Source organism: Leuciscus leuciscus, assembly GCF_965113295.1.
Source record: "Leuciscus leuciscus genome assembly, chromosome: 24".
Classification (NCBI taxonomy): Eukaryota; Metazoa; Chordata; class Actinopteri; order Cypriniformes; family Leuciscidae; genus Leuciscus; species Leuciscus leuciscus.
The window spans coordinates 22,581,596-22,646,136 of NC_138723.1; the positions used below are offsets into that span (position 1 = coordinate 22,581,596).

The 64,541-nt window shown below is 42.1% G+C and overlaps 5 protein-coding genes and 1 long non-coding RNA gene across 7 annotated transcripts; 2 read left to right on the forward strand and 4 right to left on the reverse strand.

The window, feature by feature from the left end:
* Positions 1–6,104: 6,104 nt before the first annotated feature.
* LOC309489614 (olfactory receptor 51E2-like) lies at positions 6,105–7,091 on the reverse strand (the record flags this gene model as incomplete). The annotated part of the gene is made up of 1 exon (XM_082158472.1): positions 6,105–7,091. One exon carries the CDS (start codon positions 7,089–7,091, stop codon positions 6,105–6,107), a length of 987 nt encoding a protein of 328 aa, XP_082014598.1.
* A 4,172-nt stretch (positions 7,092–11,263) lies between these two features.
* Positions 11,264–18,346, reverse strand: LOC309488853 (olfactory receptor 51E2-like; the record flags this gene model as incomplete). The annotated part of the gene is made up of 2 exons (XM_082157269.1): positions 11,264–11,463; positions 17,371–18,346. The coding sequence occupies 2 exons, from the start codon at positions 18,344–18,346 to the stop codon at positions 11,264–11,266; spliced, it is 1,176 nt and encodes a 391-aa protein (XP_082013395.1).
* A 5,275-nt stretch (positions 18,347–23,621) lies between these two features.
* On the reverse strand, positions 23,622–25,444 carry LOC309489631. 2 transcript variants are annotated; one of them, XR_014202460.1, is made up of 4 exons: positions 24,806–25,444; positions 24,547–24,574; positions 24,307–24,393; positions 23,622–24,209 (listed from the first exon to the last, which is right to left on the reverse strand). It is a non-coding gene; the product is annotated as an uncharacterized lncRNA (long non-coding RNA). The 2 variants fall into 2 exon arrangements; XR_014202461.1 differs by having other exon boundaries at positions 23,622–24,393.
* Positions 25,445–27,722: 2,278 nt separating this feature from the next.
* LOC309489617 (olfactory receptor 51E2-like) lies at positions 27,723–30,499 on the forward strand (the record flags this gene model as incomplete). The annotated part of the gene is made up of 2 exons (XM_082158478.1): positions 27,723–28,030; positions 29,806–30,499. 2 exons carry the CDS (start codon positions 27,723–27,725, stop codon positions 30,497–30,499), a joined length of 1,002 nt encoding a protein of 333 aa, XP_082014604.1.
* An 8,321-nt stretch (positions 30,500–38,820) lies between these two features.
* On the reverse strand, positions 38,821–39,780 carry LOC309489619 (olfactory receptor 7A40-like; the record flags this gene model as incomplete). The annotated part of the gene is made up of 1 exon (XM_082158480.1): positions 38,821–39,780. The coding sequence occupies one exon, from the start codon at positions 39,778–39,780 to the stop codon at positions 38,821–38,823; it is 960 nt and encodes a 319-aa protein (XP_082014606.1).
* Positions 39,781–51,826: 12,046 nt separating this feature from the next.
* Positions 51,827–52,780, forward strand: LOC309488854 (olfactory receptor 10G4-like; the record flags this gene model as incomplete). Its single annotated transcript, XM_082157270.1, has 1 exon — positions 51,827–52,780. The coding sequence occupies one exon, from the start codon at positions 51,827–51,829 to the stop codon at positions 52,778–52,780; it is 954 nt and encodes a 317-aa protein (XP_082013396.1).
* Positions 52,781–64,541: the final 11,761 nt, after the last annotated feature.

The window sequence follows — 64,541 nt, forward strand, 5'->3', positions numbered from 1 at the left end:
AGACATTTTTGACCGTTGCCCTCACGTCTCGCGCACTTTTCTGTTCTGTGTGAAAGGTGCACTGAAAGAACTGCCCATAAGGTGCACTGAAAGAAAAAAAACTGATGTCACAGTTATCAGTATCAGCTTACAGTTGTGTACAGCTGGAAATCACATCTTGAAACTCAGAACAACAATACCATTGTGAGTATGATAATGCTTGAAAAGTCAATAAAAAAGTTAAGTTCTAGAGTGTGAGAGCACACAGTGGGCTGCACTATTCCTGCTGCTGTGCCGTGGCCATTCCCCCTGTGCGATTCAGCACCAGTGGGAGAGTGAATTCCCTAAAAGAGCATTACACGTGTTTTTCTGGGTGTGGTCGTTACCTGGCTCCGGCTGAGAGTCACGATCATTGCCTCACGTGTCTGTGTCTGTGTCTGTGTCTTAAGCACGCTGAGGTGGCTTTCGTGGATGAGTCATGTACCCATTGCGGGAAGATGACCATCACAGTGTTGCGGTTCGAGACTCCAATACCTCAAGCGAGGTGGAGTCCCTTCGCCTATCCCCCGATCTAGTTCCTCTTCTGGTCGCCATTCCTACACTTTGCGTTCGAAGGGCGGACATATCAGTACAAAGTCCTACCCTTCAGGTTGCCCCTGTCGCCTTGTGTCTTCATGAAGGTCGCGGAGGCAGCCATTGTTCCCCTGAGAGAACGCCGCATTCTGACTCATGCTGGCTCAGTCGCGAGAGCAGTTGTGCGAACACAGGGACATGGTGCTCAGTCACCTCAGCCAGTTGGGACTTCGGGTCAATGGAAAAAAAGCAAACTCTCTCCTGTACAGAGAATGTCTTTTCTCGGTATGGAGCTGGACTCTGTCAACCAGACAGAGCCCCTCACAGAGGAACGTGAGGGGTCAGTATTCAACTGCTTGAATTTGTTCAAGGGCAGGACAGTGGCCCCACTGAAATTATTTCAGAGGCTCCAGGGGCATATGGCATCCACAGCCGCAGTAACTCTGGTCTACGTATGTCTACGCTCCCGCCGAATGTGGCAACTCGCCCCCCAATTACTCCTTTGGAGTCAAAAGCATCTGAGGTCACTTCGGGCCCTTACACTTCCCAGGCGTGGTCAATCGTGCAGCCGACGAGCTCTCACGACAGCATGCGCTTCGGGGAGAGTGGCGACTCCATCCCTGGTCGGTCCAGCTGATTTGGATACGCTTTGGAGCCACACAGGTAGACCTGTTTTCCTCTCCGGACATGACGCATTGCCATTTTTTTTTTACTCCCTGACCGAGGGTACCCTAAGCACAAATGCACTGGCACACAGCTGGGCCTGGGGCCTATGCAAGTATGCATTTCCCCCTGTGAGCCATGTAAAGTCAGGGAGGATGAGTAGCAGGTCTTACTACTGGTTCCCAGAACTCATGTTCCTCACGACAGCCCTCCCTGGCGCATTCTTCTGAGGAAGGATCTGCTATCTTAAGAGATGGGGCACCCTATGGCACCCGCGTCTAGACCTTTGGAATCTCCATGTCTGGTCCCTGGACGGGACGCAGAGGTTCTAGGTGGACTACCACAAGCAGGGGTAGACACCATCACTTCCGCTAGAGCCCCCTCTACAAGGAGCCTCTATGCGTTGAAGTGGAACCTATTAATTCAGTGGTGTTCTTCCCATGGGGAAGACCCCCGGAAATGCCCAATCAGTGTCATGTACTTTCCTTCCTGCAAGATGGGTTGGAGCGAAGGCTGTCTCCCTCCACCCTCAAAGTCGATATTGACACACATCATGATGCAGTTGATGGTAAGTCCTTAGGAAAGCACAACCTGGTCATCAGGTTCCTAAGGGGTGTGAGGAGGCTAAATCTGCCTTGCCCTCACTCTTGGGACTTGTCTCTGGTGATTATGGAATTACAGAGTTCCCCCATTGAACATCTGCAGTCAGTGGAGTTGTCGCTTCTATCAAGAAGGTAGGGGACGAAGCGGGCCTGGAATTCGGGCCGGCCAACTCTCATGTAGTCCTGAGACCCCAGCCCGGATATGTGCCCAAGGTTTCTACCTCTCCCTTCAGGTACTAGGAGGTGGACCTGCAAGTGCTGCCTTTGGAGGAGGCAGACCCAGCCCTAGCTTTGCTCTGTCGAGTCCATGCTTTGCGCCTGTACGTGGAGCAAACGGAGAGCTTCAGGATGTCAGACCAGCTCTTTGTCTGTTACATAGGCCAGCAGAAGGGAAAGGCTGTCTCCAAGCAGAGGTTAGCCCACTGGATAGTGGATGCTATTGTCTTGGCGTATCAATCCCATGGCATGTCTTGCCCGCTTGAGTTGAGGGCACACTCAACAAGAAGTGTTGCTTCCTCCTGGGTGTTGGCACAAGGTGCTTCACTGGAAGATATATGTAGAGCTGCGAGCTGGGCGACACCCAACACATTGGCTAGACTTTATAGCTTTCGTGTAGAGCTGGTATCCTCCTGTATAATCGTCCCAAGTGGCCAGTAATGCTAGGTACCCGTTCTGTGTCAGCTTGCTATGCCATTCCCCTCCTATGGACCGGATACGTGCGCTTTTTTGCTCCGGTGAGTACCCCAGCTTGGCAAACCCTGTTGAGTTCCTCCACCACCCTCAGCAGTCAGACGTGGCGGAGCGACTGATGCCAGGCCTAACACTTGTATGCATTGGTGGAACCTGTGCTAGGCTGGGTGTCCATATGTAGCGATCCCTGCGGCGATCCCATATGTGTCTTCTTCCACAGTTCGTCTCCCCTTCTGTGAGCCTGTGTCTTTACCAGAGCCCGCTCTGTCGTCTCTGCCAGTGTGTCTCCCCCCTAACTAGGCTGGAGTCACCCCAGAGACATTCCATATGTTGTACTGCCCTACTTGGCCAGTCCATATGTGCAACTTCCACATGGTACCTCCCTGCGGGCAGAATGTGGCTTCCGCAGCGTTCCCTTTCCATTAGAAGGGGCACACTTTCCCAGTGTTATGCAATAGTCTCACTGAGTGGGTCATGCAGAACAGCAGTGATCGACCGCTCTGCATAGAGCCCTGGCTTTCACCCAAACAGTTGGGGGCAGATTGGGAGGCTTATGCAGGGTGCTGGAAGGGCCAGCAACAGTGGTAGATATCCACAATTCATCAGTTCAGTTCTGACGTAATGTCGAATGCAACCAACTGAAAGGGAACGTCTCGGTTACGTATGTTATCCTCGTTCCCTGAAGGAGGGGACGGAGATGTTACGTCCCGTCGCTACGGTTGCTGTACCCCCACCCGCTCGGCTCCTCAGCGGAAACCAAACGTGCAATGCATCTACTTCTGTATTTATACTCGCGCTGCGGGGCGGGGCATCAGATGCAAAGCTTGCATGCCGATGTCACACTCAAAGTGGATTGGTCTCTCGAAGTGATCCCCAATTCGTAGGTTCAGTTCTGACGTAACGTCTCCGTTCCCTCCTTCAGGAAACAAGGGTTACATACGTAACCGAGACGTTTTACTCCGTCAACAAAAATATCTCCAAATGAAGCCAAAGCAGGGTATATAATTGTTTATGAGCACTACATGTTAGTGTTTTTGATGCTCAATGAATCAGTGTTATAGAACTAATCTTTTGAGTAATGATTAAAAAATTACTAATTTTTTAAAGACAGTCTAGCTCCATCTACTGGCGTAGCTATGTAACCTACAGAAAGTGTCACTGAAAAAAAAAACCGACTGACAGATGGACATCACTGAATTCTGAAATAATACACTGTATGAGGTAGGTAGAAAAAGTATAAGAAGCTATAATAAATGTATTATATTTTTAATAACTGTGTTAGTAGCCTATAGCAGATAAAATAAACTTTAAGTATTTTAATTTTAAAAACCTTCTTAAGATACGTCATCACAAAAGTGTTGTCACACATAGTAGACAGGCCTGTGTGTATCATGCTTCTTCTTTTGTACATATCGTTTCATTTAGTCTGGTATTATTTATAAAGTGGATTTATAGATGTAAGAACTGATTTTCCGGCTAAAACAAAAGCTGAGATAAAACTCACCCTGCAATAAAGCAATAAAACACACCCTGGACAGAAGATCTCAAAGAAAGAACACAGGAGATTGTCTTGTCCAAACTTTTCTCCTTCCTTATCTCTGCTTCCCCCTCTCCCTCCTCCATTCCTTTCTCCCTGATTCAAGTCAATAAAAGTTCACTAAGAATGTCTATATATCACATAAGATGTATCTTGTGAATCTATTGTTTTTCCTTTTCATGTTTGGTATCATTTTAAGTGTCTCAGTGTGTTTAGTAAATTGGTCTTTCATTGCTGTCATTGGTAGGTATTATGAGAAAGATTGAAAACTTAGGATTTTCTCCTCTTTGGGGGATGTCTCTTCAAGATATCTCCCCTCTTCCCCAAAACCAGGTGTTACCTCTTGAGGTACATGAATTGACCCAAAACACACTCACACAACACTGCGTGTCTCTGTCAGGAATGCATTGCTTACTCTTAGAGTCATCTTTTAGTAATTGATGTCATGTATTGATTATTTCTGAATTGGCTTTTAATCATTTACTTGTGTAATTGGCATGACACATTTTTACCTGACAAAATTTTTTTTTTTTTTTGATTTAGTCTGGACTCTCCTGAAATCATTATGACCAGTAGATTATGAGGCAGGTGCTACAGCAGATCTGTGTCCAGGATAATTCAAACTAAAGGCGCATATATAAATGGAGCAGTAGGCACATAATTTGAAGACCTTTTGATTTCTGTCTATCACTGACTTGGCAAGTTTTACGGAACTGGCTAAATAAACTACACTTTTTTGTATGAGTGAGCTGTAGGCAACCAACTAAAGAGGTATTAGCAAACCCTGCACCCTCTGACCAAGATCAGACTGGCAAGACTGTGTCCGTGAGATCCATGTAAACCCGAGGCGTGTCACTCTGTGCGGCATCAGGTCCTTTAATGAATAAATAATTGAAAGTATTAGATACTACTAATAATAAAACATCTCAATTAAGTCAATCAATATTTATGATTATTTTCTAATAAGAAACACGATCTAAATTTGATTATCATTTGAAATTGGAGTCAGATTAAGCTTAGAGCTAAAGTAATATTGAAACTAAATTCTAATAAAGTAAACTTCACTGGAGCGCTGAAAAGACATACACACATTATACCTTCGCCCAGACTGTGTATGATTATCAATCAGTGTATGATTATGATTGAGGTAGCATTACAGGTCAGAAGTCAAACTGGATCAGAAAATTTTTTAATATTTATGCGGTTCCATCTGGTTGAAGGTCGGAGTCATCACGCCGGTATGGTGGCTGGTTTGTTGAGGATCAGTAGTGATGGCTGTCGTGTCGATGAGACCTTCACAGGGGAGAGTCTAGTTGCCACAATCTAAGCAGAGAACAAGCAACGTGAAAAAGTGAGTGACTGAGTGAAAGGATAAGTTGCCTGATGACAGCGGTGAATGACAGTTCTTATCGGTTTCAGACGGGGATAACAGAAGACTGAAGATTAGCTGAGTGGATCACAGCGCTAGGTAATTCATGTTAGGAACAACAAGACCAGACAAGGCTTTTGTGTGTGGTGCTAGCTTTATAGAGAGGTGCTGATGAGGGTAAATCGCAGACAGGTGTGGTGATTGTGTAGTGTCAGCAGGTGTGAGCCAGGAGGGATTCTGGGAAACATAGTGTGCTGAGGTGGCTGGGCAGGTGAATGGAGATCATGACAATAGGCCTCCTGTCGTGTTGATTGGATAGGCAATTTGAATGTGTTCCTCCCAAAAGTTGTTAATAAAACATCATTAAATGTAATGGAAATGTTTCTTTTAACTTACTGCTAACATAAAATTCATTACATTCTAGAGAGAATAGTGCTCTAACATTTCTTTTTAGAATCTTGACTGAAATTATTTCTATATTGTTTTGAAAAAAGAAAGGAATCACAAAGCAGCTTTATAGGTTTTAGCCCAGAGGTTTTAAACATGCTGAATTTGGCCTGTTTGCAATACAAAATCTGTTAGAACATCATATATGAAAAATCATTGAATTTTGTTATATTAAATATTTGTTTAATGATCACAGCTGATGAAGTGAGAGTAAATCTGCTATTATTGCTTTTTATTTCTCCTATTACATTTCATGTTTTTTTCTAGTCACTGTATTCACTGTGCTTCGTTTGTACAGTTCTTTTATGGATTGCATGACCTCTTCTGTCTTTAGAGTGTATATGATGGGATTCAGCATAGATGGTATCATCTGTCTCAAGGAATTGTTAATTATCCGGGTGTTTGGATCGATAGGTGTTGTTAAGGCTGCAATATTATTGCTTATAAGTGGGATATAACCGATTGCCACCAACATGAGATGTGAGGTGCAGGTTTTCATGGCTTTGATCCGTTCAGCACCATGAGCAATCTTAAGCAAAGCCAGAGAAATGCAGAAATATGAAATAATTATAAGTATCAGTGGTGTGCACATTAGGAGACCAAAGCTAATTTTTCCCATCATTAAATTTATAGAATTATCATTACAAGCTAATTTATAGATAAGGCCTTGATCACAAAAATGACTATCGATCACATTAGATCCACAAAAAGAGAGTCTATTCACCAAACCTACAAGTACAGAAAAATATGTCACAGAAAAAATCCAAATAACACCTATGATCAGAAACATGGCTGTTTTGGTAACAATAGCATGATACCGTAGAGGAAAACAAATAGCAACCAGTCTGTCATAAGCCAAGACAAGTAGAGTCAAAGACTGCAGATTCATGAAATGATACACAAAAAACATATTTGCCAAACACGCTTCATATGAAATCTCCTGGTGCTCGAATAAAAATGTGTCAATAACTTTTGGAATCAAAGCCGAGCTTCCACACAGATCAGAAAGGGCCAGATGGAAAACACTAATGTATTTGGCTGTGTGAAGTCTGCGGGCCAAATAAATCATCCACATGATAAATGAATTCCCTAAAACAGTCACAACATACACCAAAGACAAGAACACATAGTAGTATTTCACATGTGGAACATTAGAAAAGCCTTTGATGAAAAATGTTGCAGGACGAACAAAGGTCTCATTTGCAGAGAAGTTTGACTGAACGGAGCTCATGACAGCTGTTGTCTGGCTTTTTGTGTCACCTGTGATGAAGAACTGTGATAAAAATGCACACAATAAAAGAGAATATTCAAATAATGATTTCATTTCCAGTCACAGTGCATTAATTAACAAAAATATTTGGATGTTCTTTGATTCATATTTAACTAATAATAAAACAGTTGTAGTAAATGCTTTAGAGAAAAAAGAGAAGAAACATTTCATAATCTACCTTCTATTAAGCTGCCAGAATGTTATTATTCTACCAGTAATCAGACATATTTATAATAGATCATTGTCTTGATCTTGGGAGTTGGGACTTTAGTTAATGAAGCAACGCTTCTCCCTGTAGACTTGAGCAAGAAGGGGTAGGAGTAAATCAGTGCAAGCATGTGAACTTTGTCACAGTCTAGAAAATACTGTTATTTTCAAGTGTCAATGTATTTGTGTGTGCAAGAAATATTTAATCAAAATAACTTTTAAGTTAACATTATTTCGCTACTTTCCTTGTCGCTTAGTTTGATGCTCGCTCAGTCAGCGAAGTTGCCTCTAATATGAGCACCTCTCAAGCTAATTAAACTGCAGTATATCTCAGGAAACATTTTGGTAATGGGCATCTTTGAAACGCTTAATAAACTTCTCCTGTTGTTGACCACTTAGGGTTGTGTACTTTTTTTTGGATTATTTTCAAAAACATATTTTATTGTTTTTATCGATTAGTAGTTGCAGCGCTAAAATACTGTTATGTTGCCTGGTATTTCATTGTGTTGTTTACTGTGTGGGTTTATAGATGCAGAATGCTGTTATATGGCCAGAGGTGGGTAGAGTATCCAAAAACTGTACTCAAGTAAAAGTACAAGTACTTATAGAAATATTTACTCAAAGCAAAAGTAAAAGTAATAATCTTAATAGTTACTTGAGTAAGAGTAAAAAAGTATCCAATGAAAAAACTACTCAAGTAGCGAGTAACTTACTTCGGATCACATAGGCCTATATACTGTATATATATATATATATATATATATATGAAGACTTCATGATGCAAAAGCCTCTGAGTGCCATCTTAAATTTTCTTCTAAACCCAGCGGGCACCTTGACGTCAATTTAACATCAATATGACATCAACATTGATGTCAAAATGACGTCACGAAATAGGTCAAAAATGAAAGTCATATTGACGTCAAAGTGTCAATGTCAATTTGATGTCAAGATTTTGACCTCTGCTGATGGCATTTTGCCAAACAAAAAGGTGAAATGCATGGCCGTACACTTATTACCAGCTTCACCTAAAACTAACCAGATTTACTTTATTTAATTTCCGGTTTAAAGAAATCATATTTTGTATTTTAAAGACACAATTGTTGTAGCAAAAAAAGCCATGAGATCAGGTGATGTTGGCTGTTTATTGATGATGACGACAACAATATCATCATGTAATTGCCTGAATCCCTGATCTTGTTCAGTGTCTATGCTTTCATTATATAGGACTTTTGGTTTAAAACTGTTTTATTCATTAATGAACATTCATTAATTAATCATTAATGGTAAAATAAGTTATTTGATTCTACAGCAGCTACTATTTAGTGCACAAAAGCCTTTCAGCTATGGCATTACTTAGACGCACACAGACATCAAGAAACAGCATATGAATCTCAACAATGGTGACAATCAAACAAAATATCCAGATAATCAGATCAACTCCAGCTGCATAATTTATTAAGCCGCAATACATGCTGGGAGATATGGGTGAGTTTTGATTGGTGGTACCCAGCATGCACTGCAGCATGAAGCATTTCATTGATTGTCACCATTGTTGAGTGTCATACACTGATGGCTAAGTAATAATGTAGAGGAAAAAGTTTAATGCTTGAAATGCTTTTAAAATCCTTTACATTATTTGATAAACAACATTGCTTACATGCAGTAAAATTAAATGGCTTCTATTATTAAACAATATTATAACCACAAGTCCAATATGATCAAAACATTAGACCCAGAATAAGATCAGGGATTCAGGCAATTACATGATGATGATTTCATCATCAATAAACAGCCAACATCACCTGATCTCATTTTCTCATGGCTTTTTTAGCTACAACAATTGTGCTTTATAAACACTCAATTATAGCAGCCAGAGAAAATGTTATATTAAAAAGTCAAGGGTCAAGAGCACAACTAAAGCAAACGCTAACCACCATCATGGTGTCTTTAAAATACAAAATATGATTTCTTTAAACCGGAAATTAAATAAAGTAAATCTGGTTAGTTTTAGGTGAAGCTGGTAATAAGTGTACGGCCATGCATTTCACCTTTTTGTTTGGCAAAATGCCATCAGCAGAGGTCAAAATCTTGACATCAAATTGACATCGACACTTTGACGTCAATATGACTTTCATTTTTGACCTATTTCGTGACGTCATTTTGACATCAATGTGCCCGCTGGGTGGTGGACAAGCATATGTTGTCTTTTGGGTGCTGGTATGATCCCAGCAAGACCACAACAAAACTTGTGTATGTGTTACATATCACGTTTCTTAGTGTGTGTTCGTAGTTAAAGACCAAGACAATTTTCTAAATGTATTTTAAAAAAATATTTAATAAATAAAAATGCATGTTGTTGGTTACATGTTTACACAGTAAAACAAACATATATTTTTAGTAAAAGTAACACCAAAGCAATGTTGCAGTTAGTGAAATAAAGTAGATTCACTCTACAAGTGATGATTAAGCATTAGACACCTGAGGTTAACAAGCAGAATCACTGAAGATGAGAGGAAAGAACAGAAGAGATGAGCAGAAACTTTTTACCAATAACATTGATTGATAATGTAATCAACTAAAACAATAAAAAATTTCAGTTCTACTTTCAGCAGAGCGTTTACAAAGTTATAATAATATAATTCAATAAATCATATATTTGAACCTTATGTTGTTTTTTTACATTGTTCTTTACATCATTAATGTGTTAAATATAGAAATATGCAAGCAAAAACAATGATTTCCCCCAAAACACTGATTGCATACACTCACACTGACTCAACCCTGCAATACCATGCTGGTGAACCAGCTTCACCAGCTCTGTTTTGCCTGAAAACAGCATGAATATGCTGGTCCACCAGCTAGACCAGCACTATACCAGCATAAACCAGCCTGGACTAGCACTATACCAGCACTAACCAGCATAAATCAGTCTGGACCAACATGGAATCCATGTTGATTAATGTTGGATTTTTCAGAAGAGTAGTGTGAAGTAAATATGGATAAATGGAAATACAACTTGTTGGTCGCACTTGGTTACCTCTGCGATTTTCCTATTGTGTTATACCATAAAAACTAGTTTATCACTGCTGTAAATTGACGTAACTAATGGACTTTCTTTCTGCATAGCGCACACATGCGAGTGGTATGCCATTGTGTGTCCTTGGTTTATAGCAAGTGTGCTGCACTCTTCCTAAAAAATGAAGCCAAAGCATTTTGATTGTCCCCTGGTGGCTGGCTGCAGTATAGTTCATAAATCCCTAGCTGCCCTCTCAACGTAATTGAAAGGGATGCAAGCCAAACAATTACACTTTAAACTAAATTTTCCGAAGATGGTTTCTGTCATTTTAGGTAGTTCTTATAATGCTGACGTATGTTCAAGTGTTTGATTTTCCAATACATTTGTTTCTATTATGTTATTTGATTATTTGATGCTTTAAAAATGGAGTATAAACTCATGATTATTTGATTATATGATGCTTTAAAAATGGAGTGTAAGCTCATGATTATTTGATGAACGAGACATTGCGTAGCAACGCTGCGGGGAACTCCTCCCTCCTCCACTTCTGTTGAAATCTTATGGGCTAATGCCAGCTTGGAACAGCTGGCCAATTGTCACAAAGTATGCAAATACTGACAGGCTCGCGGGCAGTATAAAAAGTATAAAAACTCGACAGTTGTGTCAGAATCACGACTGAACTCTTGCACAGCTGATCAAACAGCGAACACAGTGGCTAACGCAATGTCTCGTTCCCGCCTCTCAGGGAACCGAGGATAAGATAGTAGCCGGAGACGTTCCCTTTTGAGAGCGGTAACTCTACATTGAGTAGCAACGCTGCGGGAACTGTATTAAATCCGGCCGTGAGAGTAGTGAAGATAAGCCCTGAGAAACAGGGTCAAGCTACTCTAACCACGGAAGAGACAGACAGTCAGCCAATAGCCGCACCGCTAGGAGTGGTGGCTCCAGGCCCCGTCGTCATCTTCGCCTCCAGACGGGGAGGGCCGTGGGCAGTGGGTCTCTTCCCCATTATAGTGCGGACCATTTCCCTCCTGGTTCTTAGAGGAGGGGCGAGGCCCAGGCCCAGGCAGGCGACGCAGTACTCATGTTCGTCGGGCAGGTCGATGGGGCCTGCACAAATTTGCCAAGTTGACGCCATCAGATGCGTAGAGAAAAAGATTCCTGGTGCAGCTTCCATGATGACAGCGTGAAGAAAGAGATTCTGATGCAATTGTCGCGTCCGTGCATTTTATACTGCCCGCGAGCCTTTCAGTATTTGCATACTTATAAAAAATATTATATAATAATTGTTAACTGAAATGCTCGCATTACAACGTCTGGGATCACTCTCAACAAAAAAAGTTGTTCCCTTGGATATTTAATTCAGGAACTGTCTGTGAAGTTGATTGTGACCCGCAAAACAAATGCAAGCTAATTCATTCAAGACATCAATATATTCCTGAATGTGAACATGTATGTTCAGAAGGATAATAAACATGATGCAGAAGCATTTCTAAAATATTTGTAACATTTAAAGCAAATGCAATGAAAAAAAAAAAAGTTATTTTGACTTATTGTTAAGCTTAAATCACTGTGTGAAAATGTGAATAATATTTTCAAGGCTTTATTATTAGAATCTTTACTGAAATTATTTGTATATTGTTTTGTTCAAAGAAAGCAATCAAAAATCAGCTTTACCATGTTTCAGCCAAGAGGTATTAAACATATTTATAACAGATCATTGTCTTGAGCTTGGGACTTTAGTTGATTTTCCCTATAGACTTGAGAAAGAAGGGGCAGGAGTGAAGCACTGTCCAGAAAGCTCCTCTTTTTTCCTTTGATTCCAATTAATACCCCAATTAAAGCCCACACAAACCAACTTCTTAACGGTGACAGTGCCAGTGCCTTACACATCACAGGATAATATAATACCTAAATTGCAATAGTATGGCGACCACATCGGAATCGCCAACTACTTCACAACTCCTATAATCACACTTCAAAGTGCTTTCCAAGGGTTACCGCCCGTGCTGGACCCATGTGACAACAAAGCCCAACTCCACTTCCTAAGAAGGGGATTCTGGGTGGTTGACAAGCAGAAATCTTTGATGGTTAAACACGCTCCATGAATAAAACATGATCAGTCACTCATCCAGATCATTCAGCACGCAAGCGCCACTTATTTTAGAGGGGAGAGAGCCGCGATCACACATTCCATAAATGTACACAGCGTAACATCACTTCCCTCGCACTGGAAAAGGGTGTTATTTCCGCCACAAGTTTTCTGGTTTCATATCTGGCTCAGGCCCAATAGTAGGTATAGTGCTACGCATAGAGGAAGAGCGCTGAAAACAGTGGCATAGCCGTTGAGAGAACAGAGAATGGCCGGAGCATTTTGTGCTTTATACTAGACAGATCTCTGGGGGGAGAGCTATATATGACAGATCGCCGCTCTGAGGTGTGCGTTTTGAGAGTGAGCGAGTGGCCAAAGCACATCGTGCTTTATGTCAGACAAACCGCAGCTTTGAAATGAGGGCTGCTCAAACACATAAGTGAGAAAGTAACTGAAGTGCTTCATGCTAGAGCTGAAGATCTTTGCCCGAACCCGACGGGACCCGACGGGACCCGACGGGACCCGACGGGTTTGGTCGGGTTCGGTCTTAATTTCTATTATTTTACACGGGCTCGGGCCGGGCTCAGCTCGCGCTTCGGGTTGCGTGGTAAATGAGCGGTCAGGTGATGTGTTTAGATTAGCGTGAAAATGGATCTTGAGGAGGTGAAATGGAGGCTGGTCTCTGGAGGACTTATTTTATTTCTTTGTTCCAACTTCCAAGTGGCCTCTAGCCTCCGTTAGTCATGAATAAATGATGTTAAAAAATGTATAAATTACTCCTTTTTTTTACGAAAGACAAAGCTGTGTGCGTGCGGCGCAGTCTCTTTTTTCCTTTCTCTCCCTTTTCCGCCGAGTGGTGCGTGTGCCGGCTCGCGGTGTGAAGCGCGTGTCCGCGCTATTCTCCGACACTCTTATCACTGCTGATAGACGGCCTTTTGGACAGTCGGGCTGTAAACGGGTTCGGGCTTTTAAAAAGCTGTCAATCAAAATGTACTTGTCGGGCTCGGGCCAAACTCTGTCGGGCTCGGGCCTTTTCGGGCCGAACTTTTAAGGCCCGATTACAGCTCTACTTCATGCTCTGTATAAAGCAGGTAGCCGCTCTGAAGCTGGGGGCTGCATATATCGTGTGAATGAGTAAGTGGCAGAAGCTTTTTTGCGTTTGTGCATGACAGACCACTGCTCTGAGGCAGGGGCTTGGGTATGCCACGTGAGTTGCTCTGAGGCAAGGGGCTGCTGTGTTGTGGCGGCGAAGGGGAATGCGGGAATTGACCGGCGCAGGCCCATCACCCAAGCTTAACTTAAGCTGCTGCGGCTTCAGCCTCCGCGACTCGGCGGCAGAAGGAAAGAGCATGTGAGCGGACCTTACCTTCCTCTGAAGAGTGTACCCCAACGGCGATTGATTGGTGGCTTCTCGAAGACACCATAGTCGAGTGAAGGCGAAAGATCAGAGGCAATTGCACTCGATGCTGAGCTATATTGTGGTTGGACCTGCTCCACGCAGTTGCAATAATGTGATTCAATCAGGCTTCAGCATTTTCGGAGAAAAGCAGTTTCCCCAAAGCATCAGCTATGACGCAATGTCGAGAGACCTACCTCGAAAGGGAAACACAATTTAACACATAAAACAGCACATGCACCTAACAGGCAATGTTATGCTTATCGGTGCTTAGATGCCTTTAAGTTCTCTCCTGTTTTGACAACTTCTTTGTCTCACGCTGTGATATCCGCGATTTTCCAAATGTGTTTTACTATTTGTAAGGAACCACCCGTCGGCCCAACGACAGAATCTAACGGCGTTGGGAAGGGTATAATGTGTGTATGCCTTTTCAGCGCTCCGGTGAAGTTCATTTAATTTCTAGAATTTAGTTTAAATTTATTTGAGCTCAGGGCTTAATCTGACTCTAATTTCTAATGATTATTACATTAAGATTGTGTTTCATAAATATTGATTTAAATGATTCAGCCGATGTCCAGTCTCTGTGTGACATCAGGTCTCTAATGAACAAATAATTGAAAGTATGGGATACCCAGAATAATCAAATATCTAACTTAATGCATAATCAATATTTATGATTAGTTCCTAATTAGAAACACAATCTAAATGTAATAAACATTAGAAATTGAAGTCAGATTAAGCCCTGAGATATTTGATTATTCTGGGTATCCCATACTTTCAATTATTTGTTCATTAGGGACCTGATGTCACACAGAGACTGCACATCGGCTGAATCATGAGCTCATGGGCACAAACTTGTCAGTTCAGATCTTAGTCAGAGGATGCAAAGTGAACTATTTACCTTTAAGTAGGCCGCTCCCTGCTTGCTCACAACAAAAGGTGTAAAAAAAATTATAGTCACGAAACTGGAACTTGCTTAGTCAGTTATAGTCAGAAATTGGAAGGTCCCAGATTATGTGCCCCATGCTCCATTCATTGGGCCTTCGGTATGATCTAGTCTGAGCACAGATTTGCGGTAACACCAGACTCCACTTTAATCAACTAGAAATAATGGGTAACACTTTATAATAACATTCAGTTGTAAGTCATTTATAAGTGGTTAGTTAATGATTAACTAATCATTTACAAAACATTCATAAATGATTAGCAAGTGATATACTAACATTTTATGTATGTTTTGTAAATTGTGTTACAAGTCATTTACAATTGATTAGTTAATGATTAATTAATCATTTACAAAACATGACTATGCATTCATAAATGATTATTTAGTGATATGTTCATTATTTTATGTATGTTTTGTAGATTCAGTTATAAGTCATTTACAATTGATTAGTTAATGATTAACTAATCATTTACAAAACATGACTATGCGTTTCATAAATGTTTAATAAATGATGTTAATTTTTTTTTAATGTTTTGCTCACATCAGGTGCACAGTGTTTAGACTCCATGTGTTTCATAGAAGACAGCTGTCTATACCCTCACCAGTCAGCACTTAAACTGCAGTACACACTACTGTGTTCAACACATGTTATAGATGTGTAACTATATGAATAAATCATTTACAACACTTTCTGCGTCCCCTAATCTAAAGTGTAAACTATTCATCACTTGTAAATGTCTTACACTTCATTTGTAGATTACCACTTCAAGAATCAAAAAGGCATAAGATCTACGAATGTTATCTACGAATGTATATGTAACACATTTACAAGTGATGAATTGTTTACACTTTAGATTAGGGGATGCAGAAAGTGTTATAAATCATTTACAACACTTTCTGCAACCCCTAATCTAAAGTGTAAACTATTCATCACTTGTAAATATGTTACACTTACCTGTTACAAATGATCTGTACGTGTATTCAAGGCATTTACAACACTTTCTGCACCCTCTAATTGCTACATAAAACAACAACAACAAATAAAAATAATAAAAACATTATTTATGAAACATTTATGAAACGCATATTCATGTTTCGTAAATAATTAGTTAATCATTTACTGATCACTAGTAAATGACTTGTAACGGAATTTACAAAACATACATAAAATGTTAGTATCACTTGCAAATAATTTATGAATGTTCTGTAAATGATTAGTTCATCATTAACTAACCACTTATAAATGACTTACAATTGAACATTATTATAAAGTGTTACCATTATTTAAGTAAACAATAAGCCAATACAAAAATAATAAATACATAAATGAATTTAAGAGTAAGAAATGCATACCTGACAATGGGACACACAGTGATGTTGTGAGTGTTTTTAAGACACTGACACAGCACTGCATGGGGTTCTTTTGACTACAGAATTTCCCAAAGACTATTCTGTCAGTTTCCCTTAAATACCCAGACCAGAACAAAAGAGTTGTAAATATTTACTACACAAATATTTTTGGAATTGTGTTGGGCCTATTTATGTAGTATTTATGTAGTAGTAACACCTAGTTTCAGGGTATGGAGAGGATAATCAGATATCTTGAAGAGACACCACCCACTACAGGAGAACAGAATTCTAAGTTTTCAATCTTTTTCATAAAACAAATGACTGCTGTGAAATTGAGACCATTTTACCAATCACACTAAGACATTTAATGTGATACCAAACATGAAAGGGAAAAAAAACAATAGATTCACAAGATACACCACATGTGGTATACATTCTTAGTGAATTTTCAGTGACTTGAATAAGGGGGAAAGGAGAGGGAGTCGGTAGAGGGAGGATGCATAGATATACAAGGAAAGAAGTTTGGTGATGTCCCATGCTTTTTCTTTGAGATCTTCTCTCCAGATTAGTGAGTTTTGTTGTTTTAATGCAGGAGGTTTAATCTCAGCTTTTGTCTTAGCAGGAAAACCAAGTCTTACACCATAGAAACTGTAACTGCTGTAAACTAATGTTATTCAGACTTTCTTCATGCATAGCTCAAAGACCAGATAAATCAAGACTTTTTATTATCAAATTGTTGTTGCAGTCCTAAAATAGTGTATTGCCATCTCGTATGTCATTATGTTGTTTATGTGGGTTTAGAGTCCATCCCTGGATATTTAATTCAGAAAATGTTTGTGGGTCACAGTCATCATAGCTCAAACAAATGCCAGCTAATGATTCATTCAAGACATCAATATATTATGGAGTGTGAATATGTTTGTCCATCAGGATAATAAACATGATGCAGAAGAATTTCTAAATAATCTTTTCAAGGCATTATTATTTAGAATCTTTACTGAAATTTGATATAGGCCTATGTAGTTTTCAAACAAAGGAAGCAATCAGAAAGCAGCTCAGCTAGGTTTCAACCCTGAGGTTTTAAACATATTTGGCCTGTTAACACAGTTTACACAGCTTCTGTTACAACATCGAACATACAAAATCAATCAACTCTGTTAGATAAAATATTTGTTAAATGATCATCTGATTAGGTTTAAAGATGTAATTTTTGTTTTGAATTTCCCCTAGTACACTTTGTTCTTTTTGTGGTGTTCACCTTACTTCGTTTGTATAGTTCTTTTATGGATTGCATGACCTCCTCTGTCTTTAGAGTGTATATGATGGGATTCAGCATTGGTGGTATTGTCTGCGTCAGGGAATTGTTAATTAACCGGGTGTTCGGATGGATAGGTGTTGTGGCAGCTGCAATATTATTGCTTATAAGTGGGATATAAACGATTGCCACCAACATGAGATGTGAGGTGCAGGTTTTCATGGCTTTGATCCGTTCAGCACCATGAGCAATCTTAAGCAAAGCCAGAGAAATGCAGAAATATGAAATAATTATCAGTATCAGTGGTGTGCACATTAGGAGACCAAAGCTAATTTTTCCCATCATAATGTTTATAGAATTATCATTACAAGCTAATTTATAGACAAGGCCTTGATCACAAAAATGACTATCGATCACATTAGATCTACAAAAAGAGAGTCTATTCACAGAACCTACAAGTACAGAAAAATATGTCACAGAAAAAATCCAAATAACACCTATGATCAGAAACATGGCTGTTTTAGTAATAATAGCATGATACCGTAGAGGAAAACAAATAGCAACCAGTCTGTCTTTAGCCAAGACAAGTAGTGTCAAAGACTGCAGATTCATGAAATGATACACAAAAAACATATATGCCAAACACGCTTCATATGAAATGTCCTGGTGCTCGAATAAAAATGTGTCAATAACTTTTGGAATCAAAGCCGAGCTTCCACACAGATCAGAAAGGGCCAGATGGAAAACAGCAATGTATTTGGCTGTGTGAAGTCTGCGGGCCAAATAAATGATACACATGATAAATAAATTCCCTAAAACAGTCAGAACATACACCAAAGACAAGAACACATAGTAGTATTTAGCATGTGGGACATTAGAAAATCCTTTGATGAAAAATGTTGCAGGACGAACAAAGGTCTCATTTGCAGAGGAGTTTGACTTCAAGGAGCTCATGACAGCTGTTGTCTGGCTTTTTGTGTCACCTGTGATGAAGAACTGTTATAAAAATGCACACAATAACAGAGAATATTCAAATAATGATTTAATTTACAGTCACAGTACATTAATGAACAAAAATATTTAGTTGTTCTTTGATATATTCATTTTGAATTAATAATAAAACAGTTAATGCGGTAAATGCTTTAGAGAAAAAAAGAGAAGAAGCATGTGGTTCATAATCTACCTTCTACTAAGATGCCAGCATATTATTATTCTACCTGTAATCAGAGATATTTATGGAAGATCATTGTCTTGATCTTGGGACTTTAGTTGATGGAGCAACGCTTCTCCCTGTAGACTTGAGAAGAAAATCAATGCAAGCATGTGCACTGTGCCACCGTCTATACTAAAACACCTTTTCTTTTCTTTTCCAAGTATCAAAGAATGTGTGTGTGTGTACTTGTACAACTATCTTTGTGAGGACCAGTTTGAGTTTTAGACCATTGGAGTGAGGACAAAGAGAGTAAAGTGAGGACATTTTGGCCGGTCCTCACTTTCTGAGACCCCTTTAAAGGCCTGTTTGAGGGTCAAGACTTGGTTTTAGGTATAAGGTTATAATTAGGTTAAGGGTAGGTTTAGGGTAAGGGTTCGGGTTAGGCACTTAGTTGTGTTGGGTAAGGTTAGGGTAAGCGGCTAGAGATTGCATTGTGTCAATGAATGTCCTCATAAAGAGAGATGTACAAGAGAGTGTGTGTGTGTGTGTGTGTGTGTCATAGACTGTAAAAAAAGATTGACGACACACCTTAACTCTCTTTAATTGTAGTAAGTGAAGCTGCCAGTGTCCCAATATGTTGTTGTTATGTCTCTGTCATCTTGAGTCTCGAGTCTGCTCAGAAGTGAGCGCGAAGTGGGGCTGTGATATCAAGTCCCACTCCCGCAGAATCTGTTAGTACAGTTTACTGCAGAACAGCTCATTACAGGGCTGCCAACTCTCACGCACTCAGCGTGACACTCACGCAATTGACACTTTTCACACGCTCTCACGTCACACATCCATTTTCTCACGCACAGAAAAATAGCGAAACAAAGAGGACACGGAGACCGACAGACAAGACAGAGCAGGTTACTTATGATATTAAAAAAAATCTCAGCTCTCAGATTCTGTCAATTTTATTACGAAAATCAAACAATAAATACAGTTTTGGCGCTTGTAAATTTGACGTGACAGATCCCTAGCGCCATGTGAACCGATCATCTCTAGCCTACTAGCTAATAGTAAATCAACAGGACTGAACAATGTTGAAAGATACAGTACAACTTACCGAGATGTATATTCCTCATACATAATATTGATCAATCAGTGTTTTTCCACCGCGGAAAGGGGTCAATAAAACAGCTGGAGAACAATTATGTCACATAACATTTACCTATCTTGTGTACCTAATATTTATCCAAATGAGTCAATATTAAATCAAATCACAAGAATTGAATTGAATTGAAATCGTGAAATTTGTGTCAAGCAATAAAATAAAATAAACCTAGCTTACCAGAAATTGTACCATGTAAATATTGTAACATGTTGTCACTAAACCTAATAAAATTCAGTTTAGTTACTAAAATGTTTTGACAATCACAATACATTATTGTGATGCGATTGATAATGTGATGTGATGATTTTTTTTAAATAAACAGTTGGCGCCTCAGTGACTACTTCATTCTAGTAGTGTCAATCATGGTGTCACATACCCGTTTTTATAGCATCAAAAAACTAAAATCAAACTTATTTAAAGAAGGAACACTTGAACTAACATCAGCGTGATTAGAACTGCATAAAATGACAGAAACCATTTTTGGGAAAAAATTATTTGAAGTGTAATTTGATTGTTTAGTTTGTCTGACATCCATTACATTAAATGAAGAGGGTGGGGTTTATGACCTATACAGCATCCAGTCACCTGGGGGCGATCAAGAAGCTTTGGCTTCACTTTTCAGGACTCGTGTGGCATATCTCATGTTGGTGCCAATTTGGTTATATCCCATTTTTTAAGATGTCTGTCTGTTAAAGGCAAATGGTACAGTATCTGCAGGTCGGAGTAGTGGGAGTGCCTAAAGGTCTTGTGAAAGCTGCCTTTTAGGGTATGGGGTAGGGTTAGTTTCTGTAGAATTGTGTACCATTATGACCTGCAGCTACTGTTAACAAACATCCCGACACGGTCCACACTGAGGGCAATGTTTAGAATTTTAAATATGTGCTGCATTCTTTTCTCTCAATAACAAAACAAACACCACAAAAATGACAGCAGTGAGAAAGCAGCTAAGACAGCATATGATCATAGTGATGTACCCCCCATACCAGGGCTCCAGACTAACTTTTTTCACCTCCGTCCTGGAACCGTCCTGAAAAACGATTTGAACCGTCCTAAAGTGAATGTCAACCGTCCCAAAATAAACATGTTGTTTCTGTACTTTGTTATTATCATCTATAGTTGTTAGTTACATAATAAAAACACCATTAAAATGTTTATGATATATATTATTATATTTATTTAGCTCCATTCAAAGTAGTTATCTGTAAACAGGTAAAAAACAGATTTAATAAAAAATAACAGGAGTTAAATGCTGTTTTGTATTCATGCAGAACAAATTTTTTTTTTTTTCATATACGAAAAATACATACAGCTCAAAATGTTTTTGAGTTGGTTGGATTAAAAAATAACAAATAAATACTGGTGACTACATATCTAAAAAATATCATCATTCTTTATTCTTTCAAGCAGCAGACATATTTATTTGTATGAATTAAATATAATGCATTATTATTAAAGCTATTAACGAGCAGTGAATGCTTTTCTCTTTTTCTTTTGTTGCTTGATCAATATTAAGGACACAGACCGCATTAGGTTTATTACCCACTGTCACTTTAAGACATCGGATCATGTCCAATGACATGCGGATCCAATTGCACTGATGCACATCCGATACACTCAAAACTGTTTAAGACATAACCAACATAGTTTACGTGAATACTCTCCAAAACGGACATTTCGACATAATGTTGTGTGTATTTGTCCACTCAGACACGAAAGAGAGCTCAATTCAGTACTCGCGCGCTGTATAGGTGTCTATGTGCATGGCTGCACGAAGCGCTTCGGGTGTGTGCGCACAGAAAACCGTACCGAATAGAGCTCTTTTTTTGCGTCGTCACTCTTATTCAGATCTATATGTCTGCTCTACTCATTCTCCCAGACGTTTAAGTTTTTTAACGTTTTATGAGACATGCAGGATTCAGCGCATGTCAGCCCGTGTGCCGCTGGGTAGATCAGCACGTTATAGTTCAAATGTGCGCATCTACCACAAACGCAGGACATCAGTTCTGACTGGATGGATCGCTTCCCAAATCGTCACTATCTAACATTTTTGTCTAGGTTTTATTCGTTGACGAAAATGTCAATAGATTTTCGTCATGGCTTTTGTCATTCAAAACTAGTTTTATTTAGTTATCGTCTCGTTTTTGTCTGTGAAAATAAGCCATGTGATAAATGTACCGCGAAACAAGTCTCCGGGTGAGTAACCGGCCAGTGATAGTAACTATAGTAACAGCATGAGAAGACGCGCTCCGTTGTAGTCAGCGCTTGGTCGGTTAATTTTGGCATTTTCTAAGTAAGTTACCCTAATAGGCTAGTAATAAATGAACACGCATACAAAAATTTCATGCATGTACACTGTAAAACTTTTCACTGTAAATTTACAGTAAAATACTGGCAGCTGGGTTACCATCCACATACTGTATTTGTGGATGGTCAAACATTTGTGACAGAAATAATTTAACTTAATTACAAGCCTTGCAATGTTTATTGCATATAGGCTATGACAACATGATTTACCCGGCTAAAATGCATGTTTGCACCCAAAAATTTTAATTCTGTTATTATTACTCACCCTCAAGACTTTTGTTCATCTTCGGGACACAAATGAAGATATTTTTGATGAAATCCGATAGTTTTGTCCTTCCATTGATAACAATATCATTGCAACTGTCAAAGCCCAGAAAAGTGGTAAAAACATTGGTAAATATATAGCTACAGTGGTTCAACCTAAATATTATGAAGCAGGGTTTCTGCACATTTTTTAAAGTCAAATTTAAGGCTTTTTAAGACCCGAAGAAATCAAAATTAATACCATGCATTAGGGGTGTGCAATATTGACAAAATATGTCTCGATCGATATTTTCAACTTTTTCTTGATAATAATTAGATAACATTTTACTGATTGTGTTTCTGTGCTTGGTGCCATGGCTTGTTTAGGCCTGTTGACAGCTGACTGACAAAGATATTCATATTTTTCATATTCTATGCAGTGGTCAGTTTACAGCAGTGACAGAAATTAAAAAAATGTATTAAGGGGTAATATTTGCCACCTTAAATTGATTTCAAGGGGCATTTTCACCTATATATGGACATTTGTAGATGTTTCAACAAGATATCTTTCACATCTACTGCAGTCAGATTCACTCACATGGCTGGGCACTTGTATGACACATCAAGGATATTAAGAGGCTAAAAGCAGGTTTAAACATTGCCCCATTTAAGTCAACAGGGTGCAAATTTTAAAAAGAGGATAACACGGTGTAGGCAACACCAATTTTTGTCGTTGTTCTCTGTATTGACAGCACTCCAAATTTACAAAAAAATTTGCTCAATGTTAAAATTGACCGGAGTTCTCCTTTAAGGTTGCACTAGTTACATGGATTATTTAAACAATGTTTTTACTAGCTTTCTGGGCCTTAAAAGTTGCAAAGACGTTGCTGTCTATGGGTGGTTCAGAAACCTCTCAGATTTCATCAAAAATATCTTAATTTGTGTTCTGAAGATGAACGAAGGTCTTACAGGTTTGGAACGACATGAGGGTGAGTAATTAATGACAGAATTTTCACTAATCCTTCAACTGAAAACAACTTGCACTGACATATCCTTAAAATATATGACTGCCACTGTTTTATCTCAAGATGCACACCAGTAATGTTTTTTTATTTTTTATGATACATTATAAAAGCTGCTTAAATACCCTAATTTTATTAAGGCCTAGACCTGGCTTAAGCTAAGCCCTGTATGGAAACCAGGGCCATATTGTTCATACCAGTAGTCAACATAATAAATACTGTCAAGTCAAGGTTAGTGACACAATTCAGTCTAATATATATATATATATATATATATATATATATATATATATATATATATAATGGCAAATATGCCAATGACTAACCTGTGAACAAACTCAAGGTGCTGCCTCTTCCTGGTACTGCAAACTGAACTCATAGGAGGAGGCAAACAGTGCTGCCAGGCCAGTGATGAAGAGGCTGTGATCCTTCACACACACCTTGACCTTCCAAACTTAATATCCAGCACTGGTTGCTTAGAGAATGACCTGTAATGGAATAAAAAAAATTTGGAATATTTTTTTTATTAATAATTAAAATAACTACTGTGGGTTCCACTGTGGTTCGATGTAGTTGTCTATTCATAGTTCTATGAATTAAATTTTTCAACTAAAAATTTAAATTGGTTAGAATGCTAAAATGCACTGGCATATAATTATGTTTGTTTTAAGCATAAACTCACTTAATTTTGACTTATTCTTTCAGAAAACAAGACAATTTTTACGTGTCTATTAAATGCTTCTTCATGTAAGAATGGTAGATATCTGGACTGGAAACAAAATAAAAACACTAATTAAGAAAAACATATTTTGCAGTGGAGTGAGTAAATGATGGCTTTTCATTTTAGGTTTCATCTACCCCTTTAATGTTTACATACCAGGAAATAAGTCGTGGACTTTCTGGCAAATGTAGATTGCTGGACATCAGCGACGCAAATTCCTGAAACAATTTTTAAAAAGGACAGCACAACCTTGATCAACAGAACCAAAACATAAAACATATTTCAAATTAATGAGATTTGCTTAATAATCTCTACTTATCTGCTTGAAGGATAACACCGTCTAACTTCTTTGAATTAGGGAGTAGTTGTAGGACCATGGGATGGCAATCAGGAATAGGCCCACTACATTTGAAAACAGCATTAGGAACATGGATTTTCATGTGCTAGCAAAATTCTGACAACGATTCAAAAGCACGATCACAGACCTGACAGAATTTGACAGCATTTTTTTTTACCACATAGACTATAACTGTAACACTACTTAAAAGCACTTACATTAACAATGGCCATCAGATTACAAAGCCTAAAACGAAAAAAATATATATCAAATGCACGTCATGCAAATAGCATGGTAAAGGTTGCCTATTATATGAAATGTCGAAGTTAACGTTACTTGGTAAACAGGTGAACAGAGTCAGTGAATTGCTTGCGCGGCCACGGTAGTAAACCGCGTTCGCAAAATCAAACCAAATAACGTTACGTGAAAACAATGTAGAAATGCAAAAAAAAAAAAAAAACTTATATATTGGCTTACCGTATCACTCAGTTGAACAATTCTCCATCTTCTCAAACTCTAAATCCCACTTATCGTCACGCGCAGATTATTCAATGACAAATTCTTCCATCCGTCCTCAGGTAGCTGCTACCTTTAACGTCGTCCATTTTCTGCTGCGTCACAGGCAACTAATGTTTGAAACACGAACCGAACCGAACCGAACTGAACCTCAAAAAAGCTTTAAAATTGCACACAGATTCGCAGACATTGTTTATCAGGAATGATTATTTGTTCAGTTGAATCCCGCTGACAAAACAAGTTTGCCTGTTGTAGCTGCCTAACGTTAATGTCTGCTCGCATGACGCGTCACATTTGAACTGAATTGAGCGCGAAAAAAATCAATCCCACAATGCAATGCCTTTTCAGTCAGTATGATGGTATGATCCTATATAACGAATTTATCAGGACGAAAACAGAAATGTGCTGTATATTTACAGCTGTTCTGTAAAAGATACAGCTTAATACTGTATTATGGAAATACAGTACAATTCTGTAAGAAATTCGTTGTAAATTTACAGTAAAGGGTTACAGTGTATGTTTACATACATTTATTAAATATGTGGAAAACAAATATGTATGTCACATATTTATAATTAATGTTGTCCATATATGCGAGAAACCAATACTGTACTGTAATATGCAGATATATGGTATCATATATGGATGAACTCAAATATTTTCTTCACATGTTTGTTCATATATGTTGCAGGCATATATTGTGTTCTCAGATAAGTCAAATATATGTATAGATATATGTTGCAGTCATATATTGTGTTCTCAGATAAGTCAAATATATGTATAGATATATGTCATGCTATTTAAAATTTAAGTACATATATGGCCATATATTACATTTTTGTATGTCCAATATGTTCTCTAATATTATTTTTTTTACAGTGCAGTCTCTAACTCTCGCTGTTCTCTCGTATGACAGATTAATAGCTATTTGTTTACCACTGAGGTATCATGTGATTGTGAGCCATAGATCAATTCTTGTTATAATTGGTGCTGCTTCATGGACACTTGCACTGTTGCTAACAATCACTGGAGCAATGTTCATGAGCAGACTTTCTTTCTGCAAAGTTATTGTCACCGTGACAGTTTCTACTGTGATCATAGCGGTAGAATTTAGCGGATAGCAGACCTGGAGCGGAGAGCAAAATATTCATCAAACTTAATGGAACACCAGAGGAGGCCAAGGTTTTGGTGATTAGATAGAGGAGCAGGATAAATATGACTGAGAACGCTACTGGATCAATGAGGTAAAAAAATTTAATAAAAATAAAAACATTCAGACAACATTCTGTGTACATTCATACAATGCCATCCATTTCATTTACTTCAAGAGACATTAACGACATAGGCTACAACAAAGGATTCTGGACTATGAACACTTGGAACGGAAATCATTTGACTACACTGAGCATAATGCACAAGACTTGGAAGATGAAATAGACCCTGACAACAGGTTTTTCTCATCTATCAATAATATTAATTGTAACTATTTTAATGAAGATGATTATAACAACAGTATCAACTCAGAAGGGAAATTGTCAATCATACACTTCAACAGCAGAAGCATGTATACAAACTTCAATACAATCAAAGATTATTTACAACAGTTTATACATCCATTCAGCATTATAGCAATATCCAAAACATGGTTCATTGAGGTTAAAGGAATTGATTTTGAATTAGAAGGTTATGACCTCAATTATATGAACAGAGTAAACAAAGCAGGTGGGGGAGTTGATATATGTCCATAAGAATTTTAAGTTTAAAGTAATTGACAAGATGACATTAACAATAAATGATATACTAGAAATTCACAATGAAAAGAAAAAAAATATTATTATAAGTTGAATATATAAAGTTGTGGTCAAAATTAATGGCACCCCTGGTAAATATGATCAAAAATGGCTGTAAAAAATAAATTGTATTGTTTATCCTTTTGATCTTTCATACATTTTTTTTATTTATTTTTATTCATTGAAGTAAAAGATTTGAAAGTGTGGGGGAAATCATATTTTGAAATAAATGTTTTTCTGCAAAACACGTTGGCCACAAATATTGGCACCCCCAGAATTTTTTTATGACTAAAATATCTCTGAAGTATATTCCAATTAATATTTACCTTTTTTTTAGCACACCAGGGTGACTAGGAACAGGAAATTGTCTAGCTATAACTAAATGTTTCACAGGAGTTTAAATATGAGGAAACACAAAGGCCAAATTCCTTTAATCATAGTTCTATTTTATATTCTCTTTTATATAATTTTATATTCTCTTTTGTGAAGTGCATTTTTAAAACCGTTCTTTATCACAGAATAAATGTGGTTTAAGTCAGTCTTTTATAAATATTTTTTTTTTTAACTTAAATGGTTTAAGGGAGTGAAATTACTGTTCGACAGTACAGTATAGACTGTAATTTACAGTGTAGAGCAATACACAAACTAATTCATTGAAATTAGTTTCTGTGGTTATGGGTTTATATCAATGTATAGCCTATGTAAAAATAACTTTCTAAGAAGATTTACTCCTGCCCCCTCATCTTCAAGTCTATTGGGATAAGTGATGATCCATGAAAGTCCCAAGCGCAAGAGAATGATCTACTATAAATATGTCGGATTAGTGGTATAATAATGAGATTCTGGCAGCTTTGGAGAAGGTAGAGTATGAACCATGTGCTTCGTCTGTTTATTTTTTTCTAAATAGATTTACTGCAGAGACAAAACAATTGTATTATTATAATATTATTGTCAAAGAACATTTAAGACTGTTTATTTATTAATGTACTGTGACTGGGAATTAAAGCATTATTTGAATAATTTGTTATAGTGTGCATTTTTATAACAGTTCTTCATTACAGGTCACAAAAATCCAGACAACAGCTGTCATGAGCTCCATTCAGTCAAACTCCTCTGCAAATGAGACCTTTGTTCGTCCTGCAACATTTTTCATTAGTGACTTTTCTAATATTCCACATGCAAAATACTACTATGTGTTCTTGTCTTTGGTGTATGTTGTGACTTCTTTAGGGAATTCATTTATCATGTGTATCATTTATTTGGCCCGCAGACTTCACACAGCCAAATACATTGCTGTTTTCCATCTGGCCCTTTCTGATCTGTGTGGAAGCTCGGCTTTGATTCCAAAAATCATAGAAATGTTTTTATTTGACCACCAGGAGATTTCATATGAAGCGTGCTTAAAGCGACACTATGTAACTTTTCAACATTCATAATATATTTCCAAGATCCTTGTGATGGTACATCGACTTACAATAGGTTGAATGACACATCTGCCATAGCCTGACAGGGTCTGTATCGCTTTTACTGGCACTATGTAACTTCGGGGTTCGGGTAGTAACCAGAGCACAAAAAGAACTACAAAATTCGACTGCTTTACGGCATACGTCACTTCCCCCACCACTTCGTCAAATTTGGACGTGAGAGGCCAACCAGCGTTTGTTTTCGGCTTTCGTGCGTATGTTTTTGTCATGGGGGTTGTTTCATGCATTTTCTCAGATCGGATAGCTATCCAATCGTGAAAAGTCCAGGTTTAAATGCCCTCCGAAACGCATTTGAGACGGATTTGAATCCGATTCCTCAAACCACTTCAGGAGGAGATCTGAGACGCATTCCAGACGAAACTGGACAAGTGTAAATGCATATGGTTTTTGAAACCACATGTAAATTGTACTCTTCCCAAAAATGCTAAAAAAAAAACAAACGTGTGAGAGCGTTGCATAGGCTATATGTTATATCCAGATATGACGACGCGCTGGAACACGCATCACCGCAGATGAGCAACTGCATCAAGCCAACGTGCAAACTATCGCAAATCAAAGTGAAAGTAAGTCGCAGACGCTTAACACACAATCTTCATCATTAAAAGTAAAGAAACGAAATGATCTTACCAGGGCTGTTACTGCTCTCTCTTATTGCGGTCTTTGATTTTGAAATTTTAGCTGATGATCTATAAAATGCAGCTCATATCTCGGTGACGTGCACTCCATTAAATCTGCATAGCGCGAGAATTGAAGATCGAATTTAAATCCGTTTCGCAAAAATACATTTATGTGACCAGGTGTAAATGGAATCGTTTTGATAAATCAGATAGCTATGCCTCACGAATTAGTTTGCCAGCTGAACGCAGGTGTTGTGAGGTGTATTTATCACGTAGTCCTGAGGGATAGACGACGCTGTTGACGTTGATTCCTGCGATTATCATGAGAACAGCTTTCAATATCTCACATAATTATCATAAATAAGCCTAACGTAGAGGTTGTAAATAGTGTAAACGAGCACAATTTGCAAACTATTATGATAAATTGCAATAATCATGTCTAATGACATCATAACGGCCAATGTTATGAAATAATGCGACGTACATTTAAAGGGTAACTAAACCCCTGGTCAGAGCCTGACTCCACCCACTGGCAATATTTGAAAAATGCTAGAAAAGTAGGCAGAGCCCAGTGGAGAGGGGGTGTGCATCTGTGACGTATCTCTCTGCAGGCAAGGGCGTGGTTAGCTGGTACCCTCTGACGTCAGAGTGTACCACAACTTCCAATAGGAAAATTCAACTGCAGTAGCCACTGTTCAACCTGAAGAGGGCAGCACTCAGACATTTTTACACCATATTTTGTAAAATTAAAACACTTTAAACACAAATGTAAAAAAAACTACTTGAATCAATGAACAGCACTAATAAAGCCCCATCCTTACAGATCATTAACTAAAAAAAGTTGGTTTAGGGTTTAGTTACCCTTTAACTTAATTGATGTTATCTGGCATTTTGTAATGTTTACATTCCAATAAAAACAACACAAATTAAATTATACAGTAGGCCTAGACTATAGACTATTTACTTGTGATTTAGCTGCAATCATGTAAAAATGTTATATTTACGACAGTGCAAGTATTCCACAGCGACTCTAGGGGTCGCTGTTTGACAAAAACACAATTTCTACTTAGTGTGGCTTTAACAAATATGTTTTTTGTGTATCATTTCATGAATCTGCAGTCTTTGACACTACTTGCTTTGGCTTATGACAGACTGGTTGCTATTTGTTTTCCTCTACAGTATCATGCTATTGTTACCAAAACAGCCATGTTTCTGATCATAGGTGTTATGTGGATAGTGTCTGTAACATTTTTTTCTGTACTTGTAGGTTTAGTGAATAGAATCTCCTTTTGTAGGTCTAATGTACTCAATAGTTATTTTTGTGACTATGCCCCAATCTGCAGACTAGCTTGTAATGATATTACGATAAATATTTTGATGGGTAAAATTTCCTATGGTCTCTTGATTTGCACACCGCTGATACTGATCGTCATCTCATATTTCTGCATTTCTCTGGCTTTGCTTAAGATTGCTCATGGTGCTGAACGGATCAAAGCCATCAAAACCTGCACTTCACATCTCATATTGGTGGCAATGTTTTATCTCCCTGTTATGAGCAATAATATTGCTGCTGTAACAACACCTTTGCATCCAAATGTTCAAATAATTAACAATTCCCTGACACAGGCGATACCCCCTATGCTGAATCCCATCATATACACTCTAAAGACAGAGGAGGTCATGCAATCCATAAAAGAACTGTACAAACGAAGCAAGGTGAACACTACTAGAAAAAGGGAAATGAAATGCAGCAGGATAAATTAAATATACTTACAGGATCTGATCAGTGTGTGAAGTAGAAACGAGGTGCATTTTGCCTTCCACAATATTGGTGTTAGTTGACTTTCATTACCTGCCTTAAAGAAAGATTTACTTGTACATTGACTAGAAATATTTGACTAGTTTTATCAGCTGTAATCATTTAATAAATAGTTGGTTGATTCTGTATGTAGATGTTGTAAGTAACAGAAATTGTGTCATAAGCAGGCCAAATATATTTAAAGCCTCTGGGCTGAAACCTAAATTTGCTTTGTGATTGCTTTTTTTATTCATTACACTGTAAAAAATAATTTCAGTTTAAAAATAAAGCTTTTTTTTATATATATATATATTTTTTTTTTTTTTTTTTTTGTGGTTTTAAGTTTAACAATAAGTCAAATGAAAACATTTGCTTTCAATTTAACAAATGTTTTTAAAAAATCTTCTGCATAATGTTTGTTATGCTTATGAACAGATATCTTCAACCTCCTGAAATTATTGCTTGAATGAACAGTCTTGAATACATAATGTAGGCATGTTCTTCAATTAACACAAATCATTATATTAGGCCTTGTTTATTTATCAGAAGTAATACAGTAAATAACTACAAGTAATTACAAAACCATCACAGTCCACAGTATAATGCCAAATAGCAGTGTTCTGCATCTATAAACCCACACAGTAAACAACACAATGGCATACACAGACATTTGTAATGGGAGATTTTTGATTTTCATTACTTACTTTGATTTTCATTAACATACACTAGATTGACTACTATGTGTGTTGCTGACTATGTGATATAATGATTGATGTGAAACGCCTGCGAAGCAGGAGAAAGAGGGGGAGAGCTTTGAAGGCTGAAGCCCTGACCCCTAAGGTCAAAGGGCTGTCCAATTTAGGACTTGCAGGCTGTAAGTTAAGCTAAACTAAAGTTCAGTATAATAGGATCACTGATGGTGTCTTATCCATCTCTGGAGTTTAAAGAACCTTGGAAGATAACAATAACAGAGTATAAAGACTGGCCTGCCCCTCCCTCCTGGTCGCACTTGTTCCACAGACTGTACTTGTGACTTCTGTGTGGCAACTGGGCCTTCTTGCAAGAATAAATTACTTTTTAATGATCATTTGATTCCAGACTGTCTCTTACGCCAAAGATGATTGTTTAGTGAATTAAACTGCCACAACACATTCCACTCAGCAAAAACTCATTTCAGGGAGGTAGCACCATAATATAATGTAATGTAATGTACAGTAATTCACTGTGAGTTTTGCCTCGTCATTAGAGTAGCTCCTTAAAGTGGTTATTTGTATGAATTTTCATGTATTAATCACTCTTTTTTTTATAGCCAATGTGTGAACAGCTTGTAACGAAACTTAAAAAAAACTAGACCTTTCCCGACTTATTAGGGTATCTAGGTATGAAGGCCCATAGACTGATTTTCGTGTGAAGGACTCGGGACGTTTTTGCCGGGAAAATCAAAAGGATTTGTCGTTTATGCGTGCTATACCGAGAACCTCCCTTCCGTTCAATGACACGTGAAATGAATGCTTATATAATGCAGAAAAAGCTATTCTGTAGTGTAATGTCAATGTGTTATGCAAAGAAAAGGGTTTCATATAAACTATAGTTTCACATAGCTATGTAGTCTATTGTCTCAAATATACTTTATTATCAAACTATCAAAACTGTAATTTTAATGACCTCATCTGTCAACATGATGACAGTGAATAGGAGAGCTGGTGCAAACATATCGGGATCGCCGTAGGGAACACAACATATGGGCAGCCTAGTACTGGGGCTGATCTTCTGGGCATACTCTGCTAGTCTGACCCCTCCGCCTTCCCCGGAACATTTCTAGATCAGCTGGACTGTCTCGGGGTAGAGTCGCCATTCTCCCGGGAGAGTGGGCTGTCGTGAGAGCTCGTCGGCTGCACGATTGAGCTCGCATGGGATGTGAACAGCACAAAGCAACCTCAGATGATTCTGACTCCAAAGGAGGAGATAGCAAACGAGTTGCGACTTGCAATGGGAGTGTTAGACCACCCTTATGGTTGATGTACGCAAAGGTTCTTGCCTTGTAACAGTGATTTGAAGTGGCGCAGAGCAAGCCATACTTCCAGCAACTCAAGGCAGTTAAAGTCCTGTCCAGGGGCCCGATGCTGCATGCCCGTTGCACATGGAGCCCCAGCCTGTGGTAGAGGCATCTGTTGAGACAACAACATGCCTGTACACTTGTTCTAGGGGGACTCCTGCCCGTAGAAACGCAAGGTCTGACAACGGCTGAAGGTTTGGCGACAGGCCAGGGTGATTGTCACCCGGTGCATGCTGCGTTGCCATGCCCATCTTGGAACTCGGCCGTGAAGCCAGTGCTGAAGCGGCCTCATTTGAAGCAATCAGAGCGGCGTTACTGCGGATGCCATATGCCCCAGGAGCTTCTGAAACAGCATGTTCGTTCGTGAGACGTGCTGTTAGGTTGACCATGTCCAACTCCATACCAGGACAAGAGATCCTCTGCACGGGGGAGATTTTGCTCTTTTCCCATTGACCCGAAGCCCCAGATGGCTGAGGTGCCTGAGCACCATGTCCCTGTGTTCGCACAACTGCTCTCGCAAGTGGGCCAGTATGAGCCAGTCGTCGAGATAGTTGAGAATGCAAACACTGTGTTCTCTCATGGGAACAAGGGCCGCCTCCACGACCTTCGTAAGACATGAAGCAACAGGGACAGCCCGAAGGGGAGGACTTTTTACTGATATGCTCAACCATCGAACGCAAAGAGTAGGAATGGTCTGTGTCGAGGGAGAACGCTTTGAGTTCTATTCACGTACATACGCAGAGCGCGAACGGGACAGAGCAAAGCCAGGGCTGGGTCTGCCTCCTCCAGGGGCAGTGCTTGCAGGTTCACTACCTGGTCTCTAAAGGGAGTGGTAGGAACCTTGGGCACATAGCCAGGCCGGGGTCTCAGTACAATGTGGTTGTCTCCCGGCCCGAACTCTAGGCACGATTCGTCGACCGAAAATGCTTGCAGGTCCCCTACCATCTTGATCGAGGCCAGTGCAATCAGCAGCAAAGTCTTCAAGGAGAGAAGCTTTAAGTCTGCTGACTGCAAAGGCTCAAAGGGAGCATCCTGAAGTGCTCGAAGCACCAGGGAAAGGTCCCAAGAGGGTATGGAGGGGGGACAAGGAGGATTTAATCGTCTCGCCCCCCTAAGGAACCTGATGACCAGGTCGTGCTTTCCTACTGTTTTGCCATCTATGTGGTCATGATATGCTGAAATAGCGGCAGCATGTACTTTGAGGGTGGAGGGAGACAGCCTTCGCTCCAACCCTTGCTGCAAGAAGGAAAACACTGACCCTATCAAACATCTTCGGGGGTTCTCTCTGCGAGAGGAACACCATTTGACGAACAGGTTCCACTTCAAGGTGTACGCACGTCTCATAGACGGCGTTCGCGCAGAAGTGATGGTGTTAAGTAACTCTGGGGGTAAGTCACCTAGAACCTCTGCGTCCCGTCCAGAGACCAGACATGGAGTTTTCAAAGGTCCAGACGTGGGTGCCATAGGGTGCCCCGTCTCTGAGTCAGAAGATCCTTACTCAGAGGAATGGGCCAGGGAAGGACTGTCACGAGGAGCATGAGTTCTGGGAACCAAGTCTGGGTGGGCCAATAGGGAGCCACCAGAAGGACCTGCTCCTCGACCTCTCTGACTTTGCACAGGGTCTGTGCAAGTAGGCTCATGGGGGAAATGCATATCCCCGGGGCCAGCTGTGTGCCAGTGCGTCCGTGCCGAGTGTTCCCTCGGTCAGGGAGTAAAACAGCTGGTAGTGGGAGGTCTCTGAGATCAAACAGGTCTACCTGAGCCTCCCTGAACTCTCTCCAAATCAGCTGAACCGCCTGGGGGTGGAGTCGCCATTCTCCCGGGAGCACAGCTCATGACAGCTCATACCGGGGACATACATGGCTCAAAGCGACCTCAGATGCTTCTGACTCCAGAGGAGGAGATGTTGCGACATGCGACGGGAGCGTAGACCACCTTGACGGTTGATGTACGCAACGGTCACAGTGTTGTCCGTACGGACCAGCACGTCTCTGCCCTGTAGCGGCCTCTTTAAGCGGCTCAGAGCGAGACGTACTGCTAGCAACTCGAGGCAGTTGATGTGCCCGTCCACACCCCTGACACTGCATGCCCGTTGAACGCCAATGGTATTCACAGATGCCTCTGCCACCGGTGAATACCACAGCATGTCTGGACACCTGTTCCAAGGGGACTCCAGCCCGGAGGAACGAGGGGTCTGACCACAGGCTAAAGGTCTGGCGGCATGCCGGTGTGATTGTCACCCAGTGAGTGCCGTGATGCCACGCCCATCTCGGGACTCGGCCGTGAAGCCATTGCTGAAGCGGTCTCATATTGAGCAGCCCGAGCGGAGTTACCGCTGCTGCCGCTGCCATATGCCCCAGGAGCCTCTGAAAGAATTTCAGTGGGACCGCCATCCTGCCTTTGAACGTGTTCAAGCAGTTCAGCACAGACTGAGCGCGTTGCTCTGTGAGGCACGCTGTCTGTGCAACCGAATCCAACTCCATTCCGAGAAAAGAGATTCTCTGCACGGGGGCGAGTTTGCTCTTTTCCCAGTTGACCTGAAGGCTCAGCTGGCTGAGGTGCCTGAGCACGAGTTCCCTGTGTGTAGTTGAGGATGCGAACGCCCTGTTCTCTCATGGGAACAAGGGCCCCCTCCATGACTTTCGTGAAGACACGGGGAGACAGGGACAGCCCGAAGGGCAGGACCTTGTACTTATATGCTCGACCCTCGAATGCAAAGCGCAGAAACGGCCTGTGTCGAGGAAGAGTCGAGACATGAAAGTACGCATCCTTCAGGTCGATCGCTGCAAACCAATCTTGGGGACGGATGCATTCGAAAATGCATTTCTGAGTGAGCATTTTGAACGGTAGCTTGTGGAGGCTCCGATTCAAAACTTGCAGGTCCAAGATCGGTCGTAACCCACCACCTTTCTTGGGTACAAGGAAGTAGGGACTGTAGTGCCCTGACCTCATATCGGCTGGAGGGACCGGCTCTATCGCGTCCTTCACCAGTAGGACTGCGATCTCCACGCGCAAGACATGGGCATCGGCTGCTCTCACTGTAGTGGAGTGGATGGCGGAGTCTGAGTGTGCTGTGCAACACTTACCTGGTTCCACAACGCAGGAGGTGCAGGAGGCGACTTGGTTGCGAGGTCCGTCGCGGTACGAAGTTCCTGGAGAACTTGAGGATCGTGACCACCCTCGTGCAGGACCTTCAGTGCCTTGGCCTGATGGACCTGCAGCAACGCCATGGCGTGCACAGCAGAGGCAGCTTCCACACAGGCCTTGTCAGCCTTGCCGGTTAAATCCGACAAGTAATTACAGTCCCGGGAAGAAAGACACGGCTCTCCGCGCCAAGTGGAGTTAGGGCGCAGCTGCATAGCAGCGGCCCGCTCCACTGGCGGGATACGCGTGTATCCCTTAGCTGACCCACCATCAAGGGTGGTGAGGGAGGAGGAGCCACCGGAATGGTTTCTGGCAGTAAAAGGTGCCGTCCACGTAAGTTCCTCATGCACTTCCGGGAAGAAAGGCACTGGGGTGGGTTGCTGAGAACCAGCGCGCGCCACCCCGAGATACCAATCATCCAACCTCGAGGGTTCGTGACACGGTGGAGGGCTCCACACAAGCCCGACCCTGTTGGCGGCCCGGGAAAGCATGGCCATCATCTACGGGTCTGTCTCGGGCACCACTGACACACCTGAAGGAGGTAGCAGCTCCGAGTCGTCGTCCGCAGAGAAGTCTGACCCACCCTCCGATGCAGCGATCGACATCTGGTCATCGCGGGGAGCACCAAAAGAGACAACCGGTACACACCTCGAGGATGGTCCGGCGTTCTCCAATGGTGGCTCAACTGGCTGCGGAGCGTGAGAGACGTGCTCACCGTAATCCTCAGGTCTCCCATGTCACTGCCCGAAGCAACCCTCTGAGGGGGATTGGACCGAGGCAGAAGCACGGGGACTCCGAAGGAACGAGAGTCTCGACCGCAGCTCCGCAATGGTCATCTTCCCACAATGGGTACATGACTCATCCACAAAAGCTGCCTCAGCTTGTTCAATGCCCAGACACACGAGGCAGCGATTGTGACCATCCCGTGATCCCAGGTAACGACCGCATCCAGAAACACACAGATAGAAAGTCATCTTTAAAAAGACGCGTTCTATCTGTGTAACCTCTTAGGGACTGCTCTCGCTGGTGCTGAAGCAGGCTGGGGAACGGTCACAGCGAACACAGACAGGAATGTGCACCTGTCTGTGCGCTGTCTCTCTTTTGCTGGTCTTACCAGCCGTGAAAATGCCCGTTGAGTGGTCTCAGGCACACCTTACCAGCTGTGATAATAGCATTTTGTTTTTTGCTCAATTTGACAAAAAAAAAAAAAAAAGAGAGAAAAGAGAGAAGAGAGAAAAGACAGCTCGCGCTGCTGTGCTGTCACGCTCGCACCAAAGGTGGAGAGGTCCAAAAGGCTTGTAGAAGTCACTCTGTTCAGTAGAGAGCATCGAAGTGCTTGGCTCCGAAGCAAAAAGCTGATGTGCAATCACACCAGCTGCTCATTATATACCCGCGCTGCGAGGCTGCACAGCTGATGCAAATGATTGCACTCCAATGTATATTGGCTTGTTTTAGTTTCACTCGAAGTAGATTGGCCTCTCTAGCGAGATTCCTATTCGTCGGTCTCGACGTGGCGTCGACTGACCGACCGAAGAGGAACAGGTATGTTTCCATATGGCAACGCTTTACCACAGTGGAACTGCAGTAATTTATTTACCCAATGGGGATTTTTTTATAGATAGTAGCATCAACAATATGATTGCAGTTATTTATTTATTTGAAGTGTTTATTATAGTATAGTTGTATTTATTTATATATAACTAATTGATTTCTTCATTTCAGAAAATGAATACAGCAATATTTAATGGAAAGGGCAATAGGAAGAATGCAGAGCTAGCTCTTCCATGTGATGAGAGTGAGGATGAGTTAGCAAAATGATTGGGAATGATAGGGATACAATGATATGGATCTACTTATTTTTGGTTTGCATAAGTTCCAGGTATATATATATATATATATATATCAATTTTGAAAAGAAATGTGCAATTAAATAGAAAAGAAAACCATATTTTTTTATAGAAAAACTACTTTTTGGACCATTTTCCATTGTGGTACAGCTGTTTCCCTAAGTACCACTAAGTAAAATAGTGTAAGTGCAGATATCGGCTATGGGTAACTTTTAAAAGAAGATGTAAGCTGGTCGAAAAAATCTGATATAGTCAACAAATCAGAATTGTGCATCAAGACCTGCAGTGTAAATGTGGCTTATTTGGCCCTGTCCCAAATGGCATAATTCATGTGCACTTGCGGACTTGTGGTCAACGCGTGCGCATGTACGTTAAGACCACAAGACCATAGGGTGTCCCATTGGTCATTTTAGGTGTCAGAAGAGTGCTCGCAAGTGCCTACTTTGCGATCGAAATGTGCCCTTGATGTGCTCTTTTGACAAACCCGCACTGAGGCGGGCTCAGCAGAAACCTCAGCAGACTTCTACACAACAGTCAAAGCGGCATTATGCCACAAAAGACCGTGAGGGCTTAGGATTCCATTTGGGACAGAGCCTATCTCTTTACTGATTCCTATCTTCTTTACTGATTCCTATCCTCTTGGTCTCCAAGTAGTAGCCGTTTGTAATGCCTGTTTGAAAATGTATCACACTATTGCGTACTATTAAGTTAATATATGTACACTATTAAGTTATATTTTGGAATTTTTATTACATAAGACAGTTAAGGACAAACAGCAAACCAATGGAAGGGCAGAGAGGGAAACAGGATCAGGAGGATAAGGATCTCAAGTCAGGGGGCAAAGTATATTCACCAGATGACAATTTAAAAACGTTAATTATCATATTTACATTGTTGAGGTGACATATAACATGAAGCGATTTTGTAGAATTTCTAATCAGGATTTCCATTAAATCAATGTTAAGCAGAGACACAGCAATGCAAAAATATGAGATGATGATTAGTATTATTGGAATACCAATCCATATACAGTAAATAGGATGGACAAAGGTTATATGTGCAGAAGAAGCTGACATTGTGATTCCTGATAATTAATTGTTGAAATGCATTCTAAAAATAAAATAAAAACATTTTTAACAATTATTGTAAACATCACGAAGAAATATACATAAAAAAAAAAAGAAAAAAAAAAAGAAAAACCACAACTATTAATATTATTAAAATGGGGGGAAAAATAGGTTTATTTCCGAGATGGGAAAATTAATCTTCTTTTAAGAAGTCTTTTCACAGACACCATGAACTCCTCTGTCATGAATGTGTAGATTATAGGGTTAAGCATTGGAGGAAGCACAGAGGTCAGAGAAAGATTAATTATCCTTGTGTTAGTGTTTATAAAGGACCAAAATGTATATGTACATGTGATAGGTACATAGAATATAGCCACTAATATTAAATGAGCAGTACATGTCTTTGTGGCTCTTTGACGGTCTTGTGGAGTTGTGATTCTGAATAATGTCGCAGCTATGCATGTATATGAAAAGATAATAAAAAACACTGGGAACCCAATGATTATTGCCGGAAACAAATTGGCAATCACAGTACTTGGGAAATTATTGTTACAGGCAGAGCGATATATTGGCCCATGATCACAGTAGAAACTGTTAACAGTGACAATAACTTTGCAGAAAGAAAGTCTGCTTATGAAAATTGCTCCAATAATTGCTAGCAACAGTGCAAGTTTCCATGAAGCACCAATTATAACAAGAATTGATCTATGGGTCACAATCATATGATACCTCAGTGGTACACAAATGGCTACTAATCTGTCAAAAGACAAAATAGTTAGAGTTAGTGACTGCATTGCGAAAAATAAAAAAACAGAGAACATATTGCACAAACACAATCCATACGGAATCAACTGATTCCCAAACAAAAATGTGTCCAGTTGCTGAGAGATTACAGCGGTACTTTCACAAATGTCGGTCAGTGATAAATTAAAGACAGCGATATATTTAGGAGTGTGAAGATTTCTGTCCGTAATGATAACAAACATGAGGCAGGAGTTTCCAAGCACAGTAATGATGTAGACAAAAAACAGAAATATATAGTAGTATCTCATGTAAAGTATACCAGAAAAACCACTGATATAGAAATAAGACGGAATGGAAATATTTTCATTTTCAGTGAAATCTTGATTCATGTTGATTTCACTCACTGATCCTGCCTTCATGCTGTCTGGGTAGAGAAACACAAATTGGGTTAAAAATTATTTATTTTTTTTTAAATCTACATTATAATTAAGACTTTAAATTGGATCCCAACCAAAAAGGCCAGACAAGCATATAAGACATTCTACATTCTAAAAACATGCATGCACATTTAAAATCTGAATCTTACATTGTTACATTCAATTCACATTTGTTATAAAATATGCAAGATTTAAAGAGAAAGCTACAGTGCTATACTCAGGTATGATATATCCACAGAAAGGTAAAGAGCAGCTCAGTAGGGCCCTGGAAAGTTGCTTATATACTGTCAAAAGACTCCGAGCTGTTACATACTTAACTACAGTATATATGCCACTGATTGTGATATGAATGCTCACGCCTCAGTTGACCAATCATGGCTTTGATATAGCATAATCATCTACGCCAAATACAGCTACTGATCCATAGAGAGGAGAAACTGTTGTGCTTCTGCTTCTAATTATTTAGACAAAAAGGCAATGCTCGTATTTGCAGGTTTTTAATTTCAAGAGTACGCTTTCACCTTTCACTCTAACTGTTTATTCCAAATAAAAGAGACTTCATTTTGGAAACTCTAGCCTCTGGAGAGATTCTTTACTATCTACAACCTGGACAATGTGAAGGGTGCCCTTTGCCCTCAAAAAGTATGGAAATTACAGCTACAGTACATGTTGTTTGTGAGAAGTCAAGATCAAAACTTTTTAAATAGTACATTTTTAGTAAAGTATAGTAAATGATATACTGTTCTGTGGCTATATGTCATAAGTTATGCAGCCAAAAGTCAGATTGTGTATATTTGTCAGCTGATGACAGAATGTATTAGCTAACAGCTGGTTTATTCATAATATTTTGTTTGTGTTGAGGTCATTTAAAGTTCGGTCATACATGAAAGTAAGGTCATGACTTTTTTTTTTTTTTACCCACTGCAAAGTCTGCCCTCAAATGTGTGTGTTGAGGATGTGTAGTAATCAACAAGTGTTGCATCATCTAACTAGGTGAGAAACATGTTAATTATCCTACTAATAGCACTGTGTTTGCTCAGGTAAATCTGTGGAGAGGTTCATATGGAACCTAAGAGATTTAATTCTAGTGTCTCGAAGCTCATTAGTGTGAAGCAACAGTGAAAAAAACAAGTGGAGCATTTCTTGCAGCGCACCCACAAGAAAACAAACACAGAGGGGGCTGAGGTCACATGGAATTTAACAGAAAAAATACCAGAAAACAAAGTTAAATCTCAGTCTTAATTCTTATGTCCACAAGCTGCAAAGTACCCTACATCATTTAATGTTGGTGCATTATAATGGATGCACTAATAAAATTATGTCACAGCAATATGGATTACACTTGAAACATTAATTTCCTATTAGATGCCCCACTTTTAGTTGTGTCGGTGCTTCTTCTAGGAAGACTCTCCCAGCTGCTGGTGATTCTACAGCGTGAGTGCAGCAGTGATCACGAGCTTTGAGCTCTCAACTGCTGTTGTAACAGCATAAAATGTATGTGTTTGTTGACGGCGGAAAAGCGAGTGCTTCACTGTTTCAGTTCACTGTTCAGTGTTGCCGTGGTCATTCCCGTGTGCTCCGGCACTGGTGATGGGTCCTATTTCCTGAAAGAGAAACACGGGTGCGTTTGCGTCTTTTTCAAGATGCCTTTCCACCCGTGCCATTCTGGATGCGATCGTTCCCTGTCCCCCCATATGGACGGTCACAATGGTTGTATCACATGTTTGTAATATACATGTGGATATAATGTATGTGTTTAAATGTGGCACGTTGAAGCAGCTTTTGTGGATAGTTTATGTTCTCATTGCTAGGATATGACTATCGCGGTGTTGAGATTGAGACTCGCCTTCATGCGTGAAGCTGGAGTCCCCATTACCACGCCTCGCTACGGCGCCGTGTGGGATGGGTGATCATAGGATCATAGTGAGGCTTCCCCGCCCAGAAATCCCTGTGGTTCCTCACTCCTCTAACACATTGCAGCCGGTGGAGCCCCGTTGAGCGCGCTGGTCTCTCTGTAATGGACCGACCAGCCGTTTCATTCGGGGCCTCTCCAGAGGCAAGCCTGGTGGTGTGCGACCCTGTAAAGCCTTGCACCCCTCAGCCCCCTCTTGTTTGCCAGATGGCCGCAATGTACCCTTAATGTGGTGGGTTACGACCATCTTGGATCTGTATCAACTGAAACGGGCCCTTTTTCGATAGCCTCCGTACACAGAGTTGCATTTTCAATGCCCCGTCCCCAAGCTTGGTCTGCAGCGTTCGACCTGAAAGACGTGTACTTCAGATCTCTATCCTTCCGCTCCACAGGCCTCCTGTGTTCTCGCGTTCGAAGGTACGAAATATCAGTACATGGTCCAACCATGTGACTACTAACTGACTCCACTTCCTGCTCAGCTACTGTTCGGACGCTCTTGCTTACTGCTCCGCACTTTGCTCTATCGCTTTTATATTTTATCTTCTATATTTTTATATTGTATCTCCTTTTATCACCTAATTTTAACTTCTGCAAATCAGCACAGTGCTCAAACGACAAAGTTTGGATTACTAATAAAAAAAGAAAAAAAGATTGTCACAAGCATCACATATTGCCGCAGTAGCATCCTCTACCCCAGATACAGCTCTGACAAGGATTGCAAACACTGGTCTCCTACCACCGCCTATACATCTTGAGAACAGATTTGAAGTACTAATGAATGTAAATGAGGAATCCCCAAACGTGATGAATGTGATCGAACACAGACTGAATCAGCCAGTAGCTAACACTGATGCCAACTGGCGCTCAAGGTCAAGCAGACAGCGGCACTCAGCTCAGAGCGCAGCCGAGCCCAGGACTCTGATTGTGGGGGATTCCATAATCAGAAACATTAGCAGCAGGGATACAACTAAGTGCTGCCTTCCACAAACAACAACTTCTGATATAAACAGGGAACTTCAGAACATTCTGATGAAACATAAGACTGCAAATCGATCATGCATGTGGGGAAGAATGATATTCATAAAGAGCAGTCAGAACTCCTTAAGAAGGATTTCAATGAACTTTTTGAAACACTTAGACTGAAAGTTCAAACATTCATCAGTGGACCACTCCCAGCAAGAGGAACAAACAGGTTTTCACGGTTGCTTGGGCTTAATACATGGCTGCAAAAAACCTGCAATATAAAAGGAGTGAACTTCATTGACAACTTCAATCTTTTTGGAGTCAGAGACAACTGTTTCACCAGGATGGCCACCACCCAAACAAACTTGGTTCAAGAGTGCTAAAGGACAATATCTACTTCTCCCTCAATCATCCTTCTGCAGTGTGTGCCAATCCACTCAATCTGAACCGCACACACACACCTGGACACTGTATGAATGACCACAGGACTTCACTTCAGCAGCAAAATGGACATTCGGTTGACATATCACACAAGGACAATGATAACACCACTCAGCCACAACAACCTCTGCTCACAGACACAATCTCAGCTGAGCCCTGCCCACAGAGCTCACCACAGACAGACATATTAGAACTGCTCCAAGATTCAGCACCCAAGGACGACTTCCTGGAAAACAGCCAGGGAAGCCAGGACAGCATATTACAGCCTCCGATAACACCAGAGCAACAGCCCCTCTCACCAGACACTTTATCCCTCTCTCCAGCATCTCCACTTCTGTGCTTCTCACAGAAAATGGAAGAACTGCTGTATGCTGGAACCAAACTATCCCACTCTTTTGCTGCAAGCCCCCAGATATCAACCAAAAAAACGACAGGCACCGCAACCACCAAAGCCTGCGGGCTCAGCTCGCCCTCCCCCTCCTTTGAGAGCTCTTCGGCCTCTGCCACAACGCCAGGGCCCACACCCTCCTCCAACTGCTTGAGGTGAACCAAAAACAACTGATACCAGCTCTCAGTGATATGTGTTGGGTCCCCGCTATGATAACAGTAACTTTCTCAAATGTTTACAGAACAAGCGGGAACCCAGTGTGCCTGTATCTTTCTTTATTGCTGTTCTATTACAAGATAGAAAGTCTAAGGCCTTCAATAGCCGTACAGCAAACCCAACTAATCTGGTGCCTATTACACGTCAACACTAAGATTGCTGTGGGGACAAAAAGTAAGACTGTTAAGTTAGCACTTTTAAACATCCGCTCACTTAAAAATAAATCACTTCTAGTCAACGACTTAATAACCACAAACAACCTGGATTGTATGCTTCTAAATGAAACCTGGCTAGAAGACAGCTGCAGTGCAACAATCCTCATTGAAACATCCCCTCCTAACTTTACTTTTATGAGTGTCTGCAGAGCTGTTAAGAGAGGTGGGGGTCTAGCTGCTCTTTTTAAAGATATCTATCAATGTAAGCAAATATTTGCTTACGGGAATTACCCGTCTTTCGAATATCTGGGTATTGTGTTAAAAGGTGCTCCACGCATTTTACTTATCATTATTTACAGGCCTCCAAAATACTCTCCAGCCTTTGCTGAGGACTTTATAGAACTGTTATCAACAATTACCTCAGAGTTTGACTGTTTTGCCATTGCTGGAGATTTTAACATTCACATACTGTAGATAATGCAGAAACCAATATGGCAAAAGAAATCAAAACTGTTTTAAATCTTTTGATCTGACTCAGCATGTACATGGACCCACACACAATCGTGGACACACTCTAGATTTACTTATCAGTAAGGGTCTAAACATTTCATCAATTGTTATTAAGGATGTAGCACTGTCTGATCATTTCTGTATTTTCTTTGATATTGTAAGGATGGATTTTTACTAAGACTGAATTCAAGAATTCTAACCTGCAATAAAACAATAAAACTCACTAATCTGAAGAAGAGACCTATGGGACAGAGAGCACAACCAAACTTCTCCAACGAGTTCCTGACCCCTCACACTATCTTCTCCCCTCCAGGTCTCATTCAGTCGTGCAAAACACACAAACCTACTGCCTCCAGTTGTTTTATGAGAGGTCAAAATAAATACTTCTGGTGCGAATGGTAAAGTTGTTTCATTCCCGCAGCAGCAGAACAGTCAGAAAAAATATCATTTTTTTTTGTAAATTAAGGAGGCTGATGCTACTGCAAATCTTAGTTAAAGTAGGTCAAACTAAAGGCGCATGTATGAACGGAGCAGTAGGCACGTCATCTGAAGACCTTTTGATTTCTGTCTATCACTGATTTAGCAAGTTGTATGGAAATGGCTAAAATAAACTACACTTTTTTGTTCGAGTGAGCAGTAGGCAACCGACTTTAGAGGTATTAGCAAACCCTACATCCACTGACTAAAATCAGAATTAGCAAGTTTGTGTCCGTGAGAAACACGATCCAGCCGACGTGATCCCAATGCGGCATTGGGTCCATAATGCATTAATAACTGAAAGTATGGAATGTCAAGAATAATAAAAGATCTAAATTAAAACACAATTCATCTTTTGATCAGCGGTTAAGGGGAAAAATCAGTAAAAATTAAAGAGTCATTTAAATTTGGAGTCAGATTCAATTATTTATGGGGTCAGAATTAAAATTCCACAGACGCACGTCGGTTAACTAAGAAATACACTTGCGCTCCCCGGGGCGGTTCAGCGCAAAGAGGAGGCGTGTTTGCGGCGCAAACGTTCCCTCATGCTATTTTGCAGGTTTAGAAAACAATTCCGCCAATGACCGAAAAAAAAACAGTTTAAAGTCAGTAGCGCGTTGCGCATGTTATTCATATGCAATTTAAGGGCCATAATCAATGTAGCGTGTGCACAACGCGCATACACTTTTATTCTCTCATCTACACACAGACGCAGCAGTTATCATTTTTGCAAATCATACATTATTACGATAGATAGATAGATAGATAGATAGATATACAGTTTATTATAAAAGCGATTTAGCTTACACATTTACCCAAATTATCATACGCCTGTTTAACCGAAGTTAATTTGGGTGTGTTTCTCCATCCCCAACGTCCCTGACGAGAACGTCGGTCTCCTCAGCTGTGAACCGCTCCTGGCGTGCGCCTGGCAAATCCGCCGTTATAATAGGAATCCGCTATAGAACAAGCCCGCCTGCTCTTAAAGGGAATGTGAGATGACGCTCTGATTGGTTTATTTCACGTTACGCCCATACCACACCTATGAATAATGAAGCTACTTCAGACCAACCCATTTTAGATTTGCGTCGGGCGCAAGAGTCATTTATCCCGCCGGTATAATAGCAACAGCGCCCAAGACCCACCCACAAAGTTACTTGTGTTTTGCGCTTGATACTTGTGTTTCAGATCGTTAAAATAGGGCCCTTAAAGTTTATTGTTTCAGTTGTTTGTATTGTTGAAAGGCGTGAACATTAAAGGTTGATTTGAATTCCCGTCTACTGGTCATGAAAATACGTGAATGAGAAAAAAAATACACGCCGCGGGCCGGGTTCGGGCAGATAATTCATGTTGATGTGTCGGGTTACATCGGGTCCGGGCTTTAAAAGCCACGGGCCGGGTCGGGTCGGGTTATAATTTTCAGGCCCGTTGAGAACTCTAGTAGGGGTTACCATCCTCTTTTTCCCGGACATGTCCGGCCGTCGAGATCGTCCAAAATGTCCGGGATTCGGCTTTTGCTTTCTGCAGTCGCCATTCATTGTTTACATGCACACCTTTTGTTTCAGTCTAGCTGAATTCATTCCGATTGGTGAATCTGAATGTAGTGTTTACGTGAACGCTAAACAAGTGATCGGTCGATGTGCATTTTAACATTGCAAAGAAAATTCCCGCTCCTCCGTGAGAGATAGCCCACGAGACCAGTGCGTCTCACAGGTGCCGCTCATCAGTAATCACGCCACCGGCCTCTCATCGTTCTCCTGCGCCCCTCAGCCTCGTCCTGCTCGCCACAGTAAACATAATGAATGGCGACTGTAGAACGCAAAAGCCGAATCCCGGACATTTTGGGCGATCTCGAAATCCCGGGCAAACTCGTCACGGAGACTCACTAGTAGCCTAGCCTTGTTGTTTTCAACTGCTGCGCTCTCTTACCGGTAGGCGTGGCTTGGGAGTGGCCTCCTAGGGCAGCGAAGCAAGTGCATTCTGGGAGTTGTTGTCTTTCATCCACATGAGCCAAAAATAAATGTTCTGGCTTTTCTCATTCTAGAAAGCTCCAAATTCAAAAATAATTTCACATTTCTTCTACATAAATGACCTATTTTGAATACACATTCATCTTTCTGGCTCCTGGAACAAGTGTCCACTAATGGCGGCTGAGGGGGGCATGTTTACAGTGCGTGCAGAATTATTAGGCACGTTGATTTTCTGATCAAATTTTTTTTTCCAGGCACATTTGACCAATTCCAAACCACATTAATCGTAATAACTACTATTCATTTTGTATTTAATCTTCTATAAGTGATATATAATTGTTCATGAAGGCTGGAAATAAAAAACACCTTATATTCAGGTATGTGCATAATTATTAGGCAGGTTTTCTTTTACAGATAAAATAAGCCAAAAAAGAGATTTAATTCAGACTTAAAAGTCAAAAATGATTAAATCCCCATGAGAAGGATGCAATACTAATGCAATACTAGAGATTGCAGTTAAGGCATGACCATGCCATATATCAAGCCATTGTTATGGCCAACGAAATTAACTAATAAATTATATAAAACTATAACATAAACGTGATGATTTGCCTCAATAAAAATAAAAAAATATCATAATTAATACATTTTATAAAATTACAACATATTAAACAAGTGACAACTTCCCCCTACTCTGACATTTATGAAAACTATCACTTTCCTAAGAAAATGGTTCAACTTAAAATGTAAAGGACTCTAAAGATTTGTCTCCTGTTTACCTGTGTGAGAAACGGTCTCCCAATATCATACCTCATTATAATACTTACAATTTCTGGATAAATGTGCACTTTAAAATCATAGGTTAATGCATTATGATATTGTTGAGGAATTTTAATTTTAATTTTAATTTAACTTAAAGGAACACGCCGACTTTTTGGGACTTTAGCTTATTCACCGTATCCCCCTGAGTTAGATAAGTCCATACATACCCTTTTCATCTCCGTGCGTACTGTAACTCTGTCTGACGCACCCCCCGCTAGCCTAGCTTAGCACAAAGACTGGAGGTAAACGGCTCCAGCTAGCATACTGCTCCCAATAAGTGACAAAATAACGCGAACATTTTCCTATTTACATGTTGTGATTTGTATAGTCACAGCATGTACGAATAACAAGGTCACATGAGACACAACCATCCAGTTGGCGAAGAGTTCTTTGAAACGTTGTTCTTCAGTAAAGTTACTTAACATCAAAAAAAGGTTGGATCACATTTGGCTATATCATTTGGCTACGTAATATTCTCTACTGCATGCTTATGCTTCTCTGTAATGGACAGTATGTATTAATATTTGTGGGCATAATTGTCGGTGGTGGTAGTTATTTAGTTAAATAAATAACATGGTACATGCGCTGCTCTTAGCGAGCGCAGATTGTGCTGGGCCCACACGAGGAGGCGTTCTGCCAGCGTGTGGAGGCTCCGTGACCTGAGACCGCCCTGACGGTTTATGTAGGACACCACCGCCATGTTGTCCGTACGGACTAAGACATTGTGGCCCTTTAGGAAGGGGAGAAAATGTCCCAAGGCGTTCTCGACCGCTTTCATCTCCAGACAGTTTATGTGTAGGCGCCCTTCCTGGGCTGCCCACAGGCCAAACACCGGCCTGCCCTCGTAGAGGGCGCCCCAACCTGAGGCGTCTGTCGAGACTACTTTTTTTGTTTCGAGACCATTCCCAGATCCACGCCTGACTGATACCAGTCTGTCACCTTCCAGGGATCCAGTGCTGTAACACAGTTCTGAGTCACCCTAAGGCGAACTCGGCCAGAGGTCCATGCTCGAAGCGGGACCCGCGTTTTCAGCTAGTGCTGGAGAGGGCGCAAGAAAAGCAAGCCCAGTCGAAGCACTGCCGAGGCCGAAGCCATAAGACCCGGCATCCTCTGGAAGCACTTGAGAGGAAAGATGCTGCCGACCTTGAAAGACGCTACCGAGCGCTGAATTTGCAGCGCGCTGTGACGTCAGCCGCGCTGTCATTGACACCAAGTCTAAGGCTGCGTCTCATTTCTCTGTCTTACCCCTTACTCTTACCCCTTCCCCTCGGTTTTGCGCGTTCATGTGAGGGGAAGTGGTGTCCCAATTCTCATTCTGATTAAGGGCTAGGGCCAAGGCGTAGGGCTACATAGCCCTTGAAACGAAGTCTGCGGAGGACCACACTTGAAAGAGAGGGGTAGGAATTTCTCAGAAGTGAGTCGCACAAATGTATGTATTTTCAGCAGTTTAATGACACTCGTGTTTTATGATACCTTTAATAAAACGTTCAAGCGGTTTTAATTGTAATGTTTTTGTTTTGAATCACTAGTTAACCGCTAGCTAGCAGCTATGCGCTATTTGCCGTTTGCTTATGTTTTGCTTATGGTGGCGCCGGCGCCGCCGTTAAATACAATGAAACAATGTCTTTGACTGATGGCACACAAGCGTGCAAAGATAAAGAGAGACCAGGCAATCGATATCACAACCCGAGATGACGGCATCTTCGTTTGTTTATGTCAACGCATATCGCCTCTGTTGACGTAGCAGCCAGCTAGCGGAAAGGGAAGATGACGCAAACGGTAATCGAGTGGTGTCTCATTTCTTAGAGAAACGTTCTTCCCCCTACCCCCCTTCACTCGGTATCGAAGGGCAAGGGGAAGACGCAGACAAAGGGGTAGGGGAAGGGGAAGGGGTAAGACAGAGAAATGAGATTGGCCCTAAGTCTGTCCCCAGAAAGGACATTTTCTGGCTGGGAGACAGCGAGCTCTTGTTCCAGTTGATTTGGAGACCCAAATCCTGTAAATGGTCGAGTAATAAAGCTTTGTGGGCTATCAGCTCTGCCTCTGACTGCGCTAGAATTAGCCAGTCGTCCAAATAGTTCAAAATTCGCACCCCTTGATGTCTCAGGGGAGCGAGCGCTGCGTCCATGCACTTTGTGCGCTCATGGAGGCGCGCGCGCTCTGCACACACATAACACAATTTGTGTTTATTGATGGGTTCTCTGCACACAGAACGCATTTTGTGTTTATTGACGGGGGCTCTGAGTAAGTGTGTGTCACAGAGCGACCCGTGTTTGTGTGTAGGGGTGAGCACTGTAAAGCGGGCACCTTTTCTACATTTAAAACACACGCGGCGTGAGCCGGTTTTATTGATGTGGGCCGTGAATGAGTGTGCAACACTGAACGGGCCGTGCTTATGTGTAGGAGTGAGCACTGGGAAGTGGGCACAGAACCTACATTTATAACACCATCGGCGTGAGCCGGACAAACAGACATAATGCTCTTTTTGAGATTTATTTGGGCGGCCGTAAAAACGGCCTTTGGGTACAGGCGAGCGTGTTGTGTAACGGGCTCGTTGGCTGTGAAATACACATCTCCAGTCGCCTCTGCTGAGGGAACTGAGAAAGCGAAGCGTGCTGATTTTGATGGCGGTCCGGCCGCGGCAAGACTCGACCATCTCCGTCTTCCTAGTGTGGTCAGGAAGACTTTGAGGGCTCAGGTTTCAGCGCTATCTTGGGCCTGGGTCCCCGGGGGGGAGGCGGCCTGTGGCGGCTTAAAGAGCGCGAGCGCTGCTGAGACTCTCTCGGCTGACGACGCTGTGAAGCTGGCGGCGGAGGTGGCGGAGGCGGCGGCGCTGATTTCCGGCTGGGCGGCTGCTTTGAGCGACCCGTAGTGGAACTAGAGCGCTTCGGTAAGAAGTGCCGCATGGCTTGTGAGGTTTTCTGCACCTCAGAATACCGCTCCGCGAAGCCCTTAACTGCCGGGCCGAAGAGACCTGATGGCGACACAGGCTCGTCGAGGAAAGTGGCTCTGTCGGACTCTTTCATGTCGGACAAGGTTAACCACAAGTGTCTCTCGGTGACAGTGAGAGACGCCATGTTCCTCCCGATGGCTTGAGCAGCGGACTTGGTGGCTCGTAGCGCTAAGTCCGTCGCGCTCCTGAGGTCCGTTAAATTCTCAGGGTTCGGGGCCGCCTCGTCCATAGTGCGGAGAAGGTTAGCCTGAAAAACCTGGAGCACGGCCATAGAGTGAAGCGCTTAAGAGGGTTGACCGGCGGAAGTGTAGGCGCAACCGATCAGAGCCGAAGTTGTCCTGCAGGCTTTCGAGGGCAGCGAGGGCTTGGACTGCCATCCATGATATTGATGTTGGTCTCGGGTCGGGTTCGGGCTGAAAAATTGCAGACGTTTTCGGGCTGGGGCCGGATTAGAGCTTGAACACCACGGGCCAGGTCTCGGTTAGGGCTGGATTTTTTGCCCCGTGCAGGGCTCTAAGCAGTATGCTAGCTGGAGCCGTTTACCTCTAGTCTTTGTGCTAAGCTAGGCTAGCGGTGGGTGCGTCAGACAGAGTTATGGCACGCACGGAGATGAAAAGGATATGTATGGACTTATCTAACTCTGGGGGATACGGTGAATAAGCTAAAGTCCCAAAAAGTCGGCGTGTTCCTTTAAATGTGTGGGGGTTTTTTTCTTTTTTTTTTTGTCTATGTTGTTGATTACTAGCTTGATCACGGGTGCTAGGAAACCATGACGTATCTGTCTCACTATATAATATAAAAGGCAGCATTTCTGTCATTTATTTATCTGGATGAGAGGAACATCTCAGATGGATTATCATATGGCATTTTAATGTACTCTAATTGTTTTTAATTAAGGACCTAAAGAAGTAAAGGGCAATAAACATTTTACATAATATCTTCATTTTTCTTTTCAAGAATGCATGAAACTCTTTTTATATTTTTGTTAAAACTATACTTCAACATTCAGAGTTTTCATCACCTTGTCGATACAGATGCTGTCTGCATCTTTCTGCCATTTTCCTTCACTGGAGCTTTTTTAATGTGCATTTATGAGTACATTGAGGATCTAATTGATTTAATTTTTTCATCTATACAAACTGTATTTTAAAATATTTGTGTCTATATGTTATAGGAATTGGGTGACTTAAAATGGCAAAAGAAAACTACACTGTGAATAATGTAGACAGCTTCATAATCACTGGATTTGATCACCTGCAGAACCAAAAGCTACTCGGATTAATCATCTTAATAACTTACATGCTCATATTGCTTGGGAACGGCATCAATCTGTGTATCATCTTGACTGACAGACATTTACACAAACCAATGTACATATTTATCTGTAATCTAGCTGTTGTTGACATAATGTACACCTCTACCTGCAGCACAACCATGATCTCAGTGCTGCTGGCTGAGATTAAAACTGTGTCATACTACTCTTGTATCTCAAGGATGTTCTTCTATCATCTTGGTGATTTCACAGTATGCATGGCTCTGACATTAATGGCAATTGACCGACTTCTTGCAATAAGACTTCCTTTAAGGTATCACAGCATTGTAACAAATTCACGAACGTTTCTGATCATTTTTCTGACTTGGCTCATTACTATCACTCTAATGGTTGTTTTGACTTCTGTGGCAGACAATCTCCCATACTGTCAGCCTGTTATCAGATATGTCTTCTGTGAATATTCTTCCATGATTAGAGCTGCTTGTGTCAATCCTGAACCATATTTTTTCTTGCCTACAATGTTAAGTCTGTGGCCAATTTGTGGACAATTTCCCTTCATAATGTGCACTTATGCTGTGTTGGCATATAGTGTGACCAAACTCTCCAACAACTCAAGCAGAAAGCAAATGATCAACACTTGTTTGAGTCACCTCATTGTTCTGCTCAGTTTTTTTGCACCAAAGCTAGTCTCTATCTTACTATCTCGAATAGGAGTTGTGCTAAATTTAACAGAGCGAAACGCAAATTTGATTGTAGCCTCTCTTGTTCCTCCCTTAATTAATCCCACTGTTTATTGCACGAGGACTAAGGAGATCAGGAAACGATTAGCAGACATATTTTTGCACAAAAAAATAGTACCAAATCATCAATAGTCTATATCAATATCATTATCATCTTAATTCTGATTGTAATGATGTTGCTATTGGTTGTTTTGTTAATGTGTGTTTGGGTAACACTTTACAATACGGGTGCACTAATATGCATTAATTCATGCTTATCTAATGCACAGATAATCATGTGTTAATGTATGACTCATGAAGAACTAAACCATTCATTAATGATTACTGCATCAGCAACTAATAAAGATTCTATATGGTTAATATATTAATTAATATATGAATTGTTATTAATTAAATGTGTCATAATGTATTCATTTCTTAATAAAATATTTTATTAACTAAAAGTGTAAATTAATGTGTTAATTACCACAATTGGTCAAAGCAATGTGCTTCAACTTCCAGTTGTCTGCTTTAATTAATCATTAACTAATGATTTGCAAATGTATCATTATTTTATGACTTTACTTGTTGAGGCACATAACTATTAACCTGTTAAGCTGCAGCCCCACTTTTGAAAAATCCCCAGAAATGACATACCCAAACTGAAACACATACAGTTCATGAACCCTTTGTACTAAAAGCACAAGTATGATCTCATTTGAAAGCTGACACCTGGTAGTTTATTGTAAATGTAGAATTAATTATTGTCATAATGAATTTTTTTTATTATTTAAATAGCTTCAAAGTTTTGTAAAGTTATTAGAAATGTATTTTTATGAAACATCTTCATGAAAATAAAATTGAAGTTGGCACTGTAGCAATCTAGAAATGCACTGCAGCTAAAGCCATATGTGTGACCATGTTATATTTAAAATCTGAAAATGATAAGTCTAAAACTCTGTATTTAGTTAAATGTTTTTCAAGATCATGTCATATGACTTTATTTTGATTAGACTCTAAAAATGCTACTGATGTTTAGTCATCATCTAAGTCATCTATTCAGTCTATTGTCTCTATTGTTTTGTGGTGCAAACGAGCCCCATTCAGTCTCAGTCTCCCCATGCACACATTCACACACCTCTCCAGCCTGGTTATGGATCTAAATATGCATATCTTTTGTCTGCATTATAGTTACTAACGACTGGCTATTCACAGGCTATTCATAGGGTTTCAATCCCTAATTTATTTTATCAAAGTTCTCACTTACATTTGAAACTGTATCAAATGCACTAAAACTTTTTAGTAAGCATAAGTTACCTATTTAGAAAAAAAATCATAAAAGAATAACTTCTAGGTGGCACTGGCAGGTGCACCTGAGCTAGCTAGCATGTTAGCTTAGCACACCATCAATACAGGACCATTTATGAGATTAAAACCATGTTTGTGCTCCAAACTTACGTTATAACGCAAGTCAAGTGTTTTAAATAATCTTCTGTGATCTAATTTGGCTTCAGATAAAAAAAAAAATCAGACAGAAAATATATTATTTATAGAATTATGAACGATGATAGTCTATATCGATTAGCATTACATTATAAATATAATCTATTATTATAAAAATACCTGGCATTGCTTGAAGAACACAGGCAAATCAAATGTATCATTTGCAATCATGATTATTGTCTTCAAAACGTCTGTATCTGCATATTACAGTGATCTCTGTGTTAGCTTTGTGTGTAGCTGCTATCAGTCATAGACATGTATAGAAAGGCTAGATAGCTTACCGGCGCTGAGAGCCAATGGGACCCGACGACGTCACACGGCGGCCATCTTAGGACAGGACCGCTCGTCCAGTTATAACATTAAAGTCTATTGTGCATGTAGTGCTGAAATAACTATATTTTGCTCAATTTTCAACCGATTTTCAAACGGCTTGGTGTGTCATAAACGTCAGGGATGCGGCTATTTAACTGCATACTTGTGAAAAATTATAGCCATAAACGGCATCAGCACAAATCATAGCCACGTTAATAAGGTTTGTAATAAACCAAACCGTTTGTAAATCCGTCAAGAATTCAGCAAGTTACGAGCATTTTAGTTGGCGTATGTCACTCACCTTCCGTCCACAGCAGCAGGGAGCAGCAGCGCAGTCTCCTGACCTAAGATGGCCGCCAAGTGACGACACAGCTGACTCCGCCTTGAGCCATCTAGCCTTTCTATACATGTCTATGCTATCAGTGACGTCCTTGAAGGTCACATGATTATGTCTCTTCTTCATGTTCCATATTATGGAGTATTTTTGTGCATATAGCGCCCTCAGGCTATTGGTATGAATTGAAAACACAGCACATCTCAGTAAGAAGCGCTCATAATGATTACATCGACGCATTTGGGTATAAATTCAATAAATATTATTCCTGTCTATAGAAATATGATGTGAATCTATGAGAATATATCAATATTTCTCCAAGTCTGCACATTTTTGAGCTAAAAGCCCTGAGGGACGTTGTTTTGTGAAGCACTGTCATGACGACAGCACGGAGTTTTTTTTATGAATGGACCAGCTGACGCTCATAATTCATATTAAAAGGTATCGACGCATTTTTTCATTTCATAACTCCTGACACAAATTAAGACATAACTGTCACTATAAGTTTCTCAGAATACAATAGTTGTCAAATACTGAAACTTGAGTCTTATATATTTTTAATGATGTATAGTTTGTCAAGATATAACATTAAATCTGATAGTAACTTTGAACTAAATAAATAAAAAACGCCTCGGTTACGACTGTAACCTCGGTTCCCTGAAGAGGGAACGAGCGTTGCGTCGAGTTTGACGCTAGGGGAACGCTTCGCGTGATGATGTCTTGAAGCACATGTAAAATCAGCCCAATGGCGTGGCGGAACGTCAGATGCGGGTGACGTCACGTACCAGGAAACTATAAAGCCTGCTTGAAAACCAGAGAACAACAGCTTCGTAAAAGTCTGAAGTAGCCGCTGACAGGCATGAAGGAGATATGGCAAGGTGACGCAACGCTCGTTCCCTCTTCAGGGAACCGAGGTTACAGTCGTAACCGAGGCGTTCCCTTTCAAGGGAACTCGCGTTGCGTCGAGTTTGACGCTAGGGGAACGTCTATACCAACGCCACCATAGCTACAAATGTCTGTCCTGTGTGAAATCATGAAGAGCAGCACTAGGAAGACAGAACATGAGACCCTGGTGTAGAGTCCAGGTCCAGAGAGTAAAATCTGACGAAAGTGTGCGGTGAGGACCAGCCCGCCGCATCACAAACGTCCTGAAGTGAAACTCCTGAAAGAAGGGCCTTAGAGGCCGCCATACTCCTAGTAGAATGGGACCGGACAGCCATAGGAGAAGGCTGTCCGGCTGCTTCATAAGCAAGTGAGATGGCCTCAACCACCCACTTGCTCATCCTTTGCTTAAACACTGGAGATCCCTTGTTAGGGGACCCAAAGCACACAAATAATTGATCACTTTTACGCCACAGGGCAGCTCTGTGGACATAAGCATCTAATGCCCGGACTGGGCAAAGCAAATTATTAGTCTCCTGGTCCGCATTCTGAAAGGGAGGAGGACAGAAGGCCTGCAGTATAATAGGTCTGGCCACATTAGTGGGGACCTTGGGGATATAGCCCGGTCTTGGATGCAGAAAAGCTTTCACCATGCCCGGAGCAAACTCCAAGCATGACGGGGCAACCGACAGTGCTTGGAGATCCCCTATCCTCTTAAGAGAGGAAATGGCTAGGAGGAACAGAGCTTTCAAAGTTAAGAACTTCTCGGGAACCTCCTCAATAGGCTCAAAGGGGGCCAGGGAAAGGCCTTGCAGCGCAATGGACAAATCCCATGGTGGCACCCTAGAGCGAACTGCAGGCCTCAGCCTCCAGGTGCCACGAAGGAAACGAGATACCAGAGGGTCCTTCCCCACAGACATTCCACCCAAAGGAATGTGGTAAGCACCTATGGCCGCCACATAAACCTTTAAAGTGGACGGGGTCAGACCTGCAGTGAACCGGTCCTGCAGGAACTCCAGCACTGTACCAACTGGGCAGTTAACTGGGTCCAACCGACGGTCACTACACCAAGAAGTGAATACTCTCCACTTCAGGGCATAAAGTTTCCTCGTGGAGGGAGCTCTGGACTGTAGAATGGTCTCAACAACCTCAGTTGAGAGACCTGACTCTATGAGCTGGGCCCCCTCAGAGGCCAAGCCCACAGGTTCCACAGTTCTGGCCGAGGGTGAAATATCGAGCCCTCTGCCTGGGACAGAAGGTCCCTCCTGACGGGTAGCTCCAGAGGAGGCCCGTCGAGGAGCGACACAAGATCGGGAAACTATACTCTGCCCGGCCAGCGCGGGGCTATAAGAAGCAGGCAAACCCGGTCCCTGCGAACTCTCTCCAGAACTCCCGGGAGCAGAGCAACTGGGGGAAAAGCGTACAGACGTAGCCTCGGCCACGTCTGCACCATAGCATCCAGTCCCAGAGGAGCTGGATGCGTGAGGGAGAACCAAAGTGGACAGTGAGACGTCTCTCGAGACGCAAACAGATCCACTTGCGCTTGGCCAAACTCCCTCCATATCAGCTCCACCACCTCGGGGTGGAGCCTCCATTCCCCGGGCCTCAGCCCCTGTCTCGACAGAGTGTCTGCTCCTATATTCTGGACCCCGGGGATGTAAGCTGCCCTGAGAGACAGCAACTTCCCCTGGGACCACAAGAGGATATGGCGTGCCAGATAGCATAATGGGCGCGAGCGCAAACCCCCTTGGTGATTTATATAGGCGACTACCGAAGTGTTGTCCGTATGTACTAGCACATGGTGTCCCCTGAGATCTGTGATAAAGCTCCTCAGAGCCCGGAAGACAGCTAACATCTCTAGGCGATTGATATGCCAGGAACGATGATGGTCTTCCCACAGACCTTGAGATGAGCGACCCTCCAGGATCGCTCCCCAACCCGTGAGGGAAGCATCCGTCGTTAGCAGTTTGCGACGACAAGGAGCTCCCAACACTGGGCCCTGGGACAGGAACCAAGGTTTCTTCCACATAACCAAGGCACGTAGGCATCGCCGCGTGACCTTGATTGTGCGAAATGGGTTGCCCCTCGGGGAAAACCCCCTGGTCTTGAGCCACCACTGCAGGGGCCTCATGTGCAGTAGTCCAAAAGGTATCACGTTGGAAGCTGCTGCCATGAGACCCAACAGTCTCTGGAACTGTTTGACAGTGAGTAGCTGGCCTAGCTTTACACTTTTCACAGCTGCAAGGATGGAATCTATCCGTGGCGGTGACAGGCGCGCCTGCATCGACACTGAATCCCAAACCACGCCTAAGAAAGTGGTCCTCTGAAGTGGAGAAAGCACACTCTTCTTGGCGTTTAGCCGTAACCCCAGCTCTTTCATATGGGCGAGAACAACATCTCGATGTTGAACCACTATCTGATGCGAATGAGCTAAAATCAACCAATCGTCGATGTAGTTCATGATGCGAATACCCTGGAGGCGCAGTGGCGCCAGAGCTGCATCCACGCATTTGGTGAAAGTGCGGGGTGATAAAGCCAGGCCGAATGGAAGAACTCGATATTGGTATGCTTTGCCCCCGAAAGCAAACCTCAGGAACTTCCAATGACATGGACGGATGGAAATATGGAAATATGCGTCCTTGAGGTCTATCGTGACAAACCAGTCCTCGGACCTGATCTGTGGCACGATTTGTCTCAATGTTAACATTTTGAACTTGAGCTGCATGACTGACTCGTTCAGAACTCGAAGATCTAAAATGGGACGCAATCCCCCGTCCTTTTTTGGAACTATGAAGTACCGGCTGTAAAACCCGGTTTCCCTGTTGGAGGGAAGTACATATTCTATGGCCCCTTTCTCTAACAAAGTGTTTACTTCCTGTTCCATAACCAGAACCTGCTCGGGGCCCACCACTGTGGGCAGGACCCCCATAAACCGAGGTGGGCGTTTCTTGAATTGTATCTGATACCCTTTTTCCACGGTCTGCAGGACCCAATGAGAAACATTTGACAGTAGCTTCCACGCTGTCAAAGATTCTACTAGAGGTACCAGTCTCTCGAGACTGATTTCTGGGTTCTGTTGTTGTTGAGTAGTCGGTTCGTCGCCCTGTAACGGCGCACCGGCAGGGAACGACTGAACGAACTGCTCTAACACCCTCCTCAGAGGGGGCGGGCATCCCGAGGCCACTACGTTTCCGGGTGGTCCTTGAGATATGTGCTCGCCGGAGACCGCTGCGCACTGAAACACCGGAGGTGGCAGGGTTGGCAGAACAGTCCCCTGAGGGTACCGAAGGGAGACGGGCACCGTAAAAAGAGGTGTTGACCGATGCACTTCGGGGGGGACTACCCTCATCTGTCCTGAGCCCTCGGACGTCAGGACTTTTTCCCAGCAGCCTTCTTGGCGGTAATAACGGTCCGCAGATCCGTTCTACCCCTCGAAGGCTGCTGGGTTTGAGAGCGTCCTCCGTGTCCCCGTGATTTATGTGGGGGAGCACGGGAGGACACGCTCTGTTTTTGAGTTGCACGATGTTCAGTGCTCTTTTTAGATGAGTGAGGCTGCTCCCGCTCAGCAGCCTCGTGAAAAGATCGGCGGGGGAGAAGTTTTTGCAAAGCAGCTGCCTGCTTAGATGCTTCCTGAAGCTTATCAACAGCAACAGTAACAGCGTTGCCAAAGAGACCAAGTGTGGAAACTGGAGAATCTAGAAGAACTGTCTTCTCTTTGTCTTTAATATCACTGAGGTTGAGCCACAGGTGCCTCTCAGTGGCCACCAGGGCTGCCATAGACCGCCCGATTGATTTAGCGGTCTCCTTGGTAGCCCTGAGAGACAAATCTGTGGCTCTGCGTAGTTCAGCAACAACCTCAGGACCAATACCCCCGCCCTCATCCAAATCACTCAATAATTCAGCCTGATAAGCCTGCAGCAGTGACATAGTATGAAGACACGCTGCAGCCTGACCAGAAGCTGAATAAGCCTTGCCCACCAGAGAAGAAGTCACTCTGAGGGGCTTATTAGGCAACGCCGGAGCTTTCAGGGAAGATGCCGTCGCTGGAGAGAGATAGCTCGCAAGCGTCTCTTCCACCTTCGGCATCTCCCCATAACCATGCTCTTTAAACCCAGATATAGTGGAATAATTCATGGTTTGTGAATTAAAAACTCTATAAGAAACTGGTCTCTCCCACGATCTCGACACCTCAGTGTGGAGATCGGGAAAAAACGGCAGATTTCGGCGTTGTGGTTGTGCACGTGAGGGCAGGAAGCGTTCGTCAAGTTTACTTTTTGAACGAACGTCCTGTTTATCAGATGGCCACTCAATACATAATCTATCAACTGCTCTTGTCACTACATCCAGCAATTCTTCAAATGCATGAGACTGAGGTGGGGCTTCCTCAGACTCAGCATCAACACTAACAACATCCAGTTCCTCAGAACTGGACAATTGCAGTGTTTGTTCTATCATCGGGGCGGAAGAAACCGCCGCGCGTGCTTCCGAACCCTGATGACAGACATCGGGTCTATCAGGTAAGGGCTGAGATAGGGCAGAGCCCGTCTCAGACCCCGCTGATAGATCCATTTGCGAACCCCAGGACTGAGATCGCCGCTGTGCCTCGGCAGCAGCCGGACCCGAGCCCTGGGGAACGCGAGCTTCCCGGAAGAAACTCAGCCGGGATCGGAGCGAGCGCATGGACAGCGCCTCGCAATGCACACAGCCAGCACCCTCGAGTGCTGACTGGGCATGCTCCTCTCCCAAACAAACAATGCACAGAACGTGAGTGTCCCTACCCGTAATAAAACGCGGGCAGGGATGCACACACATTCTGAACTGTTCGCTGGACATAATTGCTTTCAGTGACAAGACAACAATAAATAGACAGAGACAGATTTCACATAGAGCGCTACTGAAGACACAGAAGCTGTTGTTCTCTGGTTTTCAAGCAGGCTTTATAGTTTCCTGGTACGTGACGTCACCCGCATCTGACGTTCCGCCATGCCATTGGGCTGATTTTACATGTGCTTCAAGACATCATCACGCGAAGCGTTCCCCTAGCGTCAAACTCGACGCAACGCGAGTTCCCTTGAAAGGGAAACGCTTCAGTGCGCCGACGCACTGGTGAAGCTTAACAGGTTAACTAATTGTTAAGTAATATGCCATTTATGGGTTTTGACAGTTTGCACATGCAGTGAATGTAATTTGAAGGATGGGTAAGTTGGGCTGCACACAAATATCAGAACACCAGAATCTGAACTCCTGACCGCTGTTGCACTGTGTTTAAACTGGACGAGACTAGCTGTCTACACTGGACATGACAGACCATTGCAAGTCCATTTGTCCTTCGGAACAAAACTAGCACAAGAGCTCGGAGTACGTCAGAAATAGAATGTGGCATCAGTTTACTGTCTGGGTTTTGTCGTATAGCGTCGTGTCACATCCAGTGTAGTATCACTGACTATAATGGACGTTCTATTGTCTATGTCCAGTCTTGACACAGTGTTATGAAATAGCAGTGCTCGGCTGCATGTTCTCAGTGTACCACGACCTCAAGCTTAACCTGACATATTCCTGTGCCATGAACAACAAGGTTCATCGGACTCAGTGAAATCTTGGTTGTAGAAGGTTGGAAATTGAAATCCATGGCTTAGTGTGGATTTCAAAACCAAAATGGCATATTACTTAACAATTAGTTAATAGTCATGTGCCTCAACAAATAAAGTCATAACATAATGATACATTTGCAAATCATTAGCTTCAACTTCCAGATTGAAAGCATTTTATATATATTAGAGTCAAAGGTTTTTAGAGGGGAATTTGGATATCTCTATTTATCACTCCACAAATCAGTAAATACTGTCAACAGCCAAAATTAAATACATTTTCGCCATTTTTTTTTTTAGGAATAAAATGGTTTATAAAATCAGGAAAATTATATATGAACAAACCCCTCTGTAAAAAACCTGCATAATATAGATAAGAATACAACTGTAAAGAAATCTACAGATGCAAATAGATAAAATTATCTAAAAGATACAGTTAAAATTTATTTTGGATGTTTTCTGTCCACTAGTCTGAAAAAGCACTTTATGAAAAGCCAAAAAGCCCAAAATCTCAAAATTGACAGATGCATGAAAAAACGCTCTCGGTTACTAACGTAACCTCGGTTCTCTCTAGATGAGGGAACGAGTGTTGCGTAAGCTAGCTTACGCTACGGGAAAATCCCTTTTCTCGAGAATACTGAAGCCAAAAAATTATCCTTCATTTTTGCATTAATTTAAAACACATTGCTGTATAAGCAGACCTAGGCGAGGCAGCTCACGCGCCTATTGGTTGCTCTGCAGCAACTGCTGCAACCTATCGAGGGACTGCCCGTGACGTAAGCACCAATGAGGGCGCGGGCGCCCGTGCACGTCACGTCCCGCCAGAAGGGGCGTGGCTTAAGACTATATAAGCAGAGTCCAGATAGGTTGTTCTTTGGTTTTTCATACTGAAGCGAAACCAGAAAGTAGCACAAGCACGGCAGGGTTACGCAACACTCGTTCCCTCATCTAGAGAGAACCGAGGTTACGTTAGTAACTGAGAGCGTTCTCTTACGAGAGTACTCTCGTGTTGCGTAAGCTAGCTTACGCTACGGGAACCCAATGTAAAACGCCGTTCGTGCTAGTGATGTCAACATATATATTCCCAAGGGCATGTGCCCAGGGATACACATAATAGTGGTAATATCTGGGCCGACCGGGGTGGGCCTAAGAATATAATTAACCATTCCTGAGTAGGGGGAATGGGTGCTTAGTACGGTAGAACAGCCGGGATAGACATCCGGGGGCTGAATCTCATAAGAATGATTTAATAACTGCTTTGTCAGTCAGAAGACATCTGAGCCCGAGGGACAGATGTGAGTGTAAAATTACAGTCAGGGGGAACAATCAGCCTGATCTGTCGATCTAGTTTCCGTGCCGGCAGCACATACATAATACACAGTCTGCACAGATCTGAGTCGAGCAGAACAGTACGTGTTATGTTAGACTGACAACAGTTTAGCCTGTAAGGCGGGAACTTCCAGGTTATAAAACCTCATAAATGTAGACGGAGAGGCCCAGCCTGCCGCCATACAAATATCATGGAGTGAAACTCCGCTGGACCATGCCCACGAAGAGGCCATGCCTCTGGTGGAATGAGCTCTGATGCCCAGAGGACATCGGAGGCCCTTAGACCTATAAGCTAGAGCAATAGCGTCAACTATCCACCTGGATAGGCTCTGTTTTGACGTGGCTAGCCCTTTAGCACGGCCACCAAAAGAAACAAAGAGCTGTTCCGACTGCCTGAAAGCAGCAGACCGTTCAACATATATTCTTAATGCCCTGACTGGGCAGAGAAAATTCACATCGCCCTCACCATCAGGTCTTGGGAGAGCTGACAGTGAAATGACTTGTGATCTGAACAGAGTGGAAAGCACTTTGGGGACATAACCGTGTCTTGGTTTGAGGATGACTTTGGAGTCATTAGGCCCAAACTCAATGCACGTAGCACTCACAGAGAGCGCGTGGAGGTCACCCACTCGCTTAACTGAGGCGAGAGCCACGAGCAAAGCGTTCTTAAACAAAAGATACCGCAGATCCACGGACTGAAGTGGTTCGAAAGGTTCGCCCTTCATGGCATCCAGGACCATGGAGAGGTCCCAGACCGGAACCAGAGGGGGCCGGGGAGGGTTTAATCTCCTAGCTCCTCTCAAGAAGCTGATGATGAGATCATTCCTTCCCAGTGACTGGCCATGCATAGGTTTTGTAAACGCTGCTATGGCCGCCACGTATACTTTGAGCGTGGAGGGGGACCTGCCCTCGTCCAAAAGCTCCTGTAGAAAGGAGAGAATCTCCGTGACGCTACAGCATTGTGGATCTGCGTTTCGGACCGAGCACCAGCCGGAAAACACTGACCATTTAGAAGCGTAGAGCCGTCTTGTAGAGGGTGCTCTAGCCTGAGTAATTGTATTCAACACTCCCGCTGGGAGATCGGCGGCTACCCGTTGATGGCCCATGCTGCAGGGCCCATAAGTCTGGGCGCGGGTGCCAAATCGCGCCTCTGGCCTGGGAGAGGAGATCCTTCCTCACCGGAATCGGCCATGGGGTCATACTCGCTAGCTGCATCAGCTCTGGGGACCAAACCTGGTTCCTCCAGAGCGGCGCCACGAGGAGCACAGAGCATTCGTTCTCCCTGATTCGCTTGATCACCTGTGGTAATAGCGTGATCGAAGGAAACGCATAGAGCGGGCGGCTGGGCCAGTCGCGGGCCAGCGCGTCCCTGTGTTTCGTGAAAAATATTGGGCAGTGCGCGTTCTCTGATGACGCAAAGAGATCGATTTCCGCTCTGCCGAAGGTGTCCCATAGTAACTGGACTACCTGAGAGTGCAGGGACCATTCACCGGGGGGAACATTGTCTCTGGACAGCATGTCCGGGCCCACATTTTGGCAGCCTGGTACATGCGCTGCTCTTAGCGGGCGCAGATTGTGCTGGGCCCACACGAGGAGGCGTTCTGCCAGCATGTGGAGGCTCCGTGACCTGAGACCGCCCTGACGGTTTATGTAGGACACCACCGCCATGTTGTCCGTACGGACTAAGACATTGTGGCCCTTTAGGAAGGGGAGAAAATGTCCCAAGGCGTTCTCGACCGCTTTCATCTCCAGACAGTTTATGTGTAGGCGCCCTTCCTGGGCTGCCCACAGGCCAAACACCGGCCTGCCCTCGTAGAGGGCGCCCCAACCTGAGTTGGAGGCGTCTGTCGAGACTACTTTTTTTGTTTCGAGACCATTCCCAGAGAACCAGAGCACTTGAGAGGAAAGATGCTGCCGACCTTGAAAGACGCTACCGAGCGCTGAATTTGCAGCGCGCTGTGACGTC